This window comes from Haemaphysalis longicornis, unplaced genomic scaffold (genome assembly GCF_048455015.1).
Source record: "Haemaphysalis longicornis isolate Haplotype H1 unplaced genomic scaffold, Haemaphysalis longicornis Haplotype H1 scaffold_13, whole genome shotgun sequence".
Taxonomy (NCBI): domain Eukaryota; kingdom Metazoa; phylum Arthropoda; class Arachnida; order Ixodida; family Ixodidae; genus Haemaphysalis; species Haemaphysalis longicornis.
In genome coordinates this window covers 90,322,427-90,394,515 of record NW_027526233.1, presented here as the reverse complement: position 1 = coordinate 90,394,515, position 72,089 = coordinate 90,322,427, and the positions used below count along the sequence as shown (strand labels likewise).

General features: G+C 44.9%; 2 protein-coding genes across 2 annotated transcripts; both read right to left on the bottom strand.

Annotated features, from left to right (window-relative positions):
- Window positions 1-32,702: 32,702 nt before the first annotated feature.
- On the bottom strand, window positions 32,703-33,398 carry LOC144163946 (uncharacterized). The gene has a single exon (XM_077694595.1). It carries the CDS (start codon window positions 33,396-33,398, stop codon window positions 32,703-32,705), a length of 696 nt encoding a protein of 231 aa, XP_077550721.1.
- An 8,133-nt stretch (window positions 33,399-41,531) lies between these two features.
- On the bottom strand, window positions 41,532-47,209 carry LOC144163945 (uncharacterized). Its single transcript, XM_077694594.1, has 5 exons — window positions 47,077-47,209; window positions 45,291-45,430; window positions 44,356-44,484; window positions 43,324-43,508; window positions 41,532-42,318 (listed from the first exon to the last, which is right to left on the bottom strand). Exons 1-5 carry the CDS (start codon window positions 47,207-47,209, stop codon window positions 41,532-41,534), a joined length of 1,374 nt encoding a protein of 457 aa, XP_077550720.1.
- Window positions 47,210-72,089: the final 24,880 nt, after the last annotated feature.

Genomic DNA, 72,089 nt, shown 5'->3' with positions numbered 1-72,089 from the left:
AGCTGTATATAAACTCTTCTTTTCACATAAGCAACCCTAACGCCTCGGGTTCGTCAATTCGAACGCCATCTTCAAGAACTTCAACTCCATCACCCTGCCAGTCTCCTGCAAAATCAACCTGAGCTCGGGCGATTGGGTTCCTCAGCGACACTGGACTTCTAGGAAACGAACCACAAACCATGTTTACTCTGCCGTAAAAACCAACCCAACGGGCGTATTTAACTAAAGGAACGTGGTAGCTGCCAGTTATTTACGTATATTTTTCCGCAAATGTACCTATAGTTTTCTTTGCGCTAAACAACGGGAAGATGTATGACAAGTGCCAGCGTTTCACGAGTTTCGAACGTGTATGACTATATAAACCACTTGGCTTTCAAAGCCTCTGGGGTACACCCGGACAACAGCGGTACCCGCGACGCCACCTTGGGGCTCAATATACTAAGGTCCAGCCTGCGAGATAGGACGAAAAGGCGTAAAGTTCTCTACGCTTAAAATTGTGCTCGTATTGGCTTGCGTTGCTGCATATGTCTCCAAAGAAAGGGAGCCTTTGCCAACGTAGCCGTGTAAAATCGACTTGACTCGCCACTTTACTCCCGTCATTTCATACCCTCCCATTTCGCTCGTTCGGTGTTGACCGTAAATAACGTTTCTTTGATAAAAGTTTCCGCGTTCGCAAAGCTCGTCATTCAAAGCGTTGCCAGAGCACACGTTTTTTTTTGGTAGCAACACCACAACATCAGATCATTCACTTCAGCACTTGGAGCGTGTGAAACATTTATGGATTGTTTCAAGAGCATAACTGTTTCAACCTTTTGTTTCGCCATGGGGCCTTACTAAACAAATACCAAAAAATATGCAGTGGCTTAGCTCGGGTATGCCAGGATAAACGTAGCGTGAGGTAATATTCAGCTGCTTATTTTTAGGTTTTAGGTTTTCTGGTTCTCTAGGATAAGCTGATTATCATGCTTACTGCTGCTAAATCAATTCCCAATTCAATCCAATCCAGTCCAGTCCAATCCAATCCAGTCCAGTCGGGTCCACTCGAGTCCAGTCATTGCTCCTCGCGCATGCGTTGCATGGCTCTCCAGGAGCCACGCTAAATGGCTATCAAGAGGCTCCCGTGCACCGTCAGACTTGGCTACTGCGCAACGGAGGCGCACAGCTGGGCAGGTGGCGGCGCCACTGCGTCTGCCGCGGCTAAGACCTCACTCCTCTCGAATGCGCAGACCGGCGAAGGTGCAGACCCAATTCTCCGCACAGCCGCACTCTAGAAATTCAATCCAATACAATCGAATTTATTCCAATCCAATTGAAATCTAATCTGGTCCAAATATAATCCAATCAAATCTAATCCAATTCTCCTCGCTCTTCAATGTCTACGCGAAACTGCTCAAAGTCGGCCAGTGTGGCTTACGGTACAGAAATCGAGCCGAGTGAGCCTGTGGCTTGCGAGGAGCGGCCAGCACCGGCCGCCTCGACGTTCGAGAGGAGGACTATGCTCCGCGTTTGTGACATGATCTCTCACGTGCTCTTTCACTCGCTAGTACACGTGCGTTCGCGCCTGAAGTGGGGAACACACATGCCAAGTTGACGCTAGAGACACTAATGGCGCGAAGCCGGTTGTCGTGGATTCCATCTGCTTGTAATGCGGTACACTTTGGGATAGATGTGAGATCTTGCAGAAAATAATCCTCTGGGCCTGCCAGTCATAGATACCTTTCAGCGGCAAGCTCGGGACTACATGGGAGGCTCAACTCCCGGGTCTCCGAAAAAAACGTGCGACCGCCAGCTGTGCCCTACAAATGCCTTGAACAACTAGCGTATGCAGCACCAATTTGTATTACAAAATCTATAAATTTCTGACGCAAAACGTTTCTGAAAACAGGAAACAGAGAGCACAATCACTGAGGTAGTATACAAGAACGACGGCTAGCCAGCCCTCTATTTTAGGAGAATTCAAATAATGCCAGCACATAACGGTGCACTGTGAAGGCCTTGCATGTACTGGTCAGCCGAAAAGAACGCCGATTACATTTTGCAGTATTTCGAATAAAACGTTGTAATTATTAGATATCAGCGTATGTGCAATATTTATAAAGAGTGTCTTCGAGGGCAAAATACACCATCATTTTTTCGGTGTTCTGATGAGCAAGCACCCACTACGCTTATCAAGGACCATAATTCCTGGACGTTTCTTAATTGCACTTCTATTGCAAGGGTAGTATGTATGTGTCGTCTTTCCTGGTCTTGAAGGCTGCAGTAATTGCTGCGATGTTCACTTATTAAACAATATTTCAAACATATTTGTAACAGCAAATTAAGATATTGTACTCGACGTACATACTGTAGTTTTGACTTCTTGGGCTCATTCTGAAAGTTGTAAATATCCCAACTGTTAAAATATTTTTTTTTGCACTCCGCTCCTAATTTTTTTTTCTTCGGATATTTTCGCAATATGGCCATCTTTTCTGCTGCATCGCGACAAATAGTTGATCCGTGATTACTACACTGTGTTATTCGTCATGCCTTGTATTACTTGTTATAAGCATTTTCCGATGCCTCTTCACTTTCCATTGGGTACTCGAGGACCAATCTCGTCATTTCAGTACTGCGCCATTAGCGAAACGGTGGGTAAGGTATATGAAAAACGGAATTCCCGAGAAGAAAAATCTTCACACGCTGGTATGCGCGAATCTCATGGCCCATGGGCTACGTACATAGCTTCGCTACGACAAGGCGCCCGAACCTGCGGCGACGCGTCAGTAGCATAAAGCCAGAAGACATTGATTCATTGATTCATTGATTGATTGATTGATTGATTGATTGATTGATTGATTGATTGATTGATTGATTGATTGATTGATTGATTGATTGATTGATTGATTGATTGATTGATTGATTGATTGATTGATTGATTGATTGATTGATTGATTGATTGATTGATTGATTGATTGATTGATTGATTGTAGGGTTTAAGTCGCCGTCTCAGCGAAGGCGACGAGGCGTGCCGTAGTGGAGCGCTGCGGATTCATTTGGAGCAACTGGGGATCTTTCACGGCCCCGAAATCTCGTACACGCGGACGTTTTTCTTTTCGCTTCCATCAGAAAACCGGCCGCCGCCACCGAGAATCAAACCCGCGACCTCATGCTTAGCAGCGCAACGCCTTAGACACTGCACCACTTCGGCGGGCGGCTCAGCCAACAGAGATAGATATAAAGTCGACACACATAAAGCCAAGATAAAGCCAACAGTGATACTTGCACCGACGTAGACATGCGCCGCTCTCACACCCCCATGGTCGGCACCAATCACGCTAGGGCGTAACCAGTATACGACAATCCTGACGGGACATCCGTCGCTGATTGCAGGCATTCCAAAATGGAATGAACCGGCAATAGAAAGCCGCAAAATAGAAAGAAATGGAAATACGGAAACGAAAATGTGATACTTTCGGATCACAGGAGGAGGGATATGGACCTAATGCTCTTCTAAATCGCGCAAACCTGTGTACTGAGACGATTAGACCGCGATGCTCTGTGTAAAGGGTGCACCACAGGCGTGCGAGAAAGGCCTTGTGACGGATAACTGGAGGTGGAGAATGACGTTTACGAGGGAGAACTAGATGTTCCAGCATTCCTGTTTGCCGTGAAGTGTTTGTATAATTTCGGTACTGGTACTTTGATATACTTACTACATAGTATTTTGCAATTAGTACTTATATTTACAAAGTACTTTTTTTGTTGGCCTTTAGTGTCGTTATGATCGCTGAATGCAAAAAAAAGTAAAGCCATGTTCACTCCGCCATTTTAGCACAGTTTCACCCGCAGACAAAGCAAGATAATTGGTAAGGATCATTCTTCAGTCATTCTTAAGTGCTCTGTAACCCTCTCGCTGCCACTGTCGAGATATGTCATGCCACTACACACGCAAACCGCCTAAAATGCGTAACCTAATCGTGTTGCCGCTTTAGTACTCGCCACTCCCGACCCAACTCGTGTCAAGAAGGGTGCCACCTCACTCCACCTAGTTGAAAAATTAATGTGTGAATTGTATTGCGTAAATAAAGACACCAGATGGAGGGTATGTTTCTGCACCTTTGTCGGCTCAGCTTGTCTCTGTGAACACAGGTAATGTCTCACCATGGCGAGACACATGCGACCAATGCAGCGAAGGTATTCTCTTTAATCGCGCGTTTCCTGTCAGTTGCCGTGTTGTGTGGCTTGTTGCTTTGATAAATTAATCAAAGAACAATAAATTGTTTTAAAATGCCTGGTACCTTGTAATTTGTCACGAAATTAGCATTCATTTTTCTGCTGTGTGACCTTTTTCCTTGGATGAGGTACACCCCAGTAAAATGTACACTAGTCTTAGAGCGCATCTTCTTCTTTTGTAAAATCTGCTCCAAACCAACATAAAGCCATCAGATAGTGATGAACAGTAAAAAAACCCTTCGCAGTCCAATGGTGAACCTTACAAAAAATGTAAAAGAGGTATAGTGAAAGACGTCTTTAGTAGCGGGACCAATACTCGCCTTGCGTAATAACTCCACCGTCATCCCAATCCACGGCAAAAAAGTATAGAAAGTTGCTCAGATTTAGCACTTTTTAACATGGTTATCACGAGCGAAATAAACTATCCACTTAGGGTTTCGTAAAAGCTTGCCTTTACATGACAATTCGAAGTTCATCGTCTAGCTATACGTGCTGTACTATTTAATTCATCCTTTTTATTTCGCTGAGGGGCGCGCAGATATATATATTCCTGCTGGGTGCTATCGATGGCGACACTGAAGAACCGAGTACAGACTAAGCAGTCGTTAATTCCTTGCCTGTCATGTGGCTCGGTGGTGCTAAACCGTCACGCACAGATGGCTCAAAGAACGCGGGACAAAGAAGGCACGAGCTAAACGTACGTTTTACCCCCACGGGATCACGTCGTACCGCAGCGACGAAGCTGCGACCAAGCAAAGCTAAAAGGAAGAAAACCACAGCTGGCTAAACGCTGACTGGAGGTCAAAGCGGCACGATGAACAACCTTGAATAAAGTGGCGTATTGGAGCTTTGCTCTAGGAAAAACACACAATTCAAATAAAAATAATAAACAAGATGAGACACGTGTGGATCGATAAACCATTGGCACAGATTCGATTTCCTATTGCACCATCGCGACCTAATTAGCAGAGGTGTTAGGCATAAGCCGCGTGGTCTATATTTGCGCAAAATTGAATAAATCATCGATCATGTAGCTGATTCCGCGCCGGGGGCTTTGCTCTGGATAAAATTGGCCGCGTATCTGCTCCTTTCGTTTGAAATGTCGTCAAAAGACGACAGTCTTTGTAGACATTTGCCAAGGAAATGCCCCCCTTTGCTTTCTGCTCACTTCGTACTGCTCCTGTACCGTCGCGCTCACCCCGAAGTAAACGCACTAAACGTTTGCCCAAGGCAATTTGAAGTTACCGCGTTCCACTGCTACACACCGGGATCCCCGATGCCAGCGCTGCAATACGGCGGAGACGCGCGTGAATAGAGGTGGCCAACTTCAAGGTTTATAGAACCGCGTAGCCATGCTCCACGTGCGTTCCAAGCAGAACGTGGAACCTAGCTAGTGAAACCTTTTATTGCTGCCGCAGAGTGATTTTTTATACGCTGCCATAAGGTGGTGTGGACAACAGCAGGCGGCCGTTCTCTCCAGCAGATGTAGAATATCGTTTGCTATCGGGAAACAAAGCATCCATAATTTTTTTTAATAAAACAACACCATAAATATTCCTTTTGTACTGATTTCCTGCCTTATATTTGCATATAGTCTTGTTCTTGTTCTACAAAGTTTACAAGTGTGAACATATAAACCGGGCTTAGATGTTTAAATTTGGCTGTGAGCATATAAGACTATTGCGCAATGTCTTTTTTACTTCGGCCGATTGGCTGAATCGAGTCACAGACAGACAGACAGAAAGACAGAGAGACAGACCACCATTTCTGGGTATAAGTAGCCGAAGAAAGACTATCGTCTTTAAAAACAACGCATCCGCAGGGGAAGACACGTCTTCATCCACCAATAGGGAGAAGTTCGCTTTGGCGGCAGTTTTAAGGTTTCTTTGAGTGAGTTTGAAGTAGCCGTCTGGGCCATCTAGGAATATTTAGGCTTGCCTAAAAGGCAAATATGTCATAACTCCTCTGCAAGGCAGCGCTCATGGTTATTTACAATGCCGCTTTCAGCTCTTCATATCGGTGTTTACCACTTCTGTAGCTTTGTTATCGCGTAGATATTTATTATTGATACAGGTACCAAGCGGTCGCTAGAAAGCTTTTTCCGCAACGTTCGGTCGTTTTGCCAATATAGGAGACGCTCCCTGTGGTTCGCGCTTACACTCTGAAACACAGCTGCAAGAAATTCACAACGACTTCACTCTAACACTGACTTCAGCAAAACATGCCTTAACGTCCGCATACTTGTATGGTTTAAATAAAAAAACAAGCATCGTTGACCACCCAAATAAAGTCATGTGAAACACGAGAGGCGTGATATTCTAAATAAACGTGGTATTTGGAAGTATATACTGTTAAACCAACAAAGAAGGCGGTATGATAACGAAATATAGTGTACACAAAAAGAAATTTAAAAGTCTAAAATAACCGCGCAAAAAAAATCTTGTCTTGCCGATTTAAGACCTACCGCGCTCATGGAACCAACATGTTTTGCTAGTACCAAAACGCTGTCATTTTCACACTCTATCCCGCATTCATATGCTCGACCACAAGACCTCAGTTCTCTATTCGACGAAACAATCGTCTAATAAGGAATAAAACAGAATAGAAGTACTCCACCTTGGTACGTCGGGCTGGTTCGGTTACAGGAGCTTCGGCTTTCTCTTTTGCTAGCAGTACAAGAGATTGACTATGGTCCTGCAGACGAGCTTTTGCGTGATACATTTACATTGAATTGTACGCAAGGAAAGGAAACAACGGATTTTTTATGCGTAAGCGAATATAGTTTTGTAAAAGAAGAAATAATAAAGGGAATACTTTGCGGAAGGACAGAATAACAAAGCGACAAGTCATATTTTTTTAAATAAATATGGGCAGTACGGCGTGACAGGAGAACCACAGAACACGGGGGATGCATGTAACTGCATACCAGGCTGATGATAAGCAAGAATATATCACTTGTCGTAGTCGCTTTTTCGGTATGTGACGTGTTTTCATACGCGCAAAAGAAGATAAAGACGGAGTACGCTTTGAGAGGAGACGATGAAGCCCACAGAGATGATCCTCGCTATTCCACATATTTTGCTCTTAGGGTTTTAAATCTCAGTCATTTTACGAAGGCTTCTGTAAAATATTATTACGAAGGCTTCTGTAAAATATTAAGTCAGAAGATTTTCATTGCTAGGACAGACACTATTAATAGGTGTTGCTGGTAGTAATACGTTGCACCTTTTTAAATATATCGCTTTTTGGTTTACCTTGGTTTCGTTTCGTTTTTATATTCTTGTCAAATACCAATAATCTTACCGTTCATCTCCAACTATCAGAAATGTACGCCTGAACCTTCTACAGTTTAAGTGTGTTAAACTCACTGGAATCATTCTTTTAAAACGCAAAGATGTGAGCCTGAGGGGATGCTAGTATGAGAATGTTTAGTGCGGTAAGGTAAAAGTGATTTGCGGTTGCATTTGCAAGCACGTCATCACAAAGGAGGCGAGACATTTTGTATTCTAGAATGAGAGTTGCGACCTTCTAGCCGAGTAAGATGGCGTGGTATTCGTCTTTAAAATGTACCATTGTTTCATCAACAATAAATATTTGCGGGTGTATTGCTTGTTCCACAGCGTTCATCAATTTTTCAACGGAAAACGTTCCTATAACATGTGCCAACAACGTACCAAGTCTTATAGGAGGTGTTCTTCTCAATGTAAAAAATGGCCGCATATCTTCTCCTTTCGTTGCAAATGTCGACAAAAGACAATATGCCAAGTAATCGCCCTCCTTCGCATTTCCGCCCACTCTCGTGTTGTTCCTCCTGCGTCACGCTCCCCCCAAGGTGAACCGGATAACGGTTTGCTTAAGTCAATTAAAATTTACCGCGTACCACTGCTCCAGATCGGATGTCCGATGCCAGGGCTATCGTACGGCGCATACGCGCGTACATTAAAGCGCTCTACTTCAAAGTTTATAGAACCGCATTGCCCTAGTTCCCCTGCGTTTCCAGCGCAACGTGAAACCTATCTAGTGGAACATTTCGTAACTGTTGCCGCTTGATTTCTGAAAATCCCGCCAGAAGCTGTAGCGGCGCGGACGACAGAAGGCAACGGTGAGATTTTTTGGTGGGGGGAAGACGGGGTAGTGAGTGTAGTATTTTATTTCACGAAAATCAATCATGTTAGAATTTTTTAGAAAGAAACCCTGTAGATTTTCATTCATTGTGTAATAATTTTCTGTCTTATATTTGCGCGATGTCTTGTTCTTGTTCAACAATGTCGACAAGTATTACCATAAACCGGACCGAGGTGTTTAGATTTGGTTGTTATTGCATAAGGCATTGCGCATACTTCGTTTCACTTAGGCCGGGTTGCTGACTCCCTGACAGACAGACAGGTATACAGACCAAACTTTTTGGGTGCAAGTAGCCTAAGAATGACTAGCGCCTTAATATAGGCACCCGTAAACGCGACACCAAGCCGGCGGAGAGAGCGACATTGCGCCAGCGGCACCCAGCGCCGCCTCCGGCAGAAACGTGCCACACTGGCTTGGTTATCATGCGCCAGCACCCCAGTACTTTCGTTAATAGGGCGGGCTGCTTTCTCGACGCACCCGGTGTATCATATTAGTACCCGTTTCTTCTGTAAAATAAATTGCGGTATTTTCTACATAATTCATTTGCACAGCTGAAGAGAACAAAGACGTATTTTCTCATGTGAACTCGCGTGTTCGGTGGAAGGTCTAAACAAAATGGCGTGACGAAGGAAAATGCATCCGCGAGATATCTCAAGCGTCTCCTATGTGGCACGCACTAGTGTGTCATGATCTGCATTTTCTGGTTCGAAATAAACAGTACTCGTTTTGTTTTCGAGTCCCCTAAACAGGACGTTTTGTTTGTAAATACGATATCATACGTTGCGCCTATTTTGCCGCGCGTTAGCCTGTCCACGTAAAGGTGCTTGTCGACATACGTTGTGGACTTCAGAGCTACTGACCGAGCAACATGGGCGTTACGTAGTGTTCTGATTTGAATGTGGTACTTGTCATTAGCAACAGTTTCAAATTCCCACAGTTTTCTGGGTATGCGAAGTGTTGACGTTGACGAATGGAACGCATCATCGAATACGACGTCTTGAGAGCTGAATGTAATGATGATTTTGTATTCATGACTTCGATTACAACAACCCAAATACTACAACCGTGTGTATCAGCCACACCATCTCCTATTCATTTTATGTCTCCTTGTTTGCTTGTGCCGGAGCCCTCACTGCCCATATCACCCTCTCCAGACTTACGGAAGGACAAAAGTACATAGCTTCGTGTCTATGATATCCGCTCCCCCAATAAACTATAAGGGTTTATTGGGGCGACACACCCCGCGAGCTGTATAAAAACACGATGTGAAAAAAATGACACCATCTTCCCGTGCGGAACCTTGATGAAGATGCGAAGCATCATGGAGGTTCCGTGTGGTTCCATTGTGTTTCCGTTATGTTGAGTAACCTGGATTTTAGTAGCGCCAGAGTGATGAATTCCGCCTTCGGGTCCACACCGGTGGAAAAGGCACGCAAGTACTGTTGTGTGACGGTGAGTAGGCGGTGGTTCTCGAGGCACCGAAACCCATCCATCATGTTGTTGTCGATGTTGTCGTCTCTGTGGTAGAATCGGTAGTCTCCGTCAGCGTAGGTGAGGTAAAGGTTTTAGATGCAAAGCGTCTCCTGCTCGGGGCTATGTCCAGCGTCCTTTCGTTGTCCGCACCTCTCTCCCTACACTATAAAAAAGAAATAGATAGCGGCGCCCCGTTTCGATCCCACGACTCCCTGGCCGCAACGGGAGGTAGGCGGCGCTCTTCCCGCTGCGCCACAAAACCGAGAAAAGAGAAAGTTCTACGAACGCGCCCTATGTCCTTGACTCATTCAAACTACGTCAAGAAGCTACTGATACAACGAAGGCACGCGAAGCTGAACGTCAACGGAAACGATGATCGGAAAACTTTAGAGTAGGATGTTAACTCCTCTTGCTCGGGGGGATGTTCCCCGTCCGTGCCCCGTCAGCAGCGCCTCTGATGATGATTGTTGCAGGATGCCCCAAGTGACTGGGTAACCAAAGAATCCATCACGAGATAGCTTCGCGTTCAACCAGTGTCGTCATCTTCCCGTAGGGGAACCTCTGAAGACGAAGAAAGAGAAGAAGACAAAGCTCCGAAGAGGAGGGCGTGTACGTTGCTCTCCCTCCATCGGCAGAGCTTCAGATGATGATTTTGCCAGGATGCCCCTAAAGATTGGCACACCAAAGAATCCGTCACGAGTCAGCTTCGCGTTCAACCACCATCGTCATCTTCCCGTAGGGGAACCGCTTAGGAAGTACAAGGAGAAAAAGACAAAGTTGCGAAGACAAGGGCGTGTACGTTGCTCTAAGCCGGTGCATCAACGTCAACAACCTGTACCTCCCCAACGCTGACGGAGACTACCGATTCTACCGATAGCGCGCGCGCTGCTCCTCCTTTCCCCTCTACACGCAGGCTGCGCGATAAGCGCGCATGCGCGTCTCCTCTCTACACTCCTCCTCTCCACTCCATCTGCTCTATACAATAAACCCTCTTGCTGCTTTGGTTGAGACACGCTGCGCCATCCGATGTGCTGAATGGACACGGAAAATTCTGCTTTGCATCACCACATTGTTCCCTTCGGGGAGATGGTGAAATATTTTTGACGTTGGTTCACCGGCTGAGGGCAATGTACACGCCCTCCTCTTCGCAGCTTTGTCTTCTTCTCATTCTTCTTCAGCGGTTCCCCCACGGGAAGATGACGGCAGTCGCTGAGCGCGAAGCTATCTCGTGTCTCGTGATGGATTCCCTGGTTGGCCAATCCCTAGGGGTATCCTGCCCCAATCATCACCAGTGGTGCCTGGCCAGGCAGGCGCATTCGAAGTGCGGACGGCGGACAACGACTACGACAATGGAGGGCGGGACACAGCCCCGAGCATGATATGCTCCGCATCTAAAAACAGACATTGTTCGCGAGAAGTCATTCGAAGAAATTTCATTCGGACGAGGAGTACGAAAAAATCGTGGGAGGCGGGGAAGAGGAGCCAGGAGTAAGGTACTCAATACGCGTATTGGGATAATGCTACAATATTTATATTTAACAATATTCTTCGCACAAAACCAGCAGCTCTGGCGTGAGAACTCTTAAAAATAATTGTTCGAATGTGTTATCTTTCATTTGCAGCAAATGCTTTATTCTAAACAAAAACAATTAGTTGGATGGCGAGCATTTGTTCCTCCGTCTTGCATATTTTTAAATTTTCTTGAAGATCTTTCATTTGCAGCAAATGCTTTATTCTAAACAAAAACAATTAGTTGGATGGCGAGCATTTGTTCCTCCGTCTTGCATATTTTTAAATTTTCTTGAAGCCGAAATTATCTGTATTTTTCTTACCCATTCAGTGGATTTGATATTAGTCTTCAATATTTTATTTCGCAAGAAAAGCCAATAATATAGTAGACACTTACTAGCTCAACAATCATTTAGGAAAATCAACGCCTAAAGACGGCACCGTATATGTGGTAGTCTGTATTAAATACGGTGGCAGCCACGCGAAATTATATGCCGATACACGATAGAGTGGAACCGCTGGGTGATAAACTGCTCTTTGATAACGGCGTTTGTGTATCGTCGTTGTTAAGAAATAAACAACACACTTATTAGTATTTACAGCCTGCTAACCAACCTTATAACCACCTGACCAAATTTCTCAGCAGCGCGTAATCCGTTCACTTTCTCTGGTTTCGATATCCTGTCAGCAATACAGTAACTATGGCTTCGTCCCGCAAAAAAAGGAAGAATCTGCGACGAAAGGTAAAGCTTGAAAAGCAATTTTCACCGTGTGCCGGACTACGGTTGGCCAGGTGTCATATGGTAAGTACAGCCATATCCAAAGGGGGATTGGCCCATGAAGAAGATGTTGGCAGAAAACATGACGAGAAAGAAGAATCAGCATACGGCATGGAAACACAGAATAATCGAAAAGGAGGAGAAGGTAGCTTACCCAGAATATTAGTCTCACACGGTAGAAGGCGAGATGAAGAGAAGGACGACGAAGTTGGAGTGGACAGAGTGGAACGAGGTCTTGGAGGAACGGTGGCAAGTTCGGGCCTTGCCCCACAACGCACCGGGGGAACCGCACCGTTTGGCAGCGGGCAGCTTGGAACCACCAATTACCAGCGGCTTCGCTCTGTTGGCCTACTGCTGACTGGCGGCATCGCACCGCCGGCGACCCGTCGGGCCGTGCCACACGACGCACCAGCGGCCTCTCACCGTCTGGCACCGGGCAGCTCGGGACCACTTATTACCAGCAGCTTCGCACTGCTGGCCTCTTGCTGAGCCGCGCTGCTCAGCGAACCCGGGGCATCCGGACCACCGAGGACCAGCACGGGCCATCGCGACGTGCTGCGACGTTCAGCAACGCGGAAGCCTACCCGCCGGGCCACGTCATCGGCATCGCAGCGACTGCTACGGGCTATAGGGTAGGACTTGTTTGACTTCGGCGTAGACAGTTCCTGTATTATAGTGAGGTTTCGGCTAAATTTTTGAGTGTGGGGTCGTGCCGGTTCTTTTTGTCTAGTGTGATATATGTGTGTTCAGTCGCTATGATTCCGTTCGTTTGAGTTGTTTTGTTTTGTAAATATATTGCGTGGAAAACCAATGCTTCAAACTGAGCCTCATTTCTGTGCCGCGTGAGAGGCGTGACATTTCGCAAGCCTGCCAGGATCTATCCTTGGCCTAACCAGGCGTCTCACAGGGCGGAGAGATGAATCTCGAGAAGATTTTAAGCTTGGCAGGTTCATTAGGTATGACCAAGAAGGAGGCGCTCAGCTTGTACGAACAAGAAAGTACAGGGTTACGAGAGAGAGCACAAGATGAGAGGAAAGCCGTGGGGGAAAAGGTGATTTTAGAACTTAACATACGCCTAGCAGAGACTGAGCGAAGCAGTGTGGTAGAACACGATTGGTTGTCTAGCGGAGGTGAACAGTCGGAGTCAACAAAAATCGGTCCATGCAAACTAATGGCGCCATTTGATAAAAAAGGGATGCTCTAGACGCATATCTACACCGCTTTGAAAGGATAGCGACGGGTCAAGGTTGGGACAGGAGTGAGTGGGCGACAACCCTTAGCCTTTGCTTAGTTACAGAAGCGCTGTGTGTTTTTAGATGGATGCCAGCTTCCGACTCAATGGACTATGAGACGATGAAGAAGACGCTCCTGCAGAGATTTCTACTGACGGCCGAAGGTTTTCGTGAAAGATTTAGAGCCTGCAGACTAGAAGAATCAGAAACGGGAAAACAATTTATTTCGAGACTGACCAATTATTTCGAGCGGTGGATAGAAATGTCGGACACTGATAAGAGCTATGAAGTGGCCAGAGAACGAATTGTCGCCGAAACGTTTTTGTCCTGCTGCAATACCAAGCTAGCAATCTTCTTGAAGGAGAGGAAACTGAATTCTCTGGAGAAGCTTGCGCATCATGCGGACCAATTCCTAGAAGCGCAGGGTCTCAGGAACCTCATCAAAGAAAAGGAAAACAGGGCAGGACAACAGACTGGTTGAGAACGGAAAAATCAAGCCGCGGGTTCTAGAAACGAGGTAAAATGTTTCCTGTGAGGTCGAGTAGGACATCGTGCTGCGGATTGCCGAACTGGTCATAACCGTAACCAGACGATGCCTATGGTGTGTCAGATATGTCATCGGTGAGGACATCGGGCGGACGAGTGCAGGGTCCAGTCCCGAGGCAAGGCGGCATGTGTTGTCAAGCCAAGACCAGCCTTCTATGGGGCACAACTGATCCCTGGTACGCAGCGAATGAAAACCCAGCCGGGCGGAGAACCTAGTATGCCCGTCGTCTACGAAAAATTGACGGCCAGCGCATCAGCGTGTTATGAGATAGCGGCACGAACACTGCTATCATCAGGAGTAGTTTGGTGAAGTCCGAATACCTTACTGGCATGTCCTCTTTGGTTGTCCTGGTTGACAGCACTGTGAGAGAGCTACCAGAAGCAAGAGTGAAGGTATCGGCTCCATATTTCTCCGGAATGGTCCTAGCATTATGCCTAGATAAGCCTTTGTACGACCTTATTCCAGGAAACGTCTCGGGAGGGCGGAAGGTCGACGACCCAGACCTCTTCTGGAAGGGCTCATTACCATCCCCAGAGGTGCCAGAACACCTCACAGATAGCGCTTCCCGAAAAGGTGCGAAGTGTATATGTGTCCCAAGGGAAGATGTAACTGTTCAGGTTAAGAGAATTTCATCAGCTGTAATTACGAGAAAAGATACAGCAGCGAAGAAACACGTGACTTCACTCCAAGTTCCGGCGGTGCAGAAGCTAAACATTGAGCCTGCTGAGGTCGCGGATCTTCAGAGGAAAGACCCGTGCCTAAAGAAAATATACGGGAAGTTAGGAGACGCCTCAAAAAATAGGAAAAGCCGGACATCGTTCGTTTTTGAGGTGCTTGGAGGTATTCATTATAGATGTGTGTTCAATTCTGGTCGAGATGCCAACAGTTACTGGTTCCGAAGGATCTCCGAAGTGTGGTGTTGAGCTTTGGTCATGATGACATCCTGGCTGGGCACCAAGAAGTTAAGAGTACCTTGTCTGGAATCACAGAAGAGTGCTTTTGGCCCGGCATATATAGTGAAGTTCAGCGCTATGTTAAATCCTGACATTTATGCCAGAGAACAATACCGAAAGGACGTGTTGGCTAGGCTCCTCTAAGAAGTATGCCCACTATTGAGGTGCCTTTCCAAAGAGTGGTCATAGATATTATTGGTCCAATATTCACACCTTCGAGTAAAGGAAAACGCTAAATTCTAACGCTTGCCGACATGGCAACTCGATACTCTGAAGCGGTTGCTTGGATGGCGATCGATACCATCCAAGTGGCAGAGGCTCTCCTGGAATTATTTTCACGTTATGGGGTACCAAAGAAAATTTTGAGTGATCGTGGATCGCGCTTTACACCACAGCTCATAAGTGAGATCAACCGATTGATATCCGTTCGACAGCGTTTGACAACACCCTACTACCCCATGGCGAATGGACTCGTAGAGCGTTTCAATGCGACCTTGAAAGCAATGGTTAGAAAGATGTGTCAGGAGAAACCCAAAGATTGGGATAGGTTTATGCCGGCACTTTTGTTTGCTTATAGAGAAGTGCCGCAGGCCTGTTTGGGATTTTAACCATTTGAGCTGCAATACGGGAGACCGGTGAGGGGACCACTTGCGCTTCACAAGGAGCTTTGGGCGAATGAGAGAATCGACATAGAATTGAGGACTGCTTACACGTATGTCTTAGAGGTGCGGGAGAAACTAAAGGAAACGTATAGACTAGCCCGTGAAAATCTCGAACAAGCAACAGAATCCACAAGAAGGGTTATGATCGAACCGCAAAGAATCGACAACTACGACCAGGAGAAAAAGCACTCATTTTGTTGCCAAGTGACACCAACAAGTTATAATGCAGTGGAAGGGACCGTTCCCAGTTACCAGGAGGAAAAACGAAGTCGATTATGAACTGATAGTGAATGGACATATGAAGGTTCTCCACATAAACATGCTAAATAATATGAAGTGAAAAGACCGGAAAGGCCACCGGAGATTTCATGCATGCTGCTGACCGAGGAAGTAGGATCTGATGTGGAGGTGTCTACTTTTAATGCTGAGAGACGTTTAGGAGTGAAGGATGTCATTAATATTCCAGGTAAGAGAGAGAGAGAGAGAGATGTCTGAGTTGAAAGGTTTGCTTCAGAACTATCTGCAGTTATTTTCCGACCTCCCATGAAGAACGAGCGTTGTCGAATGCCGACCGCGAGTGACATCAGATAAGCCAGTTCACATACGGCAGTACCCCCTTCCACTGGTTGTGCACGATGCTGTTGAAGAGGAGGTAGGCGATATGCTCCGACAGGGTATAATTGAGAGATCTACCTCAGCTTACAATGCCCCACTTGTACCAGTGAAAAGACAAGACGGTACCCTTAGAGTTTGTGTTGATTTTAGGGGCCTTAACAAGGTCTTAGGGCCAGACTCAGTACCGATCCCCCGAGTTGATGTCGTGTTCGCAAAGGTGGCTGGAAAGAAGTATTAAGTGCGAATGCACTTTATAGGCGACCCTGAATCACTCGTCCGCCGTCCGCGCTCCCCCTCTCCCCTAGCAACGGCGCGGAGGAGGAGAGAGAGCGTGCGTAGCAACGGTCTCGGCGTAGCATCGGTCTCCTGCTCGGCGTAGCTGCGGGCGGCGCGCCGCTCCCTGAATCACTCGTCCGCCGTCCGCGCTCCCCCTCTCCCCTAGCAACGGCGCGGAGGAGGAGAGAGAGCGTGCGTAGCAACGGTCTCGGCGTAGCAACGGTCTCCTGCTCGGCGTAGCTGCGGGCGGCGCGCTGCTGCACCGGTTCGCTTCGCGTTCCGTCCGCGTGAGGGCGCTCGCTCGTCGGCTCCGCATTCCGACGCTCGAGGGCGCTTTCCCAAGCATTTCCCAACTGAGGGGTACGTAACGTGCGAATGCCAAAGACTTTAACATAGCGCCCCTCCGGATCAAATCGGGTAACTTCGGGTAACTTCGGGCAAACTCGGGCATTCGCACTTTGCCATCTTTCCTCTCACTTGGGAAATGCTTGTCTTTTTTTTCAAAGCTCGACTTCACCGAGGGGTACTGGCAGATCCTGATGGAGGAATCTTCCTAAGAAAAGACGGCGTTTTCTTGTTCTCAAGGATTGTTTCAGTTCTGGTTTATGCCATTTGGACTGAAAACAGCGGCTGTCACCTTCACGAAGTTAATGACAAGAGTGCTGGATGGGTTGAGAAACGTGGAACACTATATTGATGATATTCTGATCGTCACTGATACGTGCGGAGAGCGTTTGGATACATTGGAGGAGTTGGTCTGGAGAATACAACAAGCAGGAATGACAATCAAGCCATCCAAATGTGAGTTTGGCTACAGTGATATCACGGTCCTATGACATAAACTTTGAATGGGGCGAGTACAAACGTAGGAAGATATTTTGGAGAAGATTCAAGCCGCAAGACCACCCAAAACTAAACAGGAAGTCCAGTCATTTTTGGGATTAAAGGATTTTACAGAGTTCATTCGTCATTACGCTGAAGTTGAAAATCCGCTGGTAGAGCTCACGAAGAAGGGTGCGAGCAATGCAGTGAAGTGGATGTCAGAGCACGACAAGGCATTTGCAACACTCAAGCAGCAGATGGCGGTGCCTCCGGTTTTGCTAGCTCCGAATTTGCAAGACGAATTTGTACTAAGGAATGATGCCTCTATTGTACCCCTAGGTGCGGTGTTGCTTCAGAAGAAAGAGTTTATTACATCACGTTTCATATGCCAGCAAAAAACTCAAAATTGCTGAGACAAAGTATTCTACCGTAGAAAGAGAATGTTTGCCGCTCGTTTGGGGAATCAAGACATTTCACATTTACTTGTATGGGAAGCAGTTCAAGGTTCAGACCGATCATCAGCCCCTAGAACATCTAAGCAAAGCCAAATTGATAAACAGCAGGATGATGAGGTGGAGTTTGGTGCTTCAGGATTATTCGCTTCATGCGGAATACATAAAAGGAAGGGAGAACGTAGGAGGAGATTGCATGAGTAGATTAGTGTAAGAGGATGAGGAAGGGTTGTCTTTTAGGGTTACCTGTTGTGATTGAGTGTAGTATTTGAAGCTAGCTTTGGTAAAGAGTTAACTTGTTGTTTGATTAATATAGTTTAGTAGGATTGACGTAGTAGCTCCATAGGAATGATGTTGTTGTGATGTGCGGACTTCGGACTTTGTTTCAACGAACAGGCGTGGTGTGTAGCAGTTTTTTTAAAAAAAAAACTCTTCAATTTCGGAGGTAATGTCATGTGGTAAGAAGAGCCATATCCGAAGGGGGATTAGCCCCAGAAGAAGAGGTTGGAAGAAATATGAAGAGAAAGAAGAATCAGCATACCGGATCGAAAGAAGAATTTTAAAGGGACCAATGAAGAAGAAACACAGGGTAATCGAAAAGGAGGAGGAGGTAGCTTAACCAGCAAATCGGAATCTGACACGGTAGTAGGCGAGGTGAAGAGGAGGACGACGAAGTTGGAGTGGACAGGGTGGAACGAGTGAAACGAGGTCCTGGAGAAACGGTGGCAAGTTCGGGAATTGCCCCACAACGCACCCGCGGCATCGCACCGTTTGGCAGCGGGCAGCTCGGAACCACTGATTACCAGCGGCTTCGCTCTGCTGGCCTCCTGCTGACCGGCGGCATCGCACCGCCGGTGACCCGTCGGGCCGTGCCCCACGACGCACCAGCGGCATCCAACCGTCTGGCAGCGGGCAGCTCGGGACCACTTATTACCAGCAGTTTCGAACTGCTGGCCTCTTGCTGAGCCGCGCTGCTCAGCGAATCCGGGGCATCGCACCACGGTAATCCGGACCACCGACGACCAGCACGGGTCATCGCGATGTGCTGCGACGTTCAGCAACGCGGAAGCCTACCCGCTGGCCGGGCCACGTCATCAAAATCGCAGCGGCTTCGACATGCTTCAGGATAGGACTTGTGTGGCTTCGGCGTAGACAGTACATGTATTATAGTGACATTTTGGCTAGATTTTTGGAGTGTGAGGTCGTGCCAGTTTTTTCTGTCTAGTGTGTTATATGTGTGTTCAGTCGCTGTGATTCCGCTCGTTTGAGTTGTTTTTTTGTAAATATATTGCGTGGAAATCCAATGCTTCAAACCGAGCCTCATTTCTCTGCCGCGTGAGACGCGCGACAGCCGGAAGGCGGCAGGATTTCGTTAGCGCCGCCTTGTTTGGAGGCTTTGACCTTCTACAACATTTCTCTCTGCCATCGTTGCAGTATTTCGTAGATATGCACCCTGAGGTATTCTGAGGGTTGTGCTTGCTCTTCTAGTGCTTAATCCAAACTATCAACGTTGCCTGAACTGTCAGGCGTGGAATTCGCCGCCGCCCCCCCCCCCCCCCTACATCTTATTTACGCCTTTCCAACTTTACTTTCCAAGGAAACCTCCAAAACCCATCGAGTCATTTCAGTAGTGCTTCGTTGGCTGAGATTAAAAGAGTACAAATACACAAAGAACCAAAAGCTCATCTAATTATGGTATCTTGATCATTTGGTATGGTGCTACTTTACCGACAAAGTAACTGTAATATAGCCGACACGGTGTTTATGCGACTTTGGCGTGGCGCTTGGAATTAGGAAAAGGAATGTTTTGTCCCTGCCATGGCGTCCGTATCGCTGATGGACATGATGTCCGTAATATTTTTCCCAACTCACGCATAGCTTGACATTATATTTCATCATTCAAGCACAGGACGACAACGGGCCCACTACCTCCCCTCCCTGAACAACAGGAACAGAGCCCAAAAATATCGCAGTGTACAACTACACTTGATGCCTGGTTTCCGCCCTGGAAGCGTACTCACGGGTAGCTAGGTACAACTACATTACGCACACACAAGTTTCCTGACGTGTAATCCATATTTGCCCATACAAAGCTCACCAGTTAACTTGCGAGACGTGCGTCCTGTCATTTTCTGAGCGGTTCTACAGTACAGCACTGCCTCTTCTTCCCTATAGGGCCTGCATAGGAATCTGCAAAGGTTGACGGTTTTTATTATATACGACCTAATGCTGAGAAATAAATGCCCTATTCAACGAAAATGCGGCGCCCGTCATCGATAAAAAATATGAGAGGACACTGGCGAATCCCGGCCGAATGCTTGCGTCACGCGAACGCCTATCTTTTGGTCCTTCTGGCAGTTGACGGAAGTGATTAAAAATATTAAATATTAGGTTAAAACACAATATTATATTTTTTTTTGTTTTGTCGCCTATTAGAGTTTTATTTGTGTAACAAGTTGAATAATTGTGAATGTACATTTTTGTGGCTTCTTTATGACGATATGAAGGCAAGTCTGGCCAAGCCGCAAGTGGAAGCCACCATTTGGCTCCTTCGGCAGCGTTTGCACGTGCGTTTCCGCAGCCTCGTGCTAACTTCCCTTGAGGAGAAAGAAACGCCTAGTGCTTTCTTCGTGGCCTCAGTTTTGCTTTCTAAACGGAAGATGAGAGCTTTAACGCAAAGCTCTCTAGCGCTACCAGGCAACGGTTCTTTCATGGCGGGCGAGGGGGGGAGGCGGGAAACGGAGGGTTTCATTCACGGAGCACACTCTAGATGGCGCTGAGAATTTAATTTACCCAGCGTTCCCCGCGCACCGGAGCTGCTCACCTATGCGGTCGCGTCGCCAGGACGATTCAGTCGGCTTTGTGGTCTGCTTCTGCGACGGTTGTTTTGGGCCTGCATTGCAGCACCTTCGCGTCCATCGCGCACTTCCGTCTCACGGCTTCAGTAACTTGTTCGACAGCACCTCCTTGGTCAGCACTGGAATCGCCAAACAGTGGCGTAGATATCGGCGCTCTGCATGGAGTTAGGGGGTAAGTCATTGCTAGCACAAGTACTCGCTCGCGCATACGGAGTGAATTGGCGTAGAACATGCCCACTTGCCGTATAATAATTCTTCCAAATCTCGGCCTGCGCGTCGCTTAGGCCTGGGCGGTATTGTATAAAAACATTTTGCCCTTTTTTCACCATGTTAGATGCGTTTTGCAATAGTCGCATAAGCAAGCTCTGACATCGCTCGACACGTATGCATATTGCGTAAGAATTTTGACCAAGGGGCAGAGTTAGTGCAGGGTGCTTGCCCTTCTCAACACATACTCCCACAGAAACTTTTTGCGCAGCACATTGCATCTTACGCGATGCACTGCAACGGCGTACTCGTACAAAAGCAGTCGCTGTTTGTTTTGATCGAGACAAGCTGCTTTCTCAAGCTGATCCAATTTCAGGTGCAAAAACTCCGTTTCTTAAAACAGTTTAAACGTCTATGTACACCTGTGTCAACTTCAGACAGGCAGTGTTGGTATATTTTTGTGCACATTTTTAGGAACGTTTTTTTTGTGAACACCGATAAAAGGTGTGAAACAAGCACTAATATCTGCAAATACGTATTGCTGCTGAGGCAACGGTGCTTTTTAAAGCCAAAGAACAACCGCTGCACTAGCACAATGTGAACATCAGAGAGGTGAAACAAAATCTGCAGATGCTAATACCTTTACCAAACAAATTATGGTCGTTCCGAGTCAAGGGTCTGAGCATTCTGCCTCCATACCTATAAAGAACAGCCCTTCTACTTTCTGGGTGCACTACAGTGTTTCTGTACAGCCTCAGCACGAAAGTAAGGCCAAATTTTGGCAGGAAGCTGCACAACTGGCAATGCCTGAGCCAAATGTACGGTGGGTGGTCATTTTTCAAATGATTTGGGCATTTGCAAGCACCTAAATTCATTTAAACATCTTCCCGACCTATTACCTGAATCTTATGGCATAAAAATTGTTCCTTGTAACCCGTTATGCAACATACTGTGCGACGTCGTTGCCTTGCCAGGATCTTGCATCGGTCATTCTGAGCCGCTCTGTGGCACTTTTTCAAGCGCAGTAAAAGCTGAAGCCGCATCTTCTGGCATCTATTGGCCCATGTAATGAATGTTTATTTTGTAGTACTTGTACCGAAAGACAAACATGGGGTATAAAACACCCCTTTTTTAAAGCTCCTCTTGTGTGTGTGGGTGCTTTGTTGTTGTTTTATCATCGTACCCCCTCACTCCCTTGCCTGTCCTCTCTGTCTGTCTGTCCTCCCCTTACTCATCACCCACACCAGCAGAGGTTCCGGAGTCAACCCCTAGGGCAACAAACTACGCTTGTTGGTGAACTTTTCAGATTCCGATCAATGAATCAATTCATTCATTCTTAACAGTGCACTGTCTGGTTGAAAGCAAACCTAAAGCAATTGCATAATCAACAATTCACAAAATTGCACAAATTTTGCTTTTAAGTCTATGCAAGCAAAATATTCAGCATAATGCTCAAATGCAAGAATTTCAGTAGACGTGATTTGTTAGAAAAATGAATTACGTTATAGATAGGCTGAAACAGTGCCACTTTAGCCTCTAAGAACCAAAGGTGTTATCCTAGTACATTCAGGTTCCTATAATGGTGGCAACTTGGGCTAGTCGGTACTGCATAACACAAAAACAGCATGAACAGATGAAAACACAAGGGAAAGAAAGACACAAACATGGCTCCAAACCTGAAGTTTATTTACACAGTACACATGCCCAAATTAAAAACCACTTAGAAATGTTTAAAGCTATTCAATGACAATATTAAGAGCATACAAATTATAAACGCTATGGTACCAAGTGCTAGAGTGCTGCCACGACTGTAGACGCACACACGTCAGAAACATCATATGTGGGTCAAGTTGCCCTTTCAAGACCACACCTCTAAGAAATCCAGTTCCTCAGTGGAAAGCGAAAAGGGTGTCATGCACATGCAGATTTTACTAACGAGCAGTCTCTAACGCCTCAACTAAGTCATGTGCAGTTTGGTTGCCATGTCTGGAGATTACTAACTCCTGATCAAAGCACGGTGAGCACCCGCAGTTCCAGCAATGTATACCCATCAACTCTTTATGACACCTACCCATTCTTTCTTAGCATTTCACTAAAGCTGCGGCGTTTCTGCCTGACATATTTTCTGCTGCACCATACGGGTGTAGAGGAGGCCATGTTTTCAAAGAAGAAACAAATCTCTTGCGGTGCTTTGTGACACATCCTAGCCTTCCTTGGGCACCTGGATGTACTCACCCCTATGTCCTCATAAGCTTTAATAATAAGAATGCAAGGGTCGTCCGCCATGGATAATTTGAACAGCGCACCACCGCGCCGGGAGGTTTAGGCCTGGCGAACGGCTGCACACGAGGCTCCGGCGGCTCCGGAAAGGGGAGAAAAAGAGAGACACGAGCAAATCAGCTAAAAGAATATCTTGAACTTTCATAGCGAATGTATCGGAAGGAGTTTTTTGTGGACTGCGTCAATGTGGACACGACTTCAAGGTGTGGGGTGTGGTGTGCTAACAGATGGCATCATTTCTGAAGTTAGAAGCATAGAGCTTGCCTCGGCCAGTGACAACTGTTACCTTCTTAAATTAACTTTCGCTCAGGTGGTTTTTTTGCGTGAAGACGGATGGTTGAATAATAGCTTCAGTACGATTTATAGGAGAAGGCAAAAAGAAACTGCTTAATTATTGTCTTCGGTTATTACACAACTGACAAATGCGCCTGGGCGGCGCCGTTTTTTTCGCTCCCAATCGCTTTCCCGCGATCCGCTCAGGTCTCTCACCACAAACGCACACTCGCTGACGCTCACACGCTCGACTGCATCTGCATCTGCACAGTCCACCTCGCCCCCCAGAGACAGACCACTTCAGTTGCCGTTGCAGGATGTGTTTGCGCCGCTCGATTGGTCATAAATATGGCACACGGGACGCTGAGCAACAAGGCGAACGTGGGAAAACCTTCACCAGCTCGATGTAAGGGAAACAGAGGTCCGAAATATAAACAGAGCACTGACACTAAAGAAAAATTCACAAGAAAACGCAAGATATGGGATGGGGACCAAACGTTCGCCTACATTCGGGCATCCTGACAGGAATTTAGGTCCTCGTTAACAGGACCGTCATTTTAGAGAATAGAGACATGAAAAGCTTCAGAAAACTTGATTACATCGTGCATTCGAACAAAGAAAATGCAAAAAAATGCAGAGGAAAAACGGTGCACAATATAATACAAGACAACGCTTCACTCGCACCAACTCTCAATATTTAACGACGAACACAGGTAAGATACACTATTCGTACGGCTCGTGCTACATTGAATTTTGGTCCTCATACACAAACAAAATCCCTGAAGTAGCAAAGACACCCAATATAGTAATTTCCTTGCCCGTACAAAACGAAAAACGTAAACGTAAATATATATATATATATATATATATATATATATATATATATATATATATATATATATATATATATAGTGGCGCTGGCTACCACCCTCAAGCGTCAGATACACTTCTAGTAAATATAAATAATTAGCCCAGAAAGCGAAGGAGAACACAGTCGCCCAGATAGCCGAATTGGTAAGGCATTCGACATGTAATCGAAAGTCGTGGGTTCGGTCCCCACTCTGGGCGCGTGGTTTTCTTTCTTTCTTTCTTCTGAATATTAAAAAATGTTTACTTCATTAACCGTAGTGAAAAAGAAAAGAGCCTAACCACACTTCTATGTCTCCTTTGGCGTTGTAGACTGCTGACCTATCTTTCTGTATTTCCACAACGAGCCCCTCATTTCCTTACTATATTATTCTGCGAAAGCCTAGCGAGGGTCTCGGTTCTGGCAGCCTTGATGCCTAGGTAGCATAAGAGGGCTTCCCGCCAGACCCGCTCTTGACAGGCTGTAGACGTTCGAGTCACGCCCCGGTGGTTGAAAAGAAGGCCCCCTTCTCCCCGTGTAGTCAGAGTGGCGCAGGCTACCACCCTCAAGCGTCAGATACACTTCTAGTAAACATAAATAATTAGCCCAGAAAGCGAAGGAGTACACAGTCGCCCAGATAGCCGAACTGGTAAGGCATTCGACATGTAATTGAAAGGCGTGGGTTCGGTCCCCACTCTGGGCGCGTGTTTTTATTTCTTTCTTTCTTCTGTATAATAAAAAATGTTTAGTTCATTAACCGTAGTGAAAAAGAAAAGAGCCTAACCACACCCCTATGCCTCCTTTGGCGTTGTTGACTGCTGACCTCTCTGTCTGTATATATATATATATATATATATATATATATATATATATATATATATATATATATATATATATATATATTTATTTATTTATTTATTTATAACTATTTAGGCGCTCTTTCTCCATTCGCCCTTGCGCCATTAGCACCCAAACTTCAACAAACTACTACAGCACAACGTGCTACACTATAGTACACAACATACTACAAATTAGGAAACAACACGCACTCGCACCTCGACTTGACTATTGGATCGGGAGTACTCTTTCCATCTCTTGAGTGAGATGTTGCGACTAACTTATATGGTAGTGACCATTTCGCAACCATACTAACATCCACAGGCAAAGGCTGCAACGGCTAATTCTCCCATAACAAGTTTAATGAAGTAGGACACAAATGGAGTACATTCACAGAGACATCTAAACGTTACCAAACCTTCATAAAACACCTACACAATGAAGAGGCAAGACAAATCCTCATGGTGCACATTCTAGACGCCACCGAAAAGTATATTCCCCACGCCTCTGGTGCCTCGAGCAACCAAAGGAAACCATGGTGGAATGAGGGAATTAATGTGTCGATGCGAGCTAGTTGGTACTTCATTATGGGAACAGGTTAAGCGCCAGGCACAACTGGAGGAAGTAAAACAGACAGGAAACATGTTTTACTTCCTCCAGTTGTGCCTGACGCTTAATCTGTTCCCATTATGGAATGAGGGCTGTAGGCCAGCATGAGATGCCCAGAACAAGGCCTGGGGTAACCTTCTTCCCTACCAATGTCCGAAAACTTCCTATCGTTCAAAAGGGCAAAGGAGTTTAGAAAACGTAGGTGCCGTGATTCAAAATGACGTAGTTGGTGCTCATTCATAACATCATTAGGATAGTGCACAGACACTTGCAAGAAACACACCAAATGCTGGAAGACCAGGATAACACACTTGCACAGTACTTCCAACGCGTGTCCATTTCTGCTCACTACACAAACAGTTTCATAAAACACTAACTGTCGCCCGAAAACTAAGCCATTACGGAATAACAACAATTTAACCACTTTCTTTAACTGGGAGTTTTCGCTTCATGAGCTGTGGGCTGTTGATGATGATGATGTTTGGAGTTTACTGGTGCAAGGCCAACTGAGGGCAAAGAGCTGCAAACAATAATGATTACATGAGAGTGACATGGAAGTAAAAGTAGAACATTTCAGTAAAAATAAAGCAAAACGCAATGAAATGAAGATGACTGGTGTAAAGGGCCAGGTTGTCAAGATGCATGATAAGAAATAAGGTGTAAAACTTTTATGTCGGCAAGAAACCTAAAAACACGTATGACTGAAAACATGGGCTCGTCTCCTAAGAAGTATGACGGGTGTTGTGGAATATGTCATATGTACAGCTGTGGGAAGTGTTTGCGTCGTGTTATGTCAAGTGCCTTACATTGAATGAGTATGTGGATTACGGATAGGCCTTCTCCACACCCGCTGCAAATGGGTCTTGGGGATACAGTGAGCAGGTGGGTGTGTGTTACATGTGTGTGGCCTATCCGTAACCTTGCGAAGGCAACGTCTGTGTGTCTGTTGTGTGAATCGGTTGTGTATCGTCCCAAGTGTGGTTTTACAATGTGGAGTTTGTTGTCTGTCTGTTCATTCCAATGTTGTTGCCATGTTTTACGTAGTTGTAGTTTTATGTGTTGTTTCAAGTCGGTGTAGGGTACTGTTGTTATTTGCACCGTGTTTGTGAGTGCAGCAGCAGCCATTTCATCTGCCGTCTCATTTCCAGCGATCCCCGAGTGACCTGGGACGCAACCAACAGTTACCTCAAGGTTGGCGCCTTATGCCAACATAATTGTCCTAAGAAGAAGATTGATGATGTAATTTTTGGATTTCTTTCGGGATGATAACGCCCGTACGACACTTAGTGAATCGGTGTAAATGACGGATTTTCGGATAAGACATTGGGCCATGTGATTCACATCAAGAAAGATTCCATAAGCCTCTGCTGTGAAGATGCTACACGTTACATTCATGGATTCTGAAGCTTTAAAATTTGGTCCGTGCGCAGCACATGACACGGCGGAAGCAGTTTTACAGCCATCGCAATAAAATTCTGTACACTGGTACTTCTCCTGCAGTGCCAGAAAGTGCTGCAGGATCGCCTTTCTCGGTACCCTATTTTTATCGAGTTGGATGAAAGCTAAGTCACACGACAGAGTGCGAAGGTGTCATGGGGCTATAAAATCAATGGAAGATGATTTCAAGATGTTTAAAAAGGAGACGTTAAATAAAGGCGCCTCCTCTCTCAATCTTTGTGAGAAGGGAACAGAAACGGGTGGGCGATTTAAAAGCAGCCGTGAAGTGGATGTATCCATAAAAAGAGGTTAAAAAGGATGGTTGTCGATTGATGATATTTTACAATCATATAAAAGATCAACATAAATTCGCTGGTACTCCAGGCACCATTTGTCACATTCCACATATGGGCTTTGGACAGGGCTTGTACGGAAAGCACCACACGAGAGGCGAAGCCCCAGGTTCAGCACTGGGTCAAGCATTTTTAGCACTGTTTTTGCAGCCGACCCGTAGACAACACTACCGTAATCCAAACGAGACCCTACCAAGCGGTATAAAGGCGCAGCAGGAGTTGTTTATCTGCACCGTATGATTGGTGAAACAAGACTTTCAAAATATTCCTTGTTTTTAGACATTTTTGTTTGAGTTGTTTGATGTGAGAGATGAATGTGAGTTTTTCATCCATCACCACACCCAAAAACTTGTGTTCTTTTTTAACAGGAATTGGGTCACCATTGAGGTTTATTTCAGGATCGGGCCTTACTCCACGCCTCCTTGAGAATACGACACAGGTACTTTTTGTGGGAATAAGTTTGAAACCATTTTCGTGTGCCGAGCGAGACAGTTTCTTTACCCCAAGATGGACTTCACGTTCACATATGGATATGTTACAAGACTTAAAAGATATTTGTACATTATCCACATACACTATCCAGGAGATCGATGAAGGCAATGCTTTCCGAAGCGAATTCATCTTGACGATAAACAGCGTGCAGCTCAAAACTTGAATTTTCTTGAATGTGAACTCTTGACGGTGCCTACCCCACTCTCACACTCATGGACTGTAAATGGAGTGTAAATTCATGGAGTGTATAGTCACAGTTGTATGCAGACTTTGACTTGTTCTTGTCGCGTATAGGCTTCTTTTCAGCTGATGTTTTGTGTTGCATAAAAGTGTTTGCATAGTGTGCAGAACTAGACACGTGTTGGAAGTGTTGTGCAAGTGTGTTAACCTGATCTTCCAGGGTGTCCCCTGTCGTGCTAACCAAGGGCAGGCTATTTGTGTGTTGTCCGTTTTGTTTACGTATTCGGGTCCATACCTTGTGGGTGTCCATGTATGAATTTATGGATGTGAGAAATGCGTGCCAGCTCTCCCTTTTTGCCTCACGGCGCACACGCTTACCTAAGCCTTTGCTCTGCTGAAAGAAATAAGGTTAAAGCTTGTGGGGTGTCTACGGAGGATGCCCCACGCCATTTTCTGGAACTCCAGCGAACGCTTGCTGTCGTCATTCCACCAGGGCCTTCTCGGGTGGTGTGGGGCCCCAGAGGCCTGGGGTATTGACTTTTTGGTGGAGGCAAGAATGTGCTCCGTGACGAGCTGGGTTGCCTTCTCTACAGGTAAGTGTGTTATGTCTGTGTAGTGTAGTTGAGATGTCTCTGTGAATGCGTTCCAGTTTTCTCTTGCTTCTATAAACTTGCAATGGGAAGGGGAAGTGTTAGGGCCTTTATCTACGTTAGTGAGGTAGGGACGTGGTCGCTGCCATACGGGTTAATGCCAACATCCTACTCAAGCGATGGAAAGAGTACTGCAGAGCCAATGACCAAGTCGAGGTGTGAATAAGTGTTGTGTGCTATATTATGGTATGTAGGCTCTTGTTTTTGTGAAATAGGCATGCTCCTGAAGATATTAGAAATTTTTCGATTAGGCGACCTCGGGCATCCGTGCGGAGCGAACCCCAAAGAGTGTTGTATGCATTGAGGTCACCTATAAGAATGAAAGGTTCTGGTAGCTGATCTACAAGGCCCTCGAAATCGGAGCTTGAAAGCTGGAAATCAGGAGGGATGTAGATGGAGCACATGGCTATTAGCCTATTGAAAATTATGGTTCTAATGGCAATAGCCTTAAGGACAGTCTGTAATTGGATAGGGTCGCATGCCAATGATTTTCGGGCAATGATGGCCACACCACCTGAAGGTGTACCACCACCTTTCCTGTCCTTCCTAAATACCATGTAACTATTTAAGAGATTTGTGTGTTTGTAGTTTAAATGTGTTTCTTGTGGACACATCATACTTGGCTGATTGGAATGTAATATTTCGTTGACATCATCAAGATTTTTAAGGAAGCCTCTACAGTTCCACTGGATATTTTCTGTTCCCACCATGTACCTTTAAGATCTACTGGAATGTGAGGTGAAGTGAAGTGAAGTGAAGTTTATTTTCCTTTTCATAGAAAAGAGGGGACCGAGGCAAAAGGCGGTTAAGCCTGACGAGGCCTCGGTACCCTAAGATTGTAAGTAGTACAGATGCAAACGCAAAAACACTTAATACATAGAATGGGCAGCAATCAAAATACAAAAGTAATATATAAGCAGTAACACTTACTAGAATACAAAACATGTGCACAATCATGGGCAAATACAAATTGATACTTGTACGAGTTCAATCTCGTACATACGGATGAAATAAAGTAAATCATTCGACTTAAGTACTTGTGTGAAAAAGATAGAACAATAGATATATACACTTACATCCATGTACACACATACATACACATACGCATATATATCAAAGACGCTAAGCTGCATTTTTACATTAGAATTTCACCTTCAATCAGATGCTGTTTGGTCTTTTTTTAACATGTTTCCAGATAGAAAACACTCATCAGGAAAGGGGAATTTGTTTAGCGCATTGGGTACCTGACAACTCCGTTTTTGTTCACCGTAATTTGTTCGCGTTCGCGGAACTTTTAGTTTTACTACGCGAAGATTGTAACCTATGTTGCTATCAGGAACAGAGTACAAGCGATTCTGGTGAATGTATTAAAGAAGCCGCAGGTAATACACTTGGTCGGCTTTTAATATGGAGTGTTTTACAAACAGTGGTTGCGTGCGTAAGTTTCGTGGTGCACCATAATATCCCTCAATAGCCCGCAAGGCTCTTTTTTGCAGGACAAGTAATTTTTGGTAATTGCAAAACGTGGTCGTACCCCAAATAAGATTACAATAAGAAAGTCTTGAAAAAAACAGGGCATTATACATAGACACTTTTAACCAAACAGGCAGTAGATTAGAAATCCTATAAAATAGGCCACCAATTTTACTTAGTTCACAAGTAAATTTGGAAATATGAACCGACCACGAAAGATTTTCATTAAACCACACACCAAGAATTTTTTGGGAAGAAACTTGATTGATTGTTATACTGTCCTAATGAATATGTATCCAATTAGTTTCCACGGTGTTAATGGGCTTGAAAATAATGTATTTCGTTTTGCTTATATTTAAACTAAGCTTATTCCTCTGTAACCAATCACGAAGGTTGATTAAATAAGCATTGACCATATTTTGAAGCGCCAGTAATGAACAGGAAGAGAAGAAAAGATTAGTGTCATCAGCGTACATCACCAGATCGGGAGAGTTATGTATGCCGGCTAGGTCATTGATATATGTAATGAATAATAACGGCCCTAGTACTGATCCCTGTGGGACACCATGCTTAACCACCCGTATATCAAAGGATATGTTATTTGTTCGAACATATTGGGACCTATTGCTCAGATAACACCGCAATAGGTTCAACGCAATACCTCTAACCCCATAGTTACAAAATTTCTTAAAAAGGGTCTCATGGTGTACGAAATCAAATGCCTTGCGAAAATCTAAAAATAGGCCAAGGGTACATTTTTTGTTTTCAATATTATCTATTATTTTGTCTTTAACAACTAACAGTGCTTGCTCTGTGGTCTTATTTTTCGTGAACCCATATTGTGAATCACCAATCATATTATATTTGTGCAGAAAATCGGCTATCCTAGAATTGATAATACCTTCAAAATTTTTGACAACACAGGCAGAACAGAAATGGGTCGGTAATTCGACAATTCATTTATATTGCCTCCTTTATGTACTCGAACGACTCGGGCCAATTTGAGATCTTCAGGAAAAACACCAGTTGACAGCATTAAATTTGCAATGTGTGACAAGACATCGCATGTAACGGCGCAAACGTGCTTTAACGGGATCACCTTTATATCATCGTAAACTGCAGATACGTCATGTTTTAAAGAAAGGATCAATGTAGCTACTTCTTGAGGAGTCGTGGGCGCGAGTACTATAGAATTGAATAAGGGAGTGGTGAGGCTCAGTGAGCTATTTACAGGAGTTTGCGTGACAGAATTTGGAGAAGCGACATTAATAAAGTAGTCATTCAGGGCATTTGATAGCTCGTGACCAGTTAATCTACCATTTTCTGTGAATATTTCATCAAGTTGCATAGATTTCGTTTTATTGGTCAAGTTGTTGACCTCTCGTCAAACTTTACGACTATCATTTTGAATGAGGGAGAAATTTCTTACATAGTAGTCCGATTTCGCGTTTTTTATAGCTTTGTTGAGTTTATTTCGATATTTTTTATACTCAGCAAGTAGAGTGAGATTTCTGCTGCTGAGAAAATTGTGATACATGCTATTTTTCGTCCTGATCCTTGAGTAAAGTGATTGGTTCATCCAAGGCTTCTTAAACTTCTTAGGAATAATTTTTCTTTCTATTTGTGCGAAGGCGGTGTTATATTGGGTTATAAACATATCTATGAAAGCAGAATATGCTGCATTGACTTCCGTGATCTTGTATACGGGCTCCCAATTAGTATCTTCGATTCGTTTGTAAAAGTCGTTGAGCGCAAGATCATTGAAATCTCTGATCATGTGGGTAACAGTGTTTGTTATGGCATTTATTTTGAGGGGTATGAAGCAAAATATCGGCAAATGGTCACTAATATCGGAAGATATTACGCCAGACTCAGCGTGCGGAAGCTGTACATTGGAGATACAAACGTCTAATAATGTGGCCGTGTTGCAAGTTATTCTAGTCGGTGCACTGATATAATTAATACATGCATACGAGGAAAGGAGGCTCTGCAATTCCCTTGCATGAGCGGCGTCCGATAATAGGTCCATTAAAATGAAGGGTAGCTTAGTGGAGTCGAGGAAAAGGAAGAGGCTTTCCAAAAAATCGAAGAATTGTGATTTGTTACCCTGAGGGGGTCTGTACATAGCAACAACGATTATATTCTTGAGAGATATAGCTAAACATTCAACATTGGAATTTGTGATTGTAACATCGCCAATCACAGAATGTGAGTGACATTTTTTAACATATACAGCAAGCCCACCCCCTCTTCCATGGGGCCTGGATAAACCATTGTAAACATAGTTATCGAAAAACACACATCGCTGTCAGTGCCAAACCATGTTTCTGAGAAAAGCAGAACGTCGAACTCAACCGACAGTGACCCAAGTAATAAATCAACCTCGTCTCGCTTGTTTTTTATGCTACGAATGTTAACATGGAAGGCTGAAAACAATTTTTTGTTGACACTGCTGAAGCTAGAATTAAAGTGATCGGTTTTGTATCTAATACAGGCAGGTGGAAAATGCATGGTGACAATTCAGGGGTGACGAGCATGCTGCAAACGTCTCATTCTTGTTTCGTCATCTTGGTCAGATCAGACAAGTCCTGTATCCTCACAGCGTCCATTTGTTCGTCTTTCCGCGCAAAAACCTTTCCTCCGCTCGTCCAGACAAATTTCCATGCCACTTCCTTTTTGCGGGCAATAGCGGCACCAAGCAGCTGTTTGTTGGCCTGAGTAAGATGCTCGTTGACGTACACTGCGTTGGCCTGAAACAAGCCGAGCTGCTTAGTTGTGAGCTTCTGCTTCCTAGCCTTAGCAAGAAGCACGTGGCGCTTATCCCTCCGGACGAAGCGAACCACGATATTGGTCTCGCCTGGCTTCCGCGTTGGGATTCGGTGACACGTGTCAATGTCATGGCTAGAAACGGGCTTTTTGGGAACGTCGCCGATTTTTTTGACAACGTCAACAGGATCCTCGTCTGAGCGGATGCCCTTTATTTCCAAGTTATTTATCCTTGTGTACTGCTCCAGCTCGTCAACTCTCCGCGTTAAGCGCTTGTTTGCGTCTTGAAGGGCTTCATTAGCTTCGAGCAGATGAGCTATTTCCTGTCGAAGTGCCTTCAGGCCGGCACCGATCGCTTTTGTTTCGTCACATGTATCACTACAAAACTTAACACTATCTTTCACACTCCGCAACTCGCTTCTCATTTTTCGTTTGAAGTCTTCGAGAGCCTTCATAATCTCCTTAGCGTTGCCAGCCATGTATCAAAGTAAACGTTTGGCAGCAGTGCGCAGCAATTTGACAAGAGGATACTGTTTCAACAACGCCAAAGTCTTACTTGCACAAAACAGGTAGGTTAGCGAACTTGGAGACCCCTTTCGCACTTTACCAAACTGAGCAGCCACCCGTGATGCCGTTCCTTACAAAGGTAGCCAATGGTAGCCTCCCACGCTGATTGGTGGGCGATGCGGCGATGATCAAAGTAGCGTTGGAAGCCACGCCGTTGAGTCAACAATCTTGGATCCGGCCGGATGCGTGAGCGGCTGCTCTTCCAAAGGGCGCTGTTAACCCACTGCACCAGAGAGGAACACGGGAGTGATCCAACCGACTGGCGCACGCTGCACCACTCTTGCGAAGTGAACTAGCTGCGATGACCAGTTGTCATAGCCAGGCTTCGCGGTGCTCGTTGAAGGCACACAAACCACGCCTTCACTTCAGTGTCGCGAATCCACTAGGCACTGGAGCCAGGAGCAAGGGAAGCTGCGTAGCAGCTAAGTCAAATTCCAAGTTTCATCAAACTTAGCAGATTCCGAAGTTTGCGCTGGCAACACTGATACCAAGATGGCTGCGCCCACACGATAAACGGCCACGGTAGGTTTTTGCACTTTCTTCGAATTTTCTTGGCCAATTCAGACGCACTTTCTTGTTTTTTAGCCTAATTGTAAGTTCCGATGGAAGTTTGTGCAAGGAATGATCGCTGAGGGTGAAGTTACAGCCGGATTCAATCAAAATTCGGTGGTTAGGCTTGACCGCCGCCTTACTTGTTTTTCCGGCAGATTTCAACGGTTCCAGGGGCTCCTGAGGAATAATCTTGTTTTGTCCAGGGTCCAGGATGCTTCATGAGTTTCTGGCAAGCCTTTTCGATCGTTGTACTATTTGAATTCTCTTGAAAAACTTGTTTTTGGCCGGAGCCCAAGTGGGAGCCCCCCAACAACTGCTTGGCTTCGCTTGGCTTTTGTTTTGTCTGCTGGGGCTTGTATTCTTGGAGCGGGTTTCTTTGGCTTTTCTGTTGGTTTGGACGCCGCAGCCCGTTCCTTGCGCAGCGATGCAGACAGGTACGGTCCGACGTCTACTTCCTCATCAGATGTTAGGGGGTGTCCAGCAGACCGGGCCCCCTGGACTTGGCACCCTTTCGGGTGCCTTTGGTTCCAGCCGCAAGCTCCGCGGGGAGGGCAGGCGGTGGGGCTAGGATGGGTGCTTCTGTGGGCCCTGTCGTGTCCATCTCCTCCGTGCCCTCAGGTGTCCCTAGGGCCGGGGGAGAGGCAAGAGTGAGAGCGGCAGAGCTCCCAGCGGCGATCGCAATTGCCACATTCGCTGGGTCGCCCCACTGGGCGATTCCTGACTACTCTGGACTACCAAAGGCAGTCCGGCAAGAGACGGGGCCTCCGCAGCTTCTACAGGTGTTGTAGAGGCAGCAGTTGGCTGCTCAGCTGGGGGTTGGGAGAGCAACGCGTCAGCAAGAAGACTGCACTGTGTTGCCGTGCTGACCAAACGCCGCCCCAACCCCCGGCGGGCGGCGTCTGCGTACAGTGTGGCCGAAAGCAGCTTGTGCTTTTGGCGCGCTTCGAGATAGGTGATGTTTTCATTTACTTTTATGTGAATTATTTCTTTATCGGCCTTGAATTTTGTACACGCACGCTAATAAGCAGCGTGCGGTCCGCTGCAATTCGGGCACTTCTGAGTGGTGCTTTCACAAGCTTCTGAGGAGTGACCTGTCCCAGCACAGTTGGCACATGTCAACTTCCCTCTGCATGATTGGGTTCCATGGCCGTATCGTTGACACTTAAAGCAGCGCCTCGGATTTGGTACATATGGTCGTACGTTGCAGCTAAGAAAATCCACTTTTTCCTTTTCTGGAGGCGTTGTGCGATCAAACGTTAGGATTAGATGCTTTGTCAGAGTTTCTTGATTTTCTCTCCGGATTACGATTGGTTTTACTGCAGTTACACCTTGAGGTTGGAGCGCCTCAAGAAGATCTGCTTCCATCTCAGACTCTAGTTCTTTCTCTGAAATGACTCCTTGCGAGGAGTTGACGGTCCGGTGTGGCGTCACAGTGACGGTCAAGTTGGCCAATGTCGTCTGTTTCAGTAGGTTCTCACTCAGATTTTTCCTTTTTACTTCAACCAGCACATCACCTGATGCGAGTTTCTTAGCATCATAGTCTGAACCAACAAGACTCAATGCATTTCGCAAACAGAATGACAGCCTTCTTTGCAACAGGAGTGGTTTCTGCACACCCAGGCAGCACTAGCATGTGCTGCCAATCTTTGCCAAAAGAACATTGGCCAGCCCTTTTCCTCCCGGCCAATCTTTGGCCAAAGTGTTCGGCCTTTAGTCCAAAATGGTCCTTGGCCATGTAAGGCTGGAGCTTGGCTGTCATTCATTGGCCAATCTACTATGGCCGCTAATATCATTGGCTGACCGACCCTTGGCCAAAGAAGTATGGCCTACTATTGGCCAAGCATATATGGCCTACGATTGGCCGAGCATGTATGGCCTACCATTGGCCATATTCAGATTATTCTCTGCAGGCCAGAGGAAGCCCGCCCAAGGCTGCTGCCATGCATGCCCTACAGCAGGCCGTTAACCTTGGATTACATCGAAAATATATAATAAATTTTAATTGCATTAAAATGCTCAGAAAATGTAATTGTAAATACGTCCAAAATGCATTAGTAATGAATTTTAAATGCACAGAAAATACTGCTTGAAATATACTCAAAATGTATTACTAGTGTATAGAAAATAAAATCATGAATAGATTTAGAGATACCTTGCAATGTGTCTTTGGGGGAATTGTTAACGTTCAACTAGAAAATTTCATGTTGTGGTGTCGAAAAGTTTAATAGGCTCTAGCCTCAATATATGGTCCATTGTGAAAATGTAAACCGGCCATGCTCTGATTGCGGGCCAGCAAATGACTGACAAGAACAGCATGTATCAGCAAGATTGGAAGTTTGAAAGTTGTTTTTTGTACACCTCAGCAAAGTGGCCAATTTCGCCATTACTAAGCAGCACGAATAAATGCCTTTCAGCCACCTCTGCAGTCAGCGCAGATGCACCGTTGTGCATCAGAGTCCTCGTACTTCGGATTCTCCACGCGGGAAATTTCACCAGCACCTGCAGTGAAAAGAAAAGAAAACAGGGGAAAATATTAGGGAAACACTTCTTTTTTAGAGGCAAATAAATGTCAAATCAATGAGGCATTTTCTCTAGCCGTACCAACGTTCCTCGTGAGCAAGGATGTTTTAGTGTCCCCTTCAAAGAAAAAAAACCGTCATGAAAACAATGCCCATTTGAAGGACGTAAGGCAATTTATGTAATGTTAGCATAGTTTATATCGTCATGCGGCAGCGACATTGCATCTTCAATACCATTATAAAAAAGGATTGTGGTTGGGGGGAGGCTTATGTATGGAGATTGTCTAGGGATAAACATTAGCAAAAATTAGTACAAAAAAAGACACAGCTAACAACGTTAGCAAACATGCAACAGAGTTCTTAGCGCTACGCTGGTTCTCTTTCTTAGGTGCTTGAGTTAACTTGAAATGGTGGCCATTCTATTTTTTTAATTAACTTGGACAAAACTGGTCTGTGACCTCACAGGACGCTAATAAAATAAGATAAATAGTAATCCTATTAACTATAATTATTGTTATGTGTTCCGTATTTCGGCGTCAACTTCTTCGGAGATTACGTGCTAAAAAATAGTGCGCAGGGAAACAGTTAAAAATGCATGGGAGGATTGTAGTAGAAAGCTTACATAAAAGTCATTATATTCGCGTAAGCACTCAACAATGCCTTCAAAGGAACGGCAAAGTAAGTTCATTTCGAAAAAGAAAGAAAACTTTCAAGCCGTGTTTAAAATTACAAGCTCTGATATGGTAGGCACCTAACCAAAGTGATTAAAACAAGCAAAGCAAAAAAAAGTGTATTTTTGCCTACACACATATGCAACTTTCTTGCTCTCCGTCGCACATAACCGGTAATTTTATACTTTTTGCTGTACACAGACAACGTTATCAATCATTAGGGAGCGACGCAAAAAGCGTCGTTTACATACAAAAACTCATAAACACCTGTTAGCGTCAGGGACCATTAAGTAAAAAGTAGTGGCTTCATAAATACTCGAGACACCTAAAAGGAACTCGTTTAAGTACACCCTTTAGACGCAAATGAGCAATTGTGGCTGCTAAACACACACAACTGCCAAGCAGCCCACGCGCGCCCGCTCTAGACTTGCTGTTTTGCGGTGCCTTTAGCACATTTTTGAAATTCTCACCCGACCAAGAGCGGCCTAAGGGCCCCTCGAAATGCGTACACTTGTTCGTGAATGCGCGACAAAATGAATACAGCAAGGAGGGGAAAAGTTGCTAGGAAACACAAAAAGAGGCAGGGAGGAACGTCCTGAAGTTTCACGAAGTATTTGGAGGTGAGCCTCATTTCACAGACGATCGCCCCTATACCCCCTCTTGCTCCTGTCACGTGATCGCGGAGGTCGTGACGTCGACAAAAAGTCACGGGACAGTTTGTCAGGTGACTAACCGTCCAGAGCGAGCGAGCGAGTCAGAAAAAGAAAGAGAAAAAGTTTTTTCTTTTTTCTTTTTTTTTGTCACCTGGTTGCAAAGGTCGTGACGTCAAGACTAAAGTCACGTGACCAAAATTGTTTCGCCATTTTTTTTTCGTTTTTTTTGTTTATGCGCGTTTTCTCTACGTGGGCGTCGGCGGGTCGGCGTTTGAGGCCCCATTGTCTACCTTTACACGTCGACGCTATCCGCGTGTTACGTTGTCAAGGCCGGTTATTTAAACCAAGTGCAGCGTCAATCTGGAAACGCTCGAATTCTCGTTGTGTGCTGTGCTGGGAGCTCACTGGTGAAGCCGGCGTGCTGAGCCCTCGTTGGCGAAACGGTGACCTCGACGACACCGATCCGTCTCGTGAAGAATCGAGGACGAAGTTTGCCACCACTAGTTCTGCACTACCTATCCTACAAGTCACGTTGCCATCAGTAATGACATGCAACAACGTGCCAGAGATCACCACACGAACAAACGCCGTGCTGTGATGTGGCGACGTGAGGTTCGATTGTGTGCATCGGAGCGTAGAGCTCGACGTCTTACCACACTCGGCTTTTGCGGTAAATGTGCAATTGAGATGTGGTCGAGTGGAGGGTGTGTTGTGTCATATGTACCGATTAATTTGTGCTGTCGCCCTTCATGTCAGCGTACTCGGCGGTGAAGTGCGATGCTCGCATGGCAGCGATTGTTGCAGGCAGCCGCTGCAAGCAACGCGCGGTTGCGCTGGCAGTTACGATCGCTTTAGCGTTCGGTTAGCGCCGGAGGGAGGTTGTTTCGCTCAACGGAGCTGGTACTCGCGTAACATGCTGCGCGTTGGGGGGACGAAAGATGGCACCGGAGGTGGTGAAAGGGTACGGAGACCATGTTGACAGCAGGACGCTTGTTTACTTCATCCCTCTCCCGTGCACTTATTCTATTCCAGCATAAAGGCTAGACTTCTGCCAATTACTAGGACGTCATAACTTAGCTTTATGAACGACGAAAAGTAGGTTCTGTAGCTAGTAACAGCTTCGAATTTCAGATTTACAAAACTACAGCAATTACACTGCACTAAATGGCCACTTTACAAGTGCCCTTTTAGGGCTGCTATAATTCAGGCATGTTATCTGAACAACCTCCGCTTAAGCTCTTTTGCGCTTACCCCCGCCTTTTGATATATATCCTCCTCTGGGGATTGAAGTGTCCATGTGTATCTGCTCTTTGTTCTCCAATTTTATTTCAAGCCGCACTAAAACAAAGTTAATGTAATAACTTGCATAGTTTCGCAGTGTTAGTAAGAGTATTCCTAGTTCGTAACCAATTTTACATATTAATTGTGAATCCGTTACATATTAATTGTGAAACCGCCATACTTCTACTGCACTAACGTTAGTCGCAACCGTTACCGAAGCCTGAAAGGAACTTTACATTTTTTTGCATGTCAGCAACAACTGAAAGAGCCTTGCTGTAAAGAAATTTTGTACCAAACATTTCCTTGCATTATGGCGCATACTGTTGGGATGTTTAATTGCCGCTGCTGTACATCACAACTTTACCTTAATCAGGCAGAGTTAGAATGACAGCAAGCATTTCCCACATGCTTTGGAGAAACTGCTGGTAAAACAAAATATATAAAATATAAAATCAGTACATGTGCAAAAAGGTCATTAACTGCGAAAGTAAAATTAGAATTCAATAAGTACACTTCAAACACGAGAAAAACGAAAGAATATTTTGCTACAAAAAGTGCAATATCTTGCAGGTAGGTAGTTTATTGGTGATGTGACTGACTGCTTGTTTGTACCTGTAATTCTGCCTTAACAGTGTGAAGCATTCAAATGGTAATGACTGTCTAAGCTGTAGCTTATAAGCCACTTAACTTCACTCAGCAATGCTACAGATCTGTGAGACAGGATAGTTGAGCAGACACCAATTTATTTGAGAGCAGGCCTCAGGTACATGTGGGTGTACAAACATATTCAAAGTTAAATGACACCGAAAGACAGACTAATATATACACAGGTAAACAATCCTATGTGGAGTAATAAAATAAAAATCAAAAAACACAAGAACATTTGCACTTCGCTGTACAGATACTAGGACACTGCACCTCAGTGAAATTAAAACTCGCGGGCATTGCACAAAGCCTCCACAAAAATTGTTCCATGGTCAGTTAGAAAAACACAGTAAAGAGAAGAGTTGGTTCTCAAAATACAAAAGGCACGAAGTAAGGTAAATTCCAATGCATTAGCATGCTGCATGTATAGCTTACATGTATGCCACACGTGGAGGCAACACCCCTCTGATAAACTTGACCAAAGCATGTACATTACACAAATATCTATTATTTGAGGACTGCTAAGCATATACTACAGACCAGTACTTTGTTGATGAATTTAATTTCTCTCAAGTGACCCTTTTAATGTTATAGCAGTTCAAAAACTAGCATGTGGCATAGATACAGTAATGACGCCAAAACAACATACATATCAGTTGATGGCACAGCCGGCCGATGGAACATTTTTCAACTCAAGTGAGCACGAACATATCATGCAAGCCTCTCTTCACTGTCCTTAGAACAGGGCGTTCAGTTCAGCAAAAAGACACTCCCGGGATATCTGTGTCAAAATTTCAGTGTAAATGTAACATTAAAGAAGCCATGAAGACAAAATGCAAGTTTGGTTTATTTGAAAAAGTGCCTCATTACAATAACCCTGATACCACTTTAGGCGCAAGCTTCACTCAAATAAGCTATTAATAAGCAAAAGAGAAAAGGCATGCAACACCCTAGCTACTTTTTCGCACTGTAAGATGCATTATGAGGAGCTTGTTGCGATTGGCTGATGCCGACAAAGTGCAACACAAATTCAACAGGGGTCGTAAGCTTGTAAAATGAAATATTTGCATCTACGTTTGGTGCATATTCCTTTTATAGCGGTAAGAATGATAAAATAAACACTGAAAGCTACAAACATAAACTTAAAAGCACCAGTGCAACGGGACGCACAAAGCTGGCCGAAGCTGCGGAGCCGTCGAGCACAATGGGCTTGTCTGACACGACACTGTAAACTGGCATAAGCTACATTGCCACTTACGTAACTCTGTTTGTCGAGCATAACCAGTGTTTCACGAAACAATTACTATGAACTGTACAAAAATAGGCCAGGTACACATCCGGTCAAAAACAAAGCGAGTGTGGACAGCTGTCTTTGCGCGGTATCATTGTGCCGCTTAGGAACGTGGACGGTAAATAAAGACAACAAATGACACGTCTCGCCATTTGCAGCAAGCTTAGTCAACACACACTTTTGTTTTAGGAACCTACCCTCGCGAAACACGCAATGCACCGGGAGAAAATTTAGACTTAAATTGTTTAATTTCTCAGTGAATAAGGCATTGTTTGCTGCCTGACAAGTGCTGGAGGCACTGTAAAACACCAAATCTTTCAAAACTTGTCTTTTTCTTTCATGGCCTTTTGAGTGCAAAGCATTTTGTGGACAACTTGGAAAGAGTTCATACACCACTCGCAAGTCAGCTAGCCTACAGTAAAAGGATAGTGCACTATAGGCGTTTCCGCTTTGGAAGGGGTTTCGAAGATGAGCATCCTTTGGTTGGTGAGCCTCGAATTTGAAGACCTGAACTGTGTGGCACACATTCAGCTAACCTACAAAACGCTGATTCAACCATTTTCTTCGTGTCCAACAGTGCATCAACGTCATGACAGTAATGAAGAAGGGAGCTGCACTTTTCCAATTCTTCAGCTATGGCTTTTCGCACCACTGATGCTGCCGGATTTCCTAGAGCTTCTCTCTCGGAATGCAGAGCCTGCTGAGGGGCCTCAAAAACAGGCAGTTCTACGAGATCAAGAACATCAGACGATGTATCTGATGGTGGACAGCTGCCCAAAGTAATTTCGGGCCGATTACGGTAACTATCTGGGAGAGATGCAAACGACCACCCACTAATGTGCTTAAAAACAGCACAGAAGTTCTTGCATGGGTATTTGTGCTTGGCAAAGTCAGGGCAAGTGCATAGAGGCTTGCAGAACTCAACTGTGTGCGCTTCATAGTCGTCTCTTTCCGACTGAACAGCAAACGCACCTTCAGTAGTCAGTTCCCCAATATCAGAGCGTGTATACTCCTCTGCATTTACAAGCCGCCTGAGCATGTGCCTAATAAAGCTGTGGGGCCGGTTGTGAAGAAATGCGGGGACAGCGTCGCTGTACTGTCTGTACAGTGATGACTGCCTCATTGTCGACTCGTGGAACTTTTTCTCGTTGTCAGGAAGGTAGCCACAAACAACTGCTGCGATTAGACACGTCAGTGACCGCTTTCCACTCGCACTTTTGACATAGTGGGCCTTGAGCACCCTGTTTTGGGCTTCAATGCCGTTATTTGTCGTTTGAACAACGTCAAATTCAAGTCTATGAAAAATTACCCACAGCTCCTTCACACCTAGCCACACCGTTTCAAAGTAGCTGCGAAATTTTTCGTTGTTTCAGTACTCTTAACTAACAAGGTCTTTAAGTGCCTTCTCAAACTCGCCCTCATTTAAAGCACTGCCCAGGCGTTTCATTAGCTGCAGGGCATGCTCTGGATGAGAAATGTTATTTTCTTTTCTTCGGAGCCACCTTTTCTATGCCTGTATTCTGTGAAAATCACAGATCGTTACCGTGCTGTTCACAAACACCTGCCGGATGGCACTCATTTCTGCATTGCTATAGTCCACCATCCAGTACTGTGGGGAAAAGTTGTTGCCCCACTGTTTGAAAATGTTCAGGGCTTCAGCAATGCAGAAAGATGTTTCAAACTGCACTATAAAAGTGCCAGAAGCTGCGTACCCTGATGGCGTCTTGACAACCAGAAGAAACAAAGGCAACGCATAATCACTCGTTTTGTGGGTTGCATCTAAACATACAACTGCACTGCCGTACTTTAAGAGCATGGTGTTCATAAACTTGGACTGAAAACAGAAAAGCAGCGTTATCTCACACTCACTGGCGACAACTTCTTCCACATTCTCCGATTCAGTACTGGTTACGCAGCTGCGTGCCCTGTATGGGCGGTAGAGGACAAAGCTGTCTGATTGCTCGCTGCTGATTTTTTTAACTAAGTCGCCAGCATCCTCTTGGTCTATCGTGCTGAAGCGTTCTTTCCTCAGGACTGCCTGAATGTGATTGCTCACATCTCTGTTTGTAGGGTAGAATGCCCTGCTACTGGTATCAGGCTTTTCTTTTTCTGAGAAAAGCACATCACGCACATAGTAAAGAAGGCACTTTTTCACATCCGGCACAGATGTAATTCCTTGCTTCACAAGCATTTCAATCCTCTCAGCAATGTCCTTGTTTACACCCTGGCTGAAGGCTTCAATTTCATCGAAACCATGATTGCAATGAGAGTCCAAGTCAGCAACTGCAACGTATACCCTGCATTCAGTGCTTACTGCGTGCTTTGCTTGCAGTGCCTCGTTCAGCTGTCTGGCCTTGTCCGACTTCAGCCTCTCTTCCTTATTTCGGCCGCATGGCTGTGGTATGTCCGCCTGAAAATTAGGCATTATGGATTATAACGTATACATCAATCACAATGGCTTTCATCTAATGGGCACTGGGCTATAAATGCAAAAAAGATTACATAATGTGCTAGCACTATTCAGTCAGTAGAAGTTAAGTTTCTCAGATTACTATAGAAGCGTGCAGCAAAATGGTTTTTTTTTCAGAGAACTTGTAAGAGCCATTTACATTATTGCAGAGGTAAACGTAGCCGTGCTGACCAACAAAACTAATAAGTGAAATCAACATATCATTCAAATAGAGGGTGTAAACTAGACTGCAATAACAGTAAAAAAATTATGTTTAAAACAGTTATGACGACATGCTATGAAACTCAATTATGTATGAAATGGGCATAATACATGTTATCTGGAACAAGTTGCAAGTGATGAAATGTAATGCAACAAATGCTGAAAAATTTTAGCTCTTGTGTAGCTGGATCCAATTAGGGGAATTACATCATAAAGAAACTTTGATAACTAGCATCTTAAGGAAGCTATAAAATTCATTGAGCAAGGAACAAATGATTGCACTATGCACAATTATTGGGAAGGGAACATTTTAGGCGCCTCATAATTTATAAAAAACTGTGACATTTACTTACTTGTAGGCTGTGTATGTGCAGCTCTTAACCAAGCCTTTACATCTCATTCTGAGAGATTAGTAATATAAAAACGCTTGCATTTAACTTTCCTTGTTCAGATCCAAACAATGGGCAAGTAACCGTTACAAGTCGAACTTATGAAAGCAAACATTGAAAGAGAAAAAAGATAGTTGTGTGTGAAAGATCTAGACACCTCAGCTGAAATTTTTACACCAACAATTGCACACAATTACCTTGAAGTCGGGATAAAGTTCTACATGCTTGAAATGTAGGGTTGCTGTGCACCCTTTTTTCTTTGTCCCTTGGAGCAGGATTCTCTTCTTCTGGAAGACTTCTTTAGGCCAGTCTGTAGCTGTTGAGCCCTGTAAATTCAAGAGAGATATATATTTTTATTCGTAATGCACTAATGTGGCAAAGAACCAGTACCCAAATATGTTCAGTGTGGCATCCTGTGACCTAGTGCACAAAAAAAAGGGAGCAAAGGCTTCAATGCACCCAAAGATTTTTTTTTTTACTTTTTCGTTAGCGCAACTTGGACGCGTTAGCACTCTACGATTTAGTGAATGTGAAAGCATTAGTGCTCAATTGCTTTCCAATAAATATGCCAGTATTGTGGGCACTGCCATTGTGTGGTGGATCACTGGTGACATGTGCACTAGTGGGTAAGCTTGGTGAAATCACATACTCTCATTCGTATCGTCCTTTTTTTCTTTTGTGTTTGCGCCAACTGCTGCTACACTAGCGCAGTGCAAAGAACCGAAATGTCCAAACCAACGCGACTGCTCTTCCTCTTCCCTGTTGAAACCACTCCGACTTTTAAAGAGCCTGCTAACCTTGTTCATGCGGCAACAAGCGACAAGAGAACCGATTTTTGTACATGGTTTTGCCGTTTTGCTGCCTCGGTAAACCAAGCTTACACACAAAAGGGTGAATGTGGGAACAACGCTGGAGTAGCAAAGCATTTAGGCCAAGTTGAACATGAAAGCCTTAGACTGGTCGCGAGCTGGTAGGCAGTTGTGGGTATGGCTTGTGACTACTTGTTACTCGAAAAGTCATGCCACTGAGTTCACTTGTTTTGTTTCACCATGTGTGAATTAGGCTTTGAGTGGAACCGGCACAAATGAGGGTGCAGGAAATTTTCACATTGATTAGTATGTAATATACATGCCTTGTTCTTTTGCTGCTCAGTTTTCTTGTAGTATTCCACTCCGAAGATGCATACTTTAGCAGTTTGCTTGACCACACGGAATGGTATGTTGTCAACTGATATTCGACGGCCACAGTGGATCATAGAGAAAATCACGTTGCCTGAAAAGAAAGAGCAAAATAGTTTTAAAAGCCTCATTTTGTGTTTATGAGAAAACAACATTTCACTTTGAAGTAACGAGCGAGTACTTCGATAAGGGTAATAAATTATATTTTAAGCTCTCTAAAAGTAAAAAAGCTATCTAAAAGTAAGTGCCGATATGTCAAATAATGTGTAGTCTCTAAAAGGGGACACGTTAACGTTGAAAATTGTGCATGGTATTAGCCAAACAGTTTGCTCATTCTTACCCTTCAAACAGTCTTACCCTAGATTATTTATGAAAAGTTTATGAAAGACCCTTGATTTAAGCGTAGCTAGTGTCTTTAGAGTTTTGACGGGACCCATAATGAAAATTAAATTGTTACATCTGAGGGAACTTTAACCCAATATTTTGAGTTACGTCTGCAGACGTAACCTGAAAATGAAATTGGAGTTGCGTCCGACATGTCCCACTGTAAAAATTTTAGAGCCATGGCAGAGAACCAGAAACGGAAATTAAAGTGACGTTGATGTGGTCAAGTGAAAACAAAAAAGTTAACGGCTGACGGAGCCAAAGTACAGTTACGTGCTATGCTACAATTAAAAAAAATGCGTATGTTGCTGCTTTACGTCTGTGCATCATCAAGAAATTATTGTTGAAACCTGACCCTTCTGTGCGTTTTACGCATTCTGCAGTATGTGCGTTCTAATTTTATATACATGCATACATATATATGTAATTTTCTTAATCGAAGTTTGGAACATTTGTTTATATGAATGCACATGTACTTCTTGCTATATTGAACACACAAAAGAAAAGCATAGTTCTTTTGGCGGGCAGATCTTGCCGAGATTGATTGATTGATTGTGCAGTTTAACGTGCTAACGTTACCAAGGGTTTAACGTGCTAACGTTACAGCTGGACTATGAGGCGTGGATTAGTGGAGGGCTCGGGATTATTTTTGACCAGCTGTGGATGTTTAGTTAGTTTAGATTACAAAGGGCGTCGACTCTACTAATTTAGAACGTCAATTTAATTTCAGTTTCGGGTTCCGCTGGTCGTGGATGCATTCACTGTGAATTACGCGTCTGATACACGCACAGCCGCCGATTGTTTAATAATGTCGCGCGAGCATCGACCGGCGGGTCGATCAGCGCTTTATCAGGGTAGAAGGCTGCGAAATGAGCGAGAATATAGATGCAGTTCGCATGCGCATAACGGACCTGCAAGTGCAGTTGTCGTCTGCTAGGGTGTCCGTACGTTCCCGCAAGTGCGGCACAACCCCTTCCCGCTTGTGTAATCAGCCGCCTATCTGTATTGGCGTGAACAATTAACGTGCACGATAAATCGCTATCAGCATCCGGCAATGAAGACAGCCGCTTGATTACCGGCGGGAAGGGGTTGTGTCGTGATTGTGCGAACATCCTAGCAGCTACGACATGCAGTTGCACTGGCGGGAGCGGTCTGCGGATGCGAACTGTGATCGTTCAGCCGCTTACGTATACCTTGGCGCTAATCGAACCACTCGCCGGCTTTACGTAACCCAAAACATTCAATGGTAAAAGCTCCGTCGCGTGAAACTCTACTTTGCATTTTGGGTTTCGTCGGACCTACTTTAAACTGCGGCAATTGTACTAGGCCAGAGGCAAGTCCATGAATTACGCTTACCTTTGCGCGAGTTGCTGACATCTTTTGACGTTCGCACGGAGTACTTAACGTTCACAGCGTCCAAGGACCTTTCAAAATGCTGAACCTGATCATTTGACTTCAAGTAGCCATGCCAGTAGCCGTCTTCTTGCATGCGTTGTGCCGAGCGCTTTTAGCTAGGAACAAGGCGGGAGAAACATAACCAACACCACATGTGAGCCTCGAAGGAGCATGGAGAGCCAGATGCACGAACACGTAAGGTTAATAACTACCACATGTGGGCGTCACCTTCCCGGCGCGCAAGGCCTGCCGCGCGCTCGGAACAATCGACCGCCACGCACGAACGGGACGCCCGAAACCACGAAACAACGGAAACAAGAAAAAAAAGAACAAAGAAAAAACATTTTCTCTTTCTTTTTCTCACTCGCTCGCTCGCTCTGGACGGTTAGTCACCTGACACACTGTCACGTGACTTTTTGTCGACGTCACGACCTCCGCGATCACGTGACAGGAGCAAGATGGGGTGTAGGGGCGATCGTCTGTGAAATGAGGCTCACCCAGTTTTTGGGGAGCGATTAAAGGATCAAAAAGAGACGAACCCGCCCGGGGGACCCGTTCTGGGAACCGAGGGATCTCTTGCGGGGGAACCGGTTGCCCCCCTCGCATCCCCCCTTCCTTCTCCGTCCTTCCTTTGCTGGTTCATGGTTCTGGGAACAGAAACTGATTGTAACTTAGCGGTGACTCTCATACAGTTTGTCTTAGATGGACAAATCATTTTAAGTCCGTGGGCATGAAGCACTTAGTGTCGCTACAGCCACTTGCACCGAAGATTATGTGTGTGGCTTTTAATACTTTTGGCCACTTCCAAACAGACGGCACAAACTCTTTCATGGCCCGGGCATGCGCATTACTCGGATGCATGTAAACCACAAACTGGGTTCCTTCCCGTACGGCGGCTGCTGTCAACATGCGCAGCTGTGAGCGGCTGCTGCGAACAGAAAAAAAAGCTGCGTCCCTGAATACACTGATTTGATTGTTTGTAGGGTGCGATACTTATGTAGTGCAGGCGGGGAACCTCTTCCCCTTTCACACTCCGTTTGTAGGGTTTAACGCGCCGACGGAAGGCTCCGGAATAATTTCGACCACCTGGCGGTCTTCAACGTGCGTCGAACTCTCGTACACACGGGCGTTTTTGCTTTTCGCCTCCATCAGAAAAGCGGCCGCCGCGGCCGGGAATCGAACCCGTGACCTCGTGCTCAGCATGAATACACTTCGCAAATTTCGCAAACGCGTAAACATGGACCGCGGACTTTCTATGAACAGGCTGTGTTTAAAACGTTCCTGGCTGTTATGTGTTACCTCAAGTGTTAGTCCTAAATAAGCTCACAATGGAATAACTCTATCTATAAAAACTCGTAGCAACGGTCCCCCGGCCGCTACGCAAGGCCCGAGCTAAAAATTAGGCGCAAAAAGGGTAGCACTAAAATTCTTTTTTTACCTCTTCTTGCTGTCGTTGATTTGTGAGTACATTCCCTGCACAGGAGTAGTTACGGTAGGAAATCTTGCTTGCAAGTAAAGGTAAGCTTAACAACCACGTGCGGATTTCAAAAAAGGCGTTAACACACTTTGATTGCAAGGCAAACATACATCGATTAATTGTTCTGCGACACCGTACGCGCAAATACCTGGTAAATCGTGCTTACCTTGGCTAGACGGCAATCCTGATAAAAACGCCGCGCTGCAACGCGCCGTCCAAGCAGAGGCTTCGTCCGCACGACGACCACGCGTTGAAGAGTCTGAAAACTTGTAACACCACAAGACAGGCAAAAGAAACGCAGCGAGGGCAAACAAAACGTGAAGGAGGGGTGCGCCGCTCCCCGCAGGTACCGGGCACAAAGGAGGAGGTAGTGAGCGGAAGCGGAGGAGTAGTGAAGGAAGTATCTCCCTCAGTTTCTCTTATTATAAGTAAACATCGAGGACAAATTCTCAGTACGTTTATTCATTTAAGATGTATTTTATCCGGCACTTAAAGGGGTCCTGAAATACCTTCCGCCGGTGCGTGGATGTACATGTAACCAAATAAAGCAATGTATTAGCAATCTCCTCCCGCAAGAATTTTGTTGAAGCGATGAGTATTAGCTGAGAAATCGTAAATCAAAAACCGCGTATCATCGTCGCACCGCGTTTCCTCCTCCTTTCAACTTACTCTCCGCTGTTGACGGCGAGCGAGCCTTCCCTCCCATGATGCTGCGCTCCTCGGCGGTGACGTACTTCCGCTATTGCGCTGCTCACACAGCCGTCTGCTACGGGCAAGCATTGTTGACACCATGAATCCCGCTCTCCGCTCAAGGCTGGAAAAGCGAAAGAAAAATCTTGCCGCATGTGTGCGGCGGCCTGGCCTTGCCCTTTCGCGGTGTACGTTGCTGCAGAACTTTGCTATCGGCGGCACGCGACTCTTTATCGGCGGCGAACTCGCAGCCGCACGGGGAGGATCCTGCGCTCGCTCCCTTGGATGCACAGCGCACTGTTTATCCAAAAAGCGCCGTATCAGATGTGGCCCCGCTGGTGCCGGGTCCTATTTTGTGGCGGTGGTAATTCCTGGCGGCGGCATGTGAAAAAGACATTTTAAACCGATACAGAACCCATGCACAAAACGCCAGTTCAGCTTTGGGCGACGCGTGGTGGAGAGCGGCAACGATGGCAAAACATGCTCCTCCGCGGCTCTGAGCTTTCTAGCGCTGGAGCGAGCACCATTTCTTTGACAATATCAAACATCGGTTGCCCTGGAAACAAGGCACAAACCGCTCTAGAAGTCAGTTACGGTTGCGTGATCCCGGTTCAGCTTGGGGCCCCACCTCGCTGCAGATGGGCACTGCAGGCATATATACTCACTCCCATTTGGAAGTGCGAGATGCGTTTGGCATTACAGGAGGCGATGGTGTGTGTGTTGTGGACGCCTTTGTATCGCGATGAAATGTGTGCTTCTGCGGGTGGATAGTGCTTCCCATGGTCTGGATTATCTTTCTCAAGCGACGTACGACTCAACCTCGCATGGCGTATGTGCAGTGTGCGTGGCTACAAGCCATCTCGGCTTGTGCGCCAGAGTTAAGTGACTTGCTGTTCGTCCCCGCAAACCGCGCGCGAGGTGAGTGCCGAATTTACGAGGCGCAGGAGGAGGCAACCCATCGTCTGTCAATCGCGGTTCAGACTTGCAACGCACGTTGTGACGTTGTGTTCGTTCGAAACGCATCTCTGGATTGTTTTGAAGTTGAATAAAATGTACGCGTCAAACCCGGGCATTCGGTTCAGGGCGTTCTCTGCGATTGCACGAACGAAGTGCCACGGGGCTTCAACGCTTTCTTTATGGAACGTACTCAAGTAACAGAATATTCATGTCGTGGTATGGCCCTGTTGCATTCAATACAAACGGTTAAGCGTTTGTTTACACTTGTTTCGTTTGTCGTAAAATGTCCAAGCAATCCGGCACTCCGCTGGCGGATCAGCCGGCGAGCCGACGCTGAGCAGACGACTCATCTCTTTGCCGGAAGTGCGTGAAAAAGCCGCCCAATAGCAGAATGTCTAGCTCATGACGAACATCTGGGAATCGATGATGTAGACATGTGAAGATGGCGGCGTCCAAAAACACGAAGGAAAGGGTGAGAAAAAAGCGACAAACTTTGCAACAAAAGTGTGAGCTTTCCGCTGCGCGTAAAAGAGTAATACTTGGCACAGATGATGTTGACGACCCAATCTAACGATTGCGCTAGTCAATTTAGTGTGCTCAAAACGCCTTTCAGGGCCCCTTTAAGATATGCTTTACGTGAATCTTACGATTCTGCAACTGAAGCAGTGTCTCTCGTATACTCGAAATGTATTTCGGCAAAGCTTTTTAATACATTTAAAATGTATTTTAAATAAATATTTTTCCTGCATTGAGAGTGTATCTCTACCATGTTCGTTCCACAAACCTACAATGCATTTGAAATATATTTCGAATATATTTGTAGTATATTTCTATGCTTCAGCACACTTTTAAAGTACACTCAGAGTGCTGCTCTGAATGTAGTTGGGTAAGCGTTTTTTTAAATATTTACAGTGCATTTGGTCCTAGATCGTTTGGCGGGAAGGAATACATTTTCAATATATGCTGAGTGCCTTAAGCGCGCGTTTATGAGGTTCACTACATTCCTAATCTATTTGTAGGGTACATAAAAGCACTGTATTTTTTCCGCTTTTTTAATAACGTATTATCAATATTTACTAAAATTAAGAAAATGCAATTTTTAATGCACTTGAAATACATGTACGAATATAAAGCATATTTGAAATGCACTTCAAGCATACTCGTAGGTATTTCAAACGTATTACTTTTCGCTAAGGGCCCTTATCATCCCTCTCCTACTCCTCCTCCTCTTTCCTCAGTTACACTCAACCTGACGTTTGAGCCGACAGTAACTTTCGATTGATTGATTGATTGATTGATTGATTGTAGGGTTTAACGCACCGACGCAACGCAGGTGGTGAGGCGCGCCGTAGTGGAGGGCTCCGGATTAAATTTGACCACCTGGGGATCTTTAACGTGCGCCAACATCTCGTACACACGGGCATTTTTGCTTTTCGCCCCATCAGAAAAGCGGCTGCCGTGGCCGGGAATCGAACCCATGACCTCATTCTCAGCAGCGCAACGCCTTATCCACTGAGCCATCGCGGCGGGTTACAGTAGGCTTTCACTTCCTGCCTAAACAAGCATATAGTCTCGCACAGAACCTGCGCTTCTTTTTTCTATCTTTAGAGTAAGGGAAAGTCCATAGAAGTAGCTCAAAAGCGTTTTAGTAACCCCAAAGGTCCGCTAGGCCGAGAAATGTTCGTGAAAAATAGGAAGCGACCAGTGCAAGAGTAGAGCGCATGTGGGAGAAACCTGATGGGGGTGACGGAGGCATAGGGGCAAACATTTTTGTGTTTAGGCAAGACGCGACCTCATGCCGGATCTTCCTTCAGCAGTGTCACCAGTAACCTCCACTGGTGTGTTGTTCACTTTATAGTTGGCTTGTCACTGACGATATTGAATATACTATTGAAGTACTTGGCCAACTGATAGCCTCGCAAGGAAATTGTACGGAAGTAATTCTTCGTAATGCTCTCGTAATAATTCATTTTGGAGACAGATTGATCACCTCGGCTGCGTAAACGTGGAGGCACTCAAAATCGTGAAGAAAGCGTTCGAATGCGCTAGATTCGCTACATTAAAAAAAAAGCTGTGATACATACGTTGCCTGTGTGAGAATATGTTTGTGGTAATGACATGGACAAGAATATGAAAGCGATAACTGAAAGCATGCTCTGACGTTGTATGGAAACAGCGCGTAACGTTCCTTTAAATCTCCATGTTATAACACGCATACGCGTTTGATCACACCCACGGAATACATTATTTCCACTTCAGGACGCGCCCAGCACGTGATTTCGTACTATTAAGGTATTCACAATCGTCGTATGCATAGCTTGGATTCAACAACCTGCGTACAACATCGTAACGCTTGTATTATCCTCTGTGCATGTCATTAGAGTTTTTATGCCCTGGGTGCCAGAAATATAGGGCTTCGCAACTTCCGTGGTTCCCACAACTTTTGATGAATAACTCACGTCATTTCAGAGCATTCGCGTTTCATATAAATATACATTAGAGCGTAAAACCTCAGCATAGCCTGTAGCTATCGTAAAATACATATTTCGAATCCTCGAAGGGTTCTTTTTTTATCCAGGTACTGAACTCTTAGGAAATATAACTGAACTGAAGCGTCAAGGATGTTCCACTCACAAATGACGAAACATCGTGTTTTCGGCGAAGTAGCTGGGTCACAAGACATTGTGGCACAGGGAAGTATATAGTCATGCATAGCAGGGCTAAGGGTGATGTTGTTATTACGACGCAAATTTAACAATATTTATTAACACAGCACATGTCTCAAATGAAAGGCTGATGTAAATCAGTAGCGCCACGTGTATCACGGGCACTTAGCTGTATGCTAGGAGCATATGCATGTGCTTGGTAGGCTGGGAAAAAGAAAATAATGACTTGTCTACATGCTCATTGCCTGTTTTTGCTTTTATTCATAGGTATCACGCCTGAAGTAACCAGAGTGGCACAGTGCTTCCAAACACCACACGAATGCTAGTTAGATCAATTGCAACAGCTGCCATTTTTTTTTATTTATTTTAAAAGAATGCCCTGACGTCGCCTTTGCGGCGCTAACTTAATACCCTCGTGTGATGTAAATGGAGCATGTAGGTATACCTTTTTGTTTAAGCCAGCTTGGGCGCGAAAAAAATGTTTGAAGTTGATTTTAGCATCCCACACACTAACATTTCAGTTAAAGCAAGTCTCATGTCAGCAGCCCTACCTGCTTTATCAGAGCTTATAAACTAAAGGAGAGATTTTTGTGCCTATAATGGCCTTCATTAGCTGACTCACAGAAAGGGAGATTCGCCGTAGAGGTTACTGCCACCCCCCCGGCCCTCGCGGAGCTACATACCATGCTACTGCATGCCATAGAGTCCCCGCGGACAAGCAGCTTGTTCTCCCGCACCATTGTATTTCCCGTCCACCGCGACCACTCCTTTTAGAGGTCGTCACGTACATACACGCAATTCTCTGTCTGGAGATCTTTTCTACATGGGTGGCCGCAGAGAAAACGAGTATTCCGCGTCCAGATGCTTGTCGTTCGTCTTCGGACCTTTGTTGGCCAAACAGGAAAGAAGTAATTCGTGGCCAGACTGTTGCCGTTCGTGTTCCGCCTTCCGCTGGCCAAATGGGAAACGATTATTGCGTGGCCAGAAACTCTTTGTTCGCCAACAGACGTATGGTGGCCATGGAGAAAACGTGTACTTCGTGGGCAGATGCTTGCCCTTCATCTGGGGACCTAAACTGGCCAAACAGACAACGCGGCCCCCGTGGGCAGTCGCTTGCAGTTCGTCTTCTGACCTCAGCTGGCCAAAAAGGAAACAAGTAATCTGTGGCCGGACGCGTGCTGTTCGTCGTCGGACGTGTGGTGACGAGTGAAAAAACATGTTCTCTGTAGCCAGATGTTTGCCTTTGGTGTAAAGACCTCGGCTGGCCGAACAGACAACAAGTATTCCGTGACCAAATGCATGCCAAAGAACATAAGTTCTCTGGCAGTCCAAACTTTGCCAATGGCCAAACAGGCCAAGCATCGGCCAAAAATAAGCCAAAGGCTGGCCACGTTTTCTGTGCTGCCTGGGGAGTGAATGACAAGAAATTTGTGGAAATGTTCTGATTTACCTTTAGCTAGTACTTCGGTGCGGCCCCTTTTTTAGGGGGCCGATCATTGGATTGGGGGGATAAAGAAAATGCCATGCGATATTGGAAAAAGCAGGGGATGGCGGTACTTCCTTCGCTCGGTTTACCCTGATGCCGAGAGAGGTCCCGGAACTCCGTGCGTGTTTAACAGACAGGGAGCCCATCCGCCGGAGCTTGACCTGTGCTCCGAAGGCCACTGTTTGCGGTTTCTGCCCTTCACCTTACAACTCGTCGCCACGGTAGATTACAGCAAGAGTATGGGGGCTTGGGGTCCGCGGTGTCGCCAACACCGTCACCAAGATTACTCAAGGTGCCCCGTGCGGGGAGCTACGGGCTGTTATTGGCACGTCTAAACCCTCAGCTCCAGGTCCTAACAACATCACGTATATAATAATACAACACCTCCACGAAAACACTCTTTTAACACTCCTCCACCTTTACAAGATAGGGCTTTGGGGGCGCTATTCAATGTCTTCTCTGGAACCTATTATAGGCGCTTTTCTGAAGGAGGGGAAGGCTTCTTCGTCACCGAAAGCTATCGAACCATCATCTTCACAATCGAGAAGACGATCAAAAGAAGCCTTGTGTGCTTGGAATAAAATCGTTTTGTTGGGAGCAGCCAGGCAGGTTTCAAGGAGGTGCGATCTACATACGATCATCTTACAGCATTGGAATCCTTCATAAAAATGCCTCGTTCATATATTTTTCTGCATTACAATATTCTTTGACATGTTCAAAGCCTACGACACTGCCTGGCGATACAGAATCTGGATCTTCCAGACCCACGTGTATCAGGTGTGGAAAGGGCCTATCCGTAGTTCACATACTAATCACATTCAATTCATTTGACACAACACCCCATAAACAGTTTCCCGAATTCTCCAGACGACACGTACTACTGCACCAATCATAATTTTTAGGCGACGGAGCAATGTTTTCTGTCCGACGTGTTGTTAAGTTCTTAGCAGAGATCAAATTCCTATACCTCTTGTCTTTTCACGCATAATCATCCTGGCCCTATGCACCAGCCATCTCCATTGTCTTTTTTATTTGTGTGACTTTTACTTTTACTTACAAGATTTAGTATGTACTGCCTCATCACTCATTAAATAACTTGTTCCCTGGCGCACTTAGCCCTTGGTGGCCTTCCGCCATTAAAAACCAACCATCATCATAATCTGCTCCTTACGAGTGTAATTGTGATAACAAAGCACTGTAAAATAGAAATGACAAAAAATGCTGGCTTCACGGCAACAGCCAACGTCATATTCGTATAATTACAAGATTGGAAAATAAACAAGTACATCAATAGGATTTCGCTCACTTGGATGTGGAAAACCTGCTTTACCCGATTTTTTAAACAAGCCATGGAGCTCTGGTCAATGTTCAACTGTTCATCTACCATACCCGTCTTCAACTTAGCGAAAACTTTTCACATTTCTCTTTCAACCTTGCGTTCTTCCATATTTTATTAATCTCCTGTGGATCCCTCCTTTACAGCGCGCGCACCTCAACGGACTTAACACTGGGGAATCTATGAAATACCCGTTATGTTATGCTTTACACAATATTTCTTCTAATTCTACCAAAATGATCGTTTTCTCACTATACCAATGCTCTAAATAAAGTGTTCTCATTTCTTTCGAAATACGGTTATTTTTGGCGTTGTTTACCGTATTTTACCTTTAGGCTTAACCTATAGGGCTCGCAAAACTTTATCTTTTGATTGTCTTGTTTAATGGACTGCTTACACAGGCTGTTGCTTAGATGTGCGTGTCAACTTCCCTCTTCAAATTTCAGTATTTGGTTGCTAGGTAGTCTGGATAAATGTGCACTTACCTGCCAGTGACGCTTTTGTGACACTTTTAACCTCATGTGTACATTTCGTCGTATTGGCTAATTTTGATGTAATTATCGAGTGTGCGCAACGGTTGAGAAGCGGGTCCTATGCAGTATATTCGTTTCAAACACAGCGGAGTTTTATGGTCACTAAAGTGATTTGCAAACATCGCGGCAGTTCTGGCGCAAATCGTTGTCTGGAGTCTCTAGGACGTGTTTCGAATACTCTCGCAGAGTTCAGGCGACTTGATTCAGTAGAAACGTCAATTCGAAATTACTGTCCTTCTCTCTGCTACCTCCTTGGGAATTTTCAATGACGCCAAAACGAGGTCGCTCTAGTTGACTGCGCTACAGAACGGCACGCCGAATCTCCGACAGAGCCAGTCGCCAACATTCGTTCACTCAAATAAAACAAAGCCACGACACGTTTGTGTCAAGAAGAAGGTTCGTTTATTGTTTCAGACTGTATCAACTGGTAAGTCAAAGTAGCTGCACACAAGCGCACTAGCGATGCTTAGCTTACTGAAGGCTAGTAGAAAAATGTAGGTCCAGTTAAGGGCGGGACAAGAGTAATAGGAGGTACTTTATTTGCTAAGAAATCAAAGTCAACTCAAAATTTTATTCAACGCTATAAACCAAGGTGCAGGAAGCATTTTTAGCACAGATGCCATCAGAGATGACAGCGCAGATGCCAGCAATACGACCACACATTCCCGATCGATTTTCTATAAAGAATGCAATCGATAGGGCTGAGACGTTTGTGGGCGCCTACCGCACGACCGTTATTCCAGAAATAGACTTCTAGGGTACATCGAATGCTAAAACTAAATAAAAATCTAAACATGCTGTACAACATATACTTTATATTTCCACTCGTGACAGCGCCGCCTAATGTCCGAGTTATCTGGAGCATAATATATTACGTATGTTGTTTTGACTTCGAAATTGAAATCGCCGATCGTGGTTGGTTTTTTTTTTTCAAGTGGATTCGTTTAACTTCGGCAAATTTTTCACTTAATTCACCATTCACTTAGCCCTTTCTGTGGTGAAAAGTTAATTGCTTCACGAGCGAGGTCGCAGAACCCGTGCAGACTGACCCTGACGCACTAGCGAGTTCCCACTGGAGTGGTGTTGCAATGAGCAACGACTGCCTGCGGGCGCACTTCCGAATCATCTGAGTCTTGTCCTGGTGCAAAAACGACTCTGATGATAGAGCTCGAGCCAGGCAAGCTCCAAAGTTGGGGGAAAGTGTATCGCATTTGAGCTTCCCCGGTGACGCGGAGGGCGTTCATCAACAGCGTACGCCTCGGCTAGTGATTATTACGATTGAAAGACGTGCAGACATGATTACCTTAGCACTTTACAGCTTAGCAAATGCCGGAAGCGTGGAATACCTATGGCTGAGATGTAAAGAATGTTCAACCAACGATTAAGTCGCGTGCCAAGCATGTCGTTTCACAGAAGCGAAACCAAACTGGTGTGAATTCTAGCCTTGAACGTCGTCCAATCTCTGTAGCACATCGTATGAAAGTCAAGGCGTTATTTGGTGCAGCCGCCGCAAGCTTATAGAATATCCCCCTAGCGGTCGCATAAACGATAACAAGACTTCACTTCTGCCAGTCTACGCAATAAAAAGAAAAACAGTAGCTTGCCAAATTAACTTTATTGTGCCTTCAAGTTTAGTCCCTAACGTCCCAATATCTGCAATAATGCAAAACTAGATTGTCACCTGAGAAAATTATAATGAAAAAAAAAATGACCACCCTAAGGTTTATTTTCTGGCGCTTTTCACGTTTCTAGCATCTGCAAAACGCACACTATGCTTGTTTTACATGAATGCATGTCTTTACTTCTATCTTTATTTGTTAACATATTTGGTACGCATAGATATTCAAACTTGAGGCCCATTTTTCAATTGTACGTGTAAGTTTATGCCTGTTGTTAACATATTGGTTAAGCATAGATATTCAAATTTGGGGCCCATTATCGAATTTTTAGGTGTCATTTATTATCCTGTGCGACAACAGAATATTGGAAGCCGTCGTAGCAGTTCTGACCAAAACTCAAACCAAACGTATACTTTTTGCGAATAAATATTTTATGTTCCTTCGTTTTGACAGTACGTATAATTCAGAAATTCTGTCGCAACTTGTAAAGTACGGTGGTATCAGTGAATGCTTATGTTGTTGCAAATATTTTAATTTCCTGAAAAATATATACCGAGTACCAAACTTCAGCCAACGCCACTCTTTTGGGCAGTGGTTGGTATAAACCCAAACTGTGCGAATGGGAAAGAGCCGTGCCAAATGGGGCAGAACAAGCCGCTGAGAAAGGGCCGCGAAGCGAGTACCGTGGAGAAGTGAGGCGGAGATCGCACTCAGGTAGAAATAAATAACAGTGGCACGGTTTGGTTGAAGTAGGACTTTTAGTAACGGTGACAGCCTGGAGCACGGTGCAAATGGGGGCCCCTGTCAAACGTGCTATGCATGACCTTTTGATTGTGTAGCTACGGAAATGAACAAACGCTCGCTTTAGGCGATGTGAAGCAACTAAAAAAAAAGCTTGTGAGGCTGCTGTCGAGGCGCCTAAGCGATTTTGGGCGCAGCCCCGTGGCTTAAGAGAACATCATACATCACATTACGGGGAGGTTCAACTCTGCATGAGACCTTTGTCGTAAGAGGTAGGCAAAAATACAAATATCTTCTGAAATTTTCTACAAAAAAATTTTGTCTCGGCATACAAATTTTAAATTTAGAGCTTTCTACATTTAAAAAATGTATGTTTAAAGACCTAATAAAAAAGCTTGTGTGAAGCGCTTTTCTTCTTTCGCTCTAATCAAAGCTATTTTGGCTAAAAATTGTGCAAAATTACCATAACATATTTTCTAAATTTTGTTTTAATTTTCAGCTTATTCAAAATCTATAATAAGGTTTTTAATGTCGTTAGAGTTATCCCTGCTTTGTCACTTACGTTGTTTAGAAATAACATTGCATGTTGAACGAGTGGCGCGGTGGAAAGGTTGGGGACTGCGTATCTTCTAGCATGTCCTGCATTGTACATAATGTTATTCGCTGCCAAGTTCCCTATAGACCGATGGGCTGACGCTGTCCTTCCTGCTGTAGACGAAGTTCGCGTGTGACATGCATGAGGGAGTATATTGACAATGTCTCCTAAAAAATAACTCTGACTAGAACGTCTTCTGCAAGCTCGCTCTCCTTCCTTGGGATTTTTGTCTCTGTTCGTAGGGAGGCGCTGTTCGTACAAAACAGGCCTGCGCGCGGCTTCCGGGAGCTGACTCCGTGGCCTTTGGGTGCATATGATACCTTTTCGACAGCACATCGTCACCTCTGCTATATGCCAAGACGACACCAAAGTGGCTTCTTAATCGCTGTTGGAGATAACAAATTATTGAATAAATCCCTATTTTTTAAATTAATGTTAGACTTAAATCCGAGCTTCACACGATTGCCGGCAAATACGTTTAGTTATCCAAGAATATTTTAATTGGTGGGAGTGAGGTTTCTGCATCTCTTATTGCAGAGCCAGTATTGTATTTCATTCTAGCAGTAATGCGGTGCTGTTGCGCACCAGGATGCTGTTTTAGTTGCGAACAAAAGCAACCAGGGTGTCATTTGATGCAGCGCGAGCCCATTTTTTGTGCGTGAGAAGTTGCTGTAAGCAATATTAGGAGACGCCTTTCGAGCTGCACAATGAGGGAGAATTGTGGTATACAGTGCCTGCACTTTCTTACAACTGACTTCACAAACTTCCCCAGACGGAATTTTAAGCCTACTTTAGCGCCCTAGTTTGTACGGTGAACCGATGCAGAACCTTGCGGAAAATATGGAGAACGCGACAGCGGCCACTGTGTCCTCGAGCACGACAGTGCCCACAATGTCCGAGGAACTGGTTCCCTTCCTTCAACATCCCGAAAGCACGAAAATGATAACTGTGTCCGCAAGCATCCCAGCGGCAACGGTGTTTGGTGAACTGCTGACGACAACCCAAAAGCACGGCTCAAAGCACAACGTGAAAAGATAAGCCTATACCCTCAGGTGCTGCCTTGTCACGCGGACCACGACGAAGCAAAAATGAACTGCCAGCCAGGTATCCACAATATAAACACAGTTGCGGCCGTAAGAGTAGCGGAAGCGAGCCGATGAGACATCTCGTTCAACATCAGCAAGTGGAAATCGATTAACCAACCGAGAGGGCTGGTACATTTCCGCGACACAAGTGGAGGCGATCTATGCTAAACTTTCGCTTAAGACACGGACAACTCTAAAGCTCTGTTTCTCGAAACACATCGTAAACCACGAGCAATAAAACCACATATAGCGAGACCCTAATGCAAACAATAGGAGACGGATAACGACGGTATATTCATACAAATGGGAAAAACTGAAAGTAAAAGACGACGCCCACAATACTGCATTTGTAAACTAACGTCCAACGCTCAGAAGGGTAATTTCAAGACACTCCTAATAATTGCCAGATAAAGAAATGAATGCCACAAGGTCGCAAACTCCGCTGAGGCATAGCATCTTACTCAACAATATCTTCAAAAAGGCGTATGAGCATTTTGCGCTCTAAAGACCTGCTGAAATGGCCCAACAACAAGGTCATCCCCAAGTACCCAGGAGCTGTTCAGAAATATTTTGGTTTTGTTGCCACGTTGAGAAAGAAATACTGACACTTCAAAGACAACAATTGAATGTTTGTCCTCATACCAATAATGGAGCCACAATAGGCTTGAAGTCGCCGCACCACAAACAATACGACGCGTTAATTTGCAACCTCGACATCGGCGCTGAGCTGCAATGCCTCGTGAGTGTCTCTCTCAGCTCTGAGTATGAGTGTTTAGCAATGCCCTGCTCTTATTCCTAAGCGGCTTTCACGGTACGTACAAAATACCTCTAGGGTATCTTTTCACAACGGGGCGTACGGGTGGCCAACTAGCAGACGTCCCAAGTCCAGTGATGCTCAAGCCGTCCGAGATCGCATCGATGTCATACTTGTTGTCACAGGCAATCACAAGATCAAACTGGTAGCCACAGAAGATCTATATTATTGGACACTGCACAGCTGGGATATCTCGACGGACATCGTTCGTGCTGTTTATCAGAGACTTATCCTGAGAAATTTAGCTCGCCGTTCCTGGGGAAAATACATCGGTGAAAAGTGAGTGGGTGAATAAACTTTATTAAGACGAGCTTCAGGCGCTGATGGTTGGGCGCCCGCCGGGTGGGGAGCCTCCTCTAGTCCGGGATGCCGTGGTCCGCACTCGCTGCCCTAGCCCTCTCCACCAGGCTACGCTGGACTGAGAAACAAATTTCTTTTGTGGACCTAAATATGGTCTACAAATTCCAGAAGTAAACAAAAAATGAAATGAGGCTCCTTACAAGAAGGCGCCTGCAGTACTGCATCATTTAAAAGTTGATCGTTGAACTTGCCAGGCAGTTCGTGTCACTCGCAGTAGTTGGAGCCTGACAATATTTTAAAAAGCAGGCCGAACACACTTTATATGTAGAAGTCCCATCGGCAGGTTCTACAATTTAGTATCTGGCGTGATGCACAGATGGTTTATTTTATTGGAAATAAGGAATCGTCAGCAGTACGTTCATTGCAAACAATATTGCTTGCCGCCCGTTCACTGATCTGGATGACGAAATGGACGATTCTCTGGAACATGCTTTCGTGCTTACATAGAAGTTCTTAGGGATACACGAAAAGCTAATAAGTTCTTCAGCAAGGCAACGAACCACACTCTACGCTTCACATCAGTAACAACGCGTGTCAAGCAGTCGGGTATTCACCTGCTCAAGGAAGACTGACGCAATGGCTTGAGCAAAATAAAAAAAAACATTTTCATGTGGACAAAGACCCTCCAAAAAGAACCTAGTCGCGCAAACTGCCAAAAAACTGCAACACACGCCCAAACCAAAAACCCACACTCCAAAAAAGAGTTCAAATCTAAGTAGTACATGCTAACTTGAAAGTGTGCTTGACCTTGCGGCGTGGTGACCTGGATGAACCACTGAAGGCAAGACTCTAATTCGCCAGGTGAGTGTGTTCAGTGGTTGAGCGTGAGTCACCGAATACGTGATGGGGAACGCCTAGGAGTATTTTCCTTGCCTACGCCGAGATACAGGGGCCGCAGCTTTGAACGGTCTACGCGCCCACTCATGCCTGGCCGGCCTGGGCTTTGTACCAGGAGGGAGGCTCGGAACACGCCTCGAGAATAGTCCCATGGAAAAAAGGCACCCGGGCGGCAGCAGCAGGTCCTCCGATGCTGCGCCTGAACGGTTGTCGGTACTCGACGCAAGCACCCGCCTGGCTTGATCACAAACCACGTGCCGACCGCAGTTTTTCCTCCCATTCAATCCGCGATGTCTCACCACTAGCTCCCGCCGACCGTCCCCCTTTCGGGCTTCACACCAAACCTTTTAACGGTGGTCGCTTCCTCCTTTCTTTCTCGTCTTTCCCCGTCCCCATTATATGCTCCGTCATCCTATGTCCCAGTCATCTGCTACCGCTTTCGTCGAGGCACTGTGATTTCAGTCATTTTCACACCCCCTTCCCTGATGGTTTGTTTGAAGCAATTTAACTGGGTACAGCATAAGTCTTGATATAAGTGGTTCGAAGCGCACTGTGTGGTTTCACACTTTCTGCACCGCCACCAGGATACCGTTCCTATTTCTTCCAAGTGTTCGCTACTGTCTCTAACACCATCGAAGGGGGACAAACAACGATATGAGGATATATAGGGAAATGGTCATGTGCACCAATGTTATCGCTGCGCTTCATGTAATTTAGTATAAGTTCACAACCCGCCACTCTGAGGCTTCAGCGAACTAAGCACAGTGCAAGGAGAACCACCCGTACGCAGGTATGCGTCGTGAGAAAATGTTGTGTCGAAGAGTGTGGAAGGGGAAGGAGAGGATGTTGAAATACTCGGAACAAGCAAGATCGGCTAGAGGAAACGGCTGCTCATCAACTGCGACCTTGCACAGCCAGAGAAGCGCGAACGTCAAAGCGACCGTACGGAAGCGCAAGGACGCCGACAGTTTCTGCTTGTACAGCGCGGCCCGCACATTAGGGCTGGACACTCATTCACGCACAATGTCCAAGCACCCGAACTTTGCGCGGGGTAGCCGGGCCATCTTTCCCACCTCCGCAGGCAGCTACAGCAATGTATAGACCACCTGCGCCCATATCGAGGCCCCCCTCGTGTGCACTCCCGCGACCTCAGCTCGTGCTACCTGGTTGGGGCCAGTACATCTTCCGTTCCTGCCACCGTGTGGCGTCATCAGTTACTCCGGCTGATCAAGGCACCGAAGCTTCGGTACCATTTCGCCTGGTCTGTTCATAACGACAGCACTTTCGGCCGACGTTAGCACTGCAAAGTCGACGCTTGCACGCCTAAAGCTCTACCAGAAACCATTCTCGCTGAGCTCGTCTTTATCCTTCTCATAGAGACACTTGTTTAGCTGGGAAGCTTTCGTTTCTGATAGGACTATTGCGACTAAAACCTCAGTTTTATTCTTTATGTCTGTAGTATGTCGGTCTCCCGCCGTTTTGTCTATCACTTTTGTTTTCCAATTTGCTAGAACTACGTGTTGCTTTCCACTTGGCCCCTCACTTGCGCGAGTTTTGTGGTTTATCAAAATCCGAACGCCGATTTCATAATATAAAAAAACACAATCAAATATGGCGTGAATACGACACCTACTTACATAAAGAAATTTAAAATTGTTTCTACTCGAAAGATGTCGAGGGACAGTATAAAAAACATTTTCGAAATCTTGAGGCGGAATCTGAAACGTAACGACGTTTTGTATGTCGGGAGTAAATCTTTCGGTCTCGAAAAATGCTCAAAAAAGAAATAACAACCGGTTCGGCGACATTCACATCAAGGCAGATAGTCCCAATTAAGCAGGCACTCTCTACGAGCACATTCAGCGCAGACAGTATTTTTAACAGAGCAGCAATCAGTGTCAGGGAACACTTGCAGTGAGGCACGCCAATTCTTTTGAAGCACGACATTGCCAGCATAGCAATGATTGGTGGTTTTACTGTTTCCACAATAACAGGGTGCATTGCCTGTGGGGAGTGCATAGCAAGGCGTCAGGCACCGAATAACAGTGCTCCCAATCATTTATTTTTTTATTTTAATTCCTCACCAACCGAGCAAGGTCCTTCTCGGGTGAAGCACTGTGTAGAGGAACATAAAACAGACGAAGGACATCGTATAGGAAGGGAAATAAATCAGAAATAGGTAACACTAAATGCGCATGCTCGGCTTGCGTACAGCAAGCCGAGCATGCACAATGGGGGTGTGGACGGCGCAACAACGACAACGACCAGGGAGAGACACAGCCCCGACCATGAGATGGTTCGCATCTAAAACTAAGTTGCGCGATTTGCGCCAGCCGCACCAATTCACAGCAGGGCGTCAATACAAGGTGCTACGTAATTGGACGATTTCCAACATTAGAATTTCAACCACTCTCGGTTGCGCTCCTGTGAAACAACATGCTTGGAATCCGACGTATTATTGTGCGGGCATTCTCGATATCTCAGTAATCAGCACACCACGCTACTGTCATGTTACCGGCACTAAAATGCGTAACGTAAGCCAACTAGCATGGCTTGGAATCGTAACAATTACTAGCCTATGCGTACGCAGTAGCTGACCGCCCTCCGCATCCCCGACACGCTCAAATGCGATGCGCTTTTTCCCCAACTTTGGACTTTGCCTGGCTCGTACCTGAACCGTAAGAGGACTGTTCGCACCAGAGCAAGGGTCAACTGAATCGGGACTGTGCCCACAAGGAGTCGGTGCTTATGGCAACACCACGCCAATTAGAACGCGCTAGCGCGATAGTGTCAGTATGCACGCCTTCTGCGAACTCGCTCATGGGGCAATGAACGTTACTGTGCCAAAACGGTGCATTAAGTATAGAACAGATTGCCCAAAAATAAAAAAAAGGTAAAAAAACAATGAAATATCGGGGATTCCAACTTGCGACTTGCAAAACAATATTCCTAGGGCACTAGACCACTAGGCAATAAGCTAGAGAAGCGAGCGCTGCAAATATAAATTATATATTATATAGGCAATTTATATTTCTACTTATATTTTGCCGTTTACGCAAGTTAGATCCCTATTTGTAGTATGGTGTTCATGCAGTAGGCGTCCCCTAAATTTCCACAATATGTCAAGCCTAGAGAAAGCATTCCTTAGGCAGAAGAGCGGTTGCAGATGTGTAGTCGTGCTTCTGATTGCTGCGTTAATTCACCCAGCGAAAAAAGTGCTTCCCGCACCCTGGTTTCGCGCTTTAATAAAAAGAACTTCCGGTTGGTTTAATATATTAGTGCCGTGATTGACTTCGCTGTCTCTTCCCCGGCTTTAGTTAAAAATAGATTTTATACGTCTGCGTACCAGCCAGCGAAGCGTCGCATGTGCGCTTATAATGAGGGACTTGGACTTAAAGCATTATACAGACTACAAACTTATAAACTACAGGCACATTCTTCCTGGCCCAAATGTCCTGTGGCTTTGCGGCATTATGTTTTGCGGCATTATGAAAGTTTGCGGCATTATGAAAGATTTCCGAGTCCGGTACTAGTTGATAGCCAGGTTTTGGTTAATGCGATAATATGAGCGTTGCATGTGTCGATGACTGATGATAGTGCATCGCGCTTGTTAACTGTGCTTCTAACGTTGCCAAACAAAAGGGATACTACCGATAGGCCAGTCGGCGAAAGTGACGAGCCACTGACCTTCAGGCTTTCCTATGTTTGTTAGGGCCTGTGGTTGACGGCAGCAAGAAGCGGCTTCCTCGGAATGCATTTCGCTTACGGAGTACGAGATAGGATCGTACGTGTACCATTTGTTGTTGGGCTTCATTGTTTTGTACCTTAGGTGAAATTTGGGTGATCCAGGTTGTTTTTTGCCGAATTCAATCAGTTTTTGTGTATCAGACGGGTAGGGCATGAAAAGGTCTCACTGACAGCGGGGTCCTTTTCTTTCAGTTTGCTTCTCAAACCGAGGATTTTATCTTTTGTTTTGAAGTTGCTGAATTCAACAATGATTGGCCGGATTTTCCCGTTTGAAAAACTACACACTAAAAATTTTTACACCCAAAAGGGTGCTTCAGCTTGTCACCGCAGGAGCACCCTAAAAACTGAATATTGTACGCCCTTTAGGGTGCTTGGATTCTGTCGCCGCAGGAGCACCCTTTGTTACGCACCCCAGAAGACAGGTGCCTTATAACACCCTTCTCGGCCTAAAAGTATCCTAGGGTGCTACTTAGCACCCCAATCTGTAGGAGCATCTTCTGCAAAAGCACCCACCTAAAGGGGCACAAAAAGTGTGTGTCATCCTCGGTTAACGAATGGTGCAGCAGGTGTGAGACTACATATTGCACAATATCACACACGATTATGGTATGAAACATTCGTGCTTTCCAAGGTCGTTTCTGTGAGACATTTTATTGAAGCTCAACGTCAGCTGATAATTTCCTTGAACTTGTGTCACCGATTGTTAAAACATCAATTTAAAGAGTCAGGAGCCACATCTCAGCACAGAGTTATAACTTTAGAGGTAGTTGATTATTCAAAACTTCGTAAAAAACCAATTATATGTTTTATATGTTCACTTTGCCGAACTGCAGTACACATCCTTCGAGCTTCACTGCACAGCCTACCCATGCTGTGCAGTGAAAGCAATTAGGTGTTTAACACTTCAACCACACCAAACTTCCTTGAACCTTAAAACCCTTGGCTTCTCAGTATTGCATCAAACTTCCAATCAAGGTAGCTACCTGCAATGTTTAGTGCCTTATTCTTGAGCTGAGCAGGAAGGTTCAATATGAAGGAAGACCAAACGCAAAATGTATAGTTTCCTCCTGAATGCGGCTCATAATATAGTTCCCTCCGTACTGCGGCTCATAATCTACTTATAAAAGTTGAGTACCCAAGCCATTTATTTTCGTTTGCATTATTCTTTTTGCTTTACGAAAAAAATATTCATATGGTACAGCACTTGCAAGGTTTGGTGGTATATGGAGTTTTATAAGCATACCTTTAGACTAAATGACCCCACAAAGCAATAACAAGAACTGCAAACATCACAGAACAATGCATACATTTTCCCTGGTGAAGCCCATGGTTGAAATGTAATGCATTGTTCAGAAAACACTATTTTACCATGAGGCTAGCTTGTACATGGTGCCTTGCATTATGTCCCTGCCGGTGGATGTGGGGTCATTTGTCACTGTTGCAAATGAAAATCCAACAGCCAGGGCCCATTATTTTGGCTAGTATTACGAGGTGCCTCACGGCAAGCATTCTACGTCGATAGACTTTTTTAGAGTTGACTAGAACTGAAATCAACAAAAGATTGTCTACAAAACATTCAGTCTATCCGCAGCTTTAGGGTTTGCTAATTTCCATATTTGGGTTTCGTCTGCCTTTTTTAACATTTTTCTTTTGATAAGAAGGTGCATAACCAAAAGCAAAAAGCTTTTCTGTAAACCTTTGGTAGCTATATAATTGTTACAAAATATTTTACTCTAAATATGGCAGCTTAAACTGAGAATATTTGCATTTAAAAACATTAAAATAAGCTTAAATTGATCATAAATTTTTAGCTATTTTTACGCGAAACTGTACATGGGATATGAAGTGCACCACAAGGAGGGCTTTGGATTAGCTTTAGCAAATTTCGGACATTTAAGGTGCACTGAAATCTCTACACATGCGCTTTTTCACTTTCTGTATGGCTGCCAATTTAAACAGCGATTCTAAATAGTAGTTGACGTGCATTTTAAAATAATCTCAAACATTATAGCCAAAAAATTAATTTTTACAAGTTGTAGACATTGCCCGTTACACCAGACATTGGACTACACTGCCTAGAGCTTTGACATCTACAATGACGTCTACAAAGCAAGCTTATACTGGTAGAATGTTTCATACCACAATTACTGTGTGTTCAAAGCTCACGTGTGAAGTATGGATACTGCTGCTTCATTAACAAGCGAGGATGAGCACCCTTCCTGGTTCTGAAAAAAAAACAACAGAGGAAATGCCTTAAGCAGGATTCTGAAACAGGGTTGAAAGAAACAAGAATGAACAAGAAATTCTTTCAGAACATGTAGAGCAATGCAAACAAATATTTATTTCAACTTCATTTCTACAAAAGACCACCTCATGAAGACTGGTGATGGGGTATTGGCTCAAAAAAAGAGCAGAGAGAACTTATATAAATGCTACAGGGAGCCTTCGCAGCCAAAAATTGTTTGGGCACCTAAACTAATCACTGTTCAACAAACTCATAAAAAATTTTTGAATGCATAAAAAACCAGTGGTAAACACAGGAAACAGTTAAAACAGAATGACGACACAAGTTTTTTCCGTCGTTCTCTTCTGTGTCCTGGGTTTTCTTATGGTTTTTCATCCATTCAAACATGTACCAGCTAGCCCAGTCCCACGCCTTGGTATCATAAAAATATGGATAGTCAATCCTTACAGAAAGTTGAAAAAAAAGAAAGTATAAAGTAGGTGACAAAATTAAAACGACAGCAAATTGGCTGGCTTTTAATTTTAAATGATAATATAAAAAATAATGGCATGATTGAAAGTGAGCAGCACGCGAAGTACCTTGTTGCTAGCCCGACATTCCACTTTGAAGCAAAATGTCCGCTTTCAACACTACATAGGCTCAACATGTAATGAGGCTTTCCTTTAGGCACACAAAATATACCATAATTGTTAAAAAAGCTACGAATTAGTTGAAAAAACCTGACCACAACAAATTGGAATTAGTGAATAGATACAGTTTCAGAAATACGCAGCGACATCATATAAAAATATATGGTTCCCATACAAAGATTGATGATTACAAAAATTCAAGAATACATTTATCAGACTGGCATCAATGTGCAAAGCAGCTTAATGAAGGAAGACCGTCTTCACTAAAAACATGTTAATATTGAGAGCTCATGTGCTTCCCTGCAAGTTGGGTGTGTAAACCTACTGACATCTTGACTAACCCGCCTGAAGTATCACTTTATTTACATTGAGGAATTTTACGAATTGGTGTATTGTAGCGAGCTGTCTAGTTTATTTCCCTATTTTTCTTGGCATTTCGTGTCTAATTCTAAATTTGGTGACTACATAGCTTTTACTATGGTCATGCACTGGTGACAACGAATATTTGATTTTACTTAAAAAAATGTCAGTTTTGTTTTATTGCTCTCCAGCCAACGATCTAAAATATCAGAGGCGCTTAAAACGTATGTTGGCATTTCCTTCCTGCACTGTAGTACAACTAATCATGACTTTTACCATAATTTGTTCACAAATCGTAATATTTGGAAAGTATTCAGCCGAATGAAAATGTCATTTCAGAAGCATGCACAACCAACAAGGCCTCAATGACTCTCACGACGTGGTCCACTTGTTTCTGTCACAAATAACCTGAGTGCAGACACATTCCACTGAAGACGAAGGTAACATGCCCTCTTGTGTGATGAATATTTAAAAAGCCTTACGAGTAAATTTGCTGCTGAGCACGTGAAATTGTGGCATTAAAACAAAAGATCCCTCTGCGGAATCTTTCACTTGGAGGAGCGCTTGACCGGAAACTTTGAGAAGCTGGAAAATGCTCCATGAGCCGCTCCAGCCAGCAGAAACGATGCAGGGCACAAGTTGGTAGGCGGACCGTTGGCATCCTGCGATTGTGAAGATATTTCTGTTTAGTAGATGCTCTTCTTTTTGTACCACTGTTTATTTCACCTTTAACAAGCAGCTGAACTACTTAACGTTCGCATAATAGAATGCTGCAATGCGGAACAGTTAGCAGGGTTACCTTATTTTGCTTTTCTACGAATTAACACAATGTAGGTAATCTGCACACAACTGCCATCAAACTACAATTTTCCCCTACTTCACTGCTAACATCAGCGTTTGACTGCTCAAGCACAAATACAGGTTAGACATGTGAGCAATCTGCTAAACTTATCCCCACAAACTGAACAATCAGGCATCAGAAATCGGCAAGGAAGGAGGTGTCACCTTTAAATGGCACTTTTTTCGTTCAAAACATAAACAACACCTGGAAGCTTGAAGCGTGAGAGGGGGTCTTTCACGCTGACAATGTCAGAACATAGCTTGCTAGTGGGCACGTGCACGATGTGCACAATGTGTTTCTTGAGAATGCGTGCAAAAGCTAGATTGATGTGTAGGACGAGAATTGCAGCACGTTTTGACACAGGCCTTGTAGACGCTCCTGCCTGGTAATGTCAATGCGGATTCCTGCTAGTCGCCCTCTTCGCTTCTTTCTGAATATAATGCTTTAGGAAGCTACAAGGACTCCATCAAAACGTGCAGCAATTACTTACGTCCCACACATCGGTAAAACTCTCGCACACATTTTCAAGAAACGCAGTGCATACATCGTGCATTTGCCCACTAGCAAGCGGCGTTCTGACATTGTCAGCGTGAAAGACCCGCTCTCACGCTCCAAGCTTCCGGGTATTGTTTGTTAGATTCCATGCGCTGAATGCAAATCAGTGTACATTGGCGAAACGGGCAATCTGCACAGAAGATTAATGCAGCACTGGAACGAAGTGAACAAGGGCCATGCAAAAAACAAGTCCACTGGCAGAGCACCGTGAGAGGACGGGACACGTGGTCGACTGGAACAAGACAAAATTACTGACAACTGAGTGCAATCTATCTTCTCGATTACTGCTCGAGTCCCTCATCGTTCAGACGACGCCCAACATTATCAACATAATGGATGGCAATCTGCACCATATCTATGCAAACTCATTGCGCCGCGTAATGCCCAATATATAGCTTCGTTTTCCACGACACATGCTCACCGTGAACAAGCACCAAACCGTTAAATGGCTTTCTTGACTTGGTCAGTGACCTACGTTTCATCATTGCAATAATGCTTTTACCTGCCTACACGGCATTCCGTCAAACACTGAACTAAACTACATGAGCCATTGCCGTTCTTAACCTGCACCAAAGTATATAACCTTTCACTACTGCTATGAGATAGACCCATAAACGCACTTCAATATGGCCTTTATATTTACCTCTTGGAAACATTATGTATAATTTCACCTTTATGTTGCACCTGCTAGAGCAGCTGGTAATATACCAAAAACATGAAACAAAACTGTGGTTTAACACGCCAAAGCTACAGTTGGGATATGGGGAGCACTGTAGGAGAAGGCTTTGCATTAATTTTTACCACCTGGGTATTTTTGTGCGCACCGAAATCTCAAAACACTGGCGTCTTTACGTGTTCCCTCCATCCCGAAAGCGGCCACACCAAGCGGTATCTAACCGACATTCGCCTCCACAGCACACCACCCTAGCCACTGCAGTGGGTTAAACTTATGAAATAAAGCGAGTTTTGGAGTGCAAATGAAAATATTAATCACACACTTATTTTTCCAATCGATCTACCTTTTGAAATCCACCATGCAATCCCCCCTCCCCTACCGGCCTACCAAAACACCTTTGTCTCAAGAGGTAATCAGGCTGTTGTAATGAAGTAAGTATCTACAATTCGAGACTTGCCACTGTTAAAGTCATGCACTTTGTTTTAGAGATAAGCGACATTAGCCATTTGCAGCACCAGGAGTTAATTGTGTTAAGATCAGATTGAAAGCATTGACGGTAGTAGTTGAAAGAAATTGTGTGATAAATTACAACATCATCTGCAAATAGACCTACATGGGAGGATATGCAACATGGAAGATAGACAGGACCAAGCAACCTGCCTAGGGGGACAACAAAGTGGCACGAGCAAAAGAAGTATACAGTTATTAGAAGTAAACTGCATTTG

Coding starts and splice junctions, on each gene's coding strand:
- LOC144163946 (XM_077694595.1), bottom strand. CDS start 33,398: ATGGCTGGCAACGCTAAGGAGATTATGAAGGCTCTCGAAGACTTCAAA.
- LOC144163945 (XM_077694594.1), bottom strand. CDS start 47,209: ATGCAAGAAGACGGCTACTGGCATGGCTACTTGAAGTCAAATGATCAG. Junction 43,509..44,355: donor AACTTTATCCCGACTTCAAG/GTAATTGTGTGC, acceptor CCTAATTTTCAG/GCGGACATACCACAGCCATG. Junction 42,319..43,323: donor GAAATTGAAGCCTTCAGCCA/GGGTGTAAACAA, acceptor GGCCCACTATGT/CAAAAGTGCGAGTGGAAAGC.